Source organism: Capricornis sumatraensis, chromosome 20, assembly GCF_032405125.1.
Source record: "Capricornis sumatraensis isolate serow.1 chromosome 20, serow.2, whole genome shotgun sequence".
NCBI lineage: Eukaryota > Metazoa > Chordata > Mammalia > Artiodactyla > Bovidae > Capricornis > Capricornis sumatraensis.
In genome coordinates this window covers 62,213,680-62,281,948 of record NC_091088.1, presented here as the reverse complement: position 1 = coordinate 62,281,948, position 68,269 = coordinate 62,213,680, and the positions used below count along the sequence as shown (strand labels likewise).

General features: G+C 51.1%; 5 protein-coding genes across 5 annotated transcripts; all 5 read left to right on the top strand.

Moving 5' to 3' along the window:
* The first annotated feature begins 2,733 nt into the window (after positions 1-2,733).
* Positions 2,734-8,547, top strand: KLK9 (kallikrein related peptidase 9). Its single transcript, XM_068992536.1, has 5 exons — positions 2,734-2,776; positions 2,911-3,067; positions 5,562-5,827; positions 7,627-7,763; positions 8,395-8,547. Exons 1-5 carry the CDS (start codon positions 2,734-2,736, stop codon positions 8,545-8,547), a joined length of 756 nt encoding a protein of 251 aa, XP_068848637.1.
* Positions 8,548-11,183: 2,636 nt separating this feature from the next.
* Positions 11,184-16,408, top strand: KLK8 (kallikrein related peptidase 8). The gene is made up of 5 exons (XM_068992530.1): positions 11,184-11,253; positions 11,708-11,867; positions 12,056-12,315; positions 14,212-14,345; positions 16,253-16,408. Exons 1-5 carry the CDS (start codon positions 11,184-11,186, stop codon positions 16,406-16,408), a joined length of 780 nt encoding a protein of 259 aa, XP_068848631.1.
* Positions 16,409-23,168: 6,760 nt separating this feature from the next.
* KLK7 (kallikrein related peptidase 7) lies at positions 23,169-27,126 on the top strand. The gene is made up of 5 exons (XM_068992537.1): positions 23,169-23,229; positions 23,699-23,858; positions 23,989-24,230; positions 24,445-24,581; positions 26,971-27,126. The coding sequence occupies exons 1-5, from the start codon at positions 23,169-23,171 to the stop codon at positions 27,124-27,126; spliced, it is 756 nt and encodes a 251-aa protein (XP_068848638.1).
* Positions 27,127-35,574: 8,448 nt separating this feature from the next.
* Positions 35,575-42,397, top strand: KLK6 (kallikrein related peptidase 6). Its single transcript, XM_068992540.1, has 5 exons — positions 35,575-35,620; positions 36,226-36,382; positions 39,267-39,514; positions 40,958-41,094; positions 42,245-42,397. Exons 1-5 carry the CDS (start codon positions 35,575-35,577, stop codon positions 42,395-42,397), a joined length of 741 nt encoding a protein of 246 aa, XP_068848641.1.
* Positions 42,398-46,195: 3,798 nt separating this feature from the next.
* KLK5 (kallikrein related peptidase 5) lies at positions 46,196-55,561 on the top strand. Its single transcript, XM_068992518.1, has 5 exons — positions 46,196-46,268; positions 48,799-49,060; positions 49,969-50,225; positions 50,354-50,487; positions 55,406-55,561. Exons 1-5 carry the CDS (start codon positions 46,196-46,198, stop codon positions 55,559-55,561), a joined length of 882 nt encoding a protein of 293 aa, XP_068848619.1.
* Positions 55,562-68,269: the final 12,708 nt, after the last annotated feature.

The window sequence follows — 68,269 nt, the reverse complement described above, 5'->3', positions numbered from 1 at the left end:
TCTCTTTCCAACATCCATTTATTGAGCACCAGTTGTATGGCAGGCTCACTACTGTGTGCTGGGAACCCAGTGGTGACCAAAAGGTCCCTGCCCCCCCAACAGAGCCCATGGAAGACTGGGGCACAGCGTTTGAGCCGAGTCTACACAGCTCTCTTCCACTGTTTCCCCACCCCTATTAGCACACCCAGGAAACGCCAATGAAGCATATCAGCTGAGCTTATTATGCAAGAATCAGAGCAAAGTAGGTGGGAACTCAAAAACTCGATTCATTTTTAAAGGCAATTCACCCATTCCTTTAGTCACATCATAAGTGTTTATTGAGCTGTGTGCCATGCCAGGTCCTGGAGATGAATCAGACTAGGCTCTACCCTCAAGGAGCTGCTAGTCTGGTCTGGGAGACAGGCAAGCCTTACATTCCTGTCATTCAGGTCCCTATTCAAAGTCACTTCCTCAAGGAGGCCTTCCAGGATCTCCCTGGCTGAAAGCTTCTCCCCACTGTACTCCTCTACACTGGTCACTAATCCATCGTTTATTTCTTTTGCAGCACTTGTTATAGCAAAAATGATCTCAGTATCTGTTTACTCCATAATGGTCTGTCTCCTTCCCCTCACCCAGTCAATTCGGGCAGGGACTCTGATTTATTCACTGTGATTGTCTGATGCCTGACACATAGAAGGCATTCAACACATCACCAAATAAACCAATAACAAAATGATCAATGCTGTAACAGAAGAAGGCCCAGGGTTTCCCAAGAGGGCCTGAAGACTCCTTCTGAAGGAATCAGGGAAGGCTTCTCAGATGAGGGGACATATGCATGGGGTTTTAAAGGATAAGTAGGAGTTCACCAGGTAGAGAAGGAAATATATTTCTGTAACTCACTGACTGCGTGACTTGAGCAAAATTCTTGAGTGCTGTTTCTACCTCAGCTATCTCCATTGTGAAATAGAGATTGGTTAGACTCTTGCGAGAATGTAGTGAGAAAACATACGTGAAATGTTGACCCAACTGCCAGCAAAGAGTAAATAGTCAAAAAAAAAAGCTAGCTATCAAAATATTCTATAAAGCAGTTAGTATGGCACTTAGCACATAGTAGGTATTCAGTCTCTGGTCTCAAGGACCTCCCAGCCTGCAGAGAATAAAGGCAACTGCAGTCGTGATGGAGGCAGTGCAGGGCTCTGTAGAAAGGGGACAGGCATGTTTTTTGAATGCCTACCACTGTTGTGCTTCATATGTGTTAATCCTCCCACAACCCCAGTTATCATTGCTACTTAGTAGATGGGGCAACTGAGAGAGGTTCAGTGACTTGCCCAAGATCACACACTTAATAATTACCATCACTGAGGTTTGGACCCAAATGGTCCAGTTCCAGAGTCCATGCTCCAAACCACTGCATCGTGGTGAAGTATACACATTCAAGGGAGCCCAGACCCAGTTTGACCATCAGTCTTACACCAACAGAAAGTAGAAGGGCCAGGGTGGAAGTGCCCAGTGTGGAAAGGATGTACTCTGCCTGGAGGAATCAGAGAAGGCTTCCTGGAGGAGGGGGCATTTAGGTTGGGTTGTGAAGGATGAGTAGGAGCTCACTACTAACAAGGATATGGAGAAAGACATTCACTCACTCAATTAACGTCTCCTGAGGCCTCCCATGAGCCCACTCCTGAACAGGGTGATGCGAGGAACACAGAGATGAGTCAGATCTGGGCTTGGCCCTCAAGGGACTGCTCATCTGGTGAGAAGGAGGGATGGGGAGAGAGGCAAGGAACATGGGGTGATATGAAGAACACTGGAAAGATGGAGATGGGTGGAAAAGAAACAAGACCATGTTCTCAGGACTTAGCCAAGATCTGGTGGTATTAATGGGAAAAGTGCTTAGTACCAGCTGGGTTGGGCACCTGGATCCTTGGGGTGGTAGAGATGTGGAAGCGGAAGTAGGTTATGACAAGAGTAGGTTAACCCAGATGGGATCATATTTCTCAACCTCCTGGGAGAGGCCTTTATCCTCGTGGGAAGGGGCCCAGGTCCCCGTGGCAGGGAGGGTTCTGTGGGTGTGCAGGCCCCGTTGTAGTCTCTGCCATGCCAGACAGTGTTTCTGTCTTTTTTTCTTTTTCTCACCTGCATCCTTCAGTGTCTTTGTCTCCCTGTTTTTTTTTTTTCTTTCTCCCTCTTTCCCTACCTCACCCCCATCCTGCCGGCTGGTTTGCCTTCTTCCCTCTGAGTCCTGATTCTTTCTCCCACTCCTAGTCTGATTCTTGGGAGGTCCTGCTAGGTAACGCTCCAGCCTGCCCAGTGCACTGGTCCTAGCCCACTGCAACTTCATTCAAAATGAACTTGCTTCCACCCTAGGACTCCGCCTTAGGGACCTTCCTCCTTTCTCTCTTCCTCCTCCAGGCCACAGAATATCCCGCAACCAGATGCTGCCACCCTGAAGTCAGGGTGAATCATGGCTGCCCTTTCTGGAAAGCCCACTTGAGGACAGTCTCACCCAGGGCCCCTCCCCCATTGCGCCAGACCCCTGATGCTGCCAGCCCCTGGCTCATCCTGACGAAGGGTCTACCGGTGCGGTCTGCCTCCCCACGGCCCCCAGTCAAGGCCCCTGGGCTTCCCCCTCCTTCCCGGGACATGTCCCAACCCAGATTAATCATGGGGCGGCCCCAAGGAGGAAGACAGCATGGCTTACCATAAAGAAGCAGGGCCACTGAGCACAGGCTCGAAGATCCAGGCACCGCAGAGGCCATGAGGCTGGCATTCCTCTGTGCTCTGCTTTCGCTCCTGGGAGGTGAGGTTCCCTCTGTCATGCTCCCCTCCGTGGCCCCCCCGGGACCCTTCCATCAGGCCCTCTGTCCAGCGTCTCTCCCCGAGCCCTCCCACCTGGCTCTCCGATAACCCTTCTGCCTCCCATCCCCACCCCAGGGCAGGGCTGGGCAGACACCCGAGCCATCGGGGCCAAGGAATGTCGCCCCAACTCGCAGCCCTGGCAGGCTGGGCTGTTCCACCTCACCCATCTCTTCTGCGGGGCGACCCTCATCAGTGACCGCTGGCTGCTCACAGCTGCCCACTGCCGCAAACGGTGAGTGACCCAGAGGGGGCTGGAGGTCAGGAAAGAGAGAGAGGGCTGGGGACCTCTGTGGAGGAGGGAGGGAGCCATGGTCAGGAAGGGCCAAGCCTCCACTTCTGTTCCCCTAAGTTCAACTCCTCGAATGACAGAGAGCTGACTCTGAATCCTAGCATCCTAAAGAACCTGGTCCTCAGGGTGTAGATTTGGAAACTTCGGCATTCAGATGAGCTTCCCTGGAGGCTCACATGGTAAAGAATCTGCCTGCAAAGCAGGAGACCTGGTTCAATCCCTGGGTCGGGAAAATCCCCTGGAGAAGGGAAGGCAACCCACTCCAGTATTCTTGCCTGGAGAATCCCATAGACAGAGGAGCCTGGTGGGCTACAGTCCATGGGGTTGCAGAGTTGGACATTACTGATCATCTTCACTCACTCAGACTCCTAGATGCCTAGACTCTGACCTGGAGAAATCCAGAGCTGTACATTCCTAAAAGCTTGCATCCAGATTTTACACTAATGTACATAAGTAATTACATTAGTGACGTTGCTGAATTGGAGAAATGTAGATTCAGGGACAGGTAGAACCTGAGTAGTCTGGAGCAGCACTATCCAATGGAAATAGAACCCTAACCATGTAGGAAAGTTTAAGTTTTCTAGCAGACACACCAAAAAGGCAAAAAAAAAAAAAAAGAGTAAAATTAATTTTAATAATAGATTTAACTTGCCATCTCAAAATGTTATTTCAACAAGTAATCAATTTTAAATACTTATGAATGACATAGTTTAGTCTTTTTTTTTTTTTAAATACTAAGTCTTTGAAACCAGGCTTGCATTTTACAAGTATGTTGCATCTCCGTTTGGACTAGTCGCATTTAAGCACTCAATCACTGTGTCAGATAGCGCAACCCTAGGATCTTAGATTCAAAGTGTTCTAGCTAGCTAGGTTCATTGAGTAGGGAAGCTTATAGTCTGAATTACAGTGTCCTAGAATACTGTGGCTTGTGAATTCTAGAATCTTGAACCAAGAGAATTCTAGAAACTTAGGTTTATACATGTCTAGAATCTGGTGGATTTACTATTCCTGCAGGCTATCATTCAAGATTTCTAAACTCCCCAACGTGTTAGCCAAGAGAATTCTAGAGTTTCAAACTATTTGAAACCTAAATTCTTACACTTGTAAAAATCAAAGATTTCTAGATTTCTAGAATGATGAAATTCTAGTTTTACTGTCCCAGAATATTAGAACCCTAGGTTTTTATGTCCCAGATTTAATTCAGATAATTTAAAAATCTTAGACTTTTTGATTCAGGGAAATCAAAAGCATTAGAATCTCAAATTCTTAAGATACTAGGGCTTGAGCCGCATAGAATTCTAAAATTGTGGGTTTCCAAGGTATTAGAACCTTAGAGTTTTAGAATCTTAGATTCTGGGCATTCTAATAGAATTCTGGGATCTACCTGATCCAGAAATCCTTTTTATATTATCTGGGGAAAGGAGCCTTGACTCCTGTTGGGTATTTTCCCTCTAGAATGAAGCCTAGGGGCCACCCAGGCTGCTCTGTGAGAATTTCCCATCACACACCACTCCATGCTGGAGCCTCTTTAGCTCAGGCCTGTACATCAGGCTAGGAAAACAAGGGCCACATTTCAGTACCAGAGACAGAGGGGAGAAGCAGAAACATGGAGGTGCAGGAGATTCAGGAGCAGGGACAAGTCGGGGCTGCGGGGTGGGGTTGGGACTGACTTCCCAGACACAGAAACCAGGGCCACAGTGTGACAGAGAGGGAAAAGACAGAACTAACCCCTTATGCTCCTCAAAGCCTGAGTTCTCAGTCATTAGCCTGGTCCCTAATGTCAGAGGTCAGGGGTTGGGCAATGGACATGCAGACACCCTGAGGGTCCCTGGCTGTCCAGGGCACGAACCCAGAGCAGAGCAAGTGGGTTCTGCCACTGCAGGGAGAGGGTCTGAGCCCAGATTTCAGGAAAAAGTGCACTGAGAGATGAGGGAGGTAGCCGACAGGAAAAGTCTGAGGCCGCAAATGAGCCTAGCTTGGGGATTTTCCATATCCCACCCTTTCCACATACACACACAGCGCCACTCCCCACAGAAGCCACCAGACCTGTGGGTGCAGGTTGTGGGGCTGTTGATGTGTGGTGGGCGGAGGCCTCACCTGCCTCCATGGTTCCAGGGGACCCAGGTCACCACTGAGGCTCCAGGTGGGGCAGAGAGGAAGGTGGTTTACTTGACATGGGGCTAGGAAGAGGTGTGAGCTTTGGCGGAGAGCTAGGAAGGTAGAGGCAAAGGGATGGAGTGGGAAGCAGGGGCCCAGAGAGGGTGTGTGCCTTGCTTAAAGTCACACAGCCCTGTGGGTCACGGACAGCTGACAGGGACCCAGAGAGGGTGTGTGGCTTGCGGAGTCACACAGCATCCTGGTGGTCAGAATAAAGAGGATCAGGGCCGAGAAGACACCTCGCCTTCTCCCACCTTGACCTCTGACACCTGTCCAACAGGTATCTGTGGGTCCGCCTCGGGGAGCACCACCTCTGGAAATGGGAGGGTCCGGAGCAGCTGTTCCGGGCCACAGACTTCTTCCCTCACCCTGGGTTCAACCAGGACCTCACTGCCCAGGACCACAACAATGACATCATGTTGGTTCGTCTGCCCCGGAAGGCACATCTAGGCCCTGCCGTGCAGCCCCTCAACCTCAGCCAGACCTGCGTCTCCCCAGGCACCCAGTGCCTCATCTCAGGCTGGGGGGCCGTGTCTAGTCCTAAGGGTACAGCCTTGCCCACTGAAGACACCCTGATGTCTCATGCCAGGGGTCTGAAGCCCCTCTCTGCCTCTGTCTCTGCTTTTTCACCTCTATGTTCTATCTATCATCTATCTATGCACCCATATATTTCATCAGATCTAAACGCTATGAATGATAAGATGCACCATTATCTTACAACCCACCAAGAATGAGAAAAAGAAAAACAGGTTTCAGCCATCCTTTTCTTACAAAATACACGGAAGTACCTATAGCTGAAAGGGCCTGTTTGCAATTTTTTTCACTTATCTTCTTTTTAAAAAAATTTTATTCCTTCTTATTTATTTTTGGCAGCACTTGGTTTTTCTTGCTGTGCCAGGGCTTTCTCTAGTTGTGGCGAGCTGGGGCTCCTCTCTAACTGTGCTGTGCAGGCTTCTCTTGTTGCGGAGCGCAGGCTCTCGGGTACGTGGGTTCAGTGACTGCGGCTCGCAGGCTCTAGAGAGCCAGCCCAGAAGTTGTAGTGCATGGGCTTGGCTGCCCCGCGACAAGTGGAATCTTCCCAGAGCAGGGATCAAACCCGTGTTCCCTGCACTGGCAGATGGATTCATAACCAGTGGACCACCAGGGAAGTCCCCATCCATCCCTGTATGACATCATTTACTGGAAGGCACATCCTGATTTCAGAGATGTTTACTTGTGAAAATACGTGCATCTCAGAACTGAAATAAGGTCTATGTCACTCAGAGTCAGAAATCAGCACATCCATTAGTCAAATTTGGCTTCCCACGGCAGTACTGGCTTTCAAAGGGCCGTGAAAATAAACAAAAACAAAAACGTCAGTTTGTGGCTGCTAACAGTTAAAACCTGAGCGATGTGATATAAAAGCCAAGTTTCTTGATTTGCTTGAAAAATTCAAAACTGACAATGCTGGGTCCGTATTTCTAAAATAACGACCACTGTTGGGCAGAATTCGGCAGACTTCAGTGGGGGCTGTGCCCTTCAGACAACATGTGGGTACTTTGGTTCACTGCGTTTCTCCCCCAAGAACCGCTGTTTCCCTAGACAGCCCCTACCCCACTTCCCCATCTCTAGTCTCTCCGCTTCTTTGTCTCAGTCTCCAGCGACAGCCATCTCACTGTAAATGTCTCCTCCCCTTGATTTCACTACTTTCTCGCTGGACGTCTCTTGGTCTCTTTCTTTCTTTATTAAAGAAATTCTTTTATTCTATTTGTTTCTGTCGCTGCATGTGGGCGTTCTCTGGTTTCAGAGAGAGGGGAGTTAGTTACCCTGCAGCTATGGTGTTCAGGCTTCTAATTGTGGTGGCTGATCCAGGCAAAGCACGGGCTCCAGAGCACGTGGTCTTCAGTAGCTGCAGCATGCGGGATCTAGTTCCCTGCAGGGATAGACCCTGGGCCCCCTGACCTGGGAATGTGAAGTCTCAGCCAACTGGACCACCAGGGAATTCCCATCTCTGAGTCTGTTTCTCCCTATTTCTTCATTGCCTCCTCTGAGAATTCTCTTTCCCCTTCAGTGGTCTATCTTTCCATCAAGGTCCCTCTTTTTCTCTGTGTGAGTTTTATACATATCTCTTATCTCTTGGCTCTCTGCGTCTTTCTTTCTTTCTTTCTCTCTCTTCGGCCCTCTCCACTTGGTCTCCATCTGTTTCTCCTCCACGCTGTGATTCTGTTGCTTTCTCACTTGTTCCTATCTTGGAGAGTCTCGGGCTGTGGCACGGTGGGTCTGCCTTGGGAAATCGGGGGAGGGGGGCGGTGCTGAGTTGTGATGGAAACAGCTGCTGACCTTTCACGGACCTGCTTTCCCCACAGTGGAGTACCCACTGACGCTGCATTGTGCCAACATCAGCATCCTGGAGCCCCGACTCTGCCGCCGGGCGTATCCAGGCCACATCTCCGACAGCATGCTCTGTGCAGGCCTGTGGGAGGGGGGCCGGGGCTCCTGCCAGGTGAGACTGCTCTGGGAAGGACGGGGGTGGGCATCCTGCAGCAGCTCTAGGGTCCTGGTGGAGAAGGCAGTTGGAGCCCCAGACTTCCTAGAACAGAGCATGGAAGGATCTGGGATACCTGGGTCCTGAGAAGGGCGGTGGGGGGTGGCCAGTCCTGCCAGGATTCCTGGACCTAAAAGAGGAAGGGACTGGGGGTTGGACTCTATGTCCTGGGAGAAGAGGGGTTAGGATCCATGATGCTAGGCCCTTTGGGGAGGTGGGGGCCATGAGATTTTACTCCTGCGTCTATGGCCTTCCTGGGTGGTTCAGCGTAAAGAATCTGCCTGCCAATGCAGGAGACACAGGAGACGTGGGTTCCATCCCTGGATTGGGAAGATCCCCTGCAGGAGGAAATGGAAACCCGCTCCAGTATTCTTGCTGGGAAAAGTCCATGGACAGAGGAGCCTGGCGGGCTACAGCCCATGGGGTCACAAAGCGGTTGGACATGACTGAGGGAGGAGGGACTGGAGACCAGGATGCCTGGGTACTGGAGGAGAAGGGAACTGGAAGCTTCCTCGGAGGGAGCAAATGCCTTGTGTCAGGTCCTGAGTAGATCGGCCTAACAGTTTCTCTGCTCTTGTTCCACGTGCAGGGTGACTCTGGGGGCCCCCTGGTTTGCAATGGGACCCTGGCCGGTGTAGTGTCCGGGGGCTCGGAACCCTGCTCCAGGCCCCGGAGCCCTGCCGTCTATACAAGTGTGTGCCACTACCTGGACTGGATTCAAGAAACCATGGAGGACAACTGAGCCCTCGCGCCTTGGATGACCGGGAGAGGAGGGTGGGGCAGGGCAGGTGGATTTGCAAGGCTCCAGTCTCAACGGTCTAAGCCCCTGGCGTCTGCTGGCCTGGAGACGACTTCTGGGTATTCAAGTTCCCAGTTTCTGGATATTCAGACCTGGGTTTCCGCGTGAACTGTATAGCTGCCCCCCAGTTGAAAGGAGCGGGAAGACACTTCCGCCCTTCTTGGCCGCATCTCTGAGTTACCAGGAACTGGCACCGCCCCCATAAAATAGCGTTCCCTGCGGTCTACCTCGGGAAAGACATCTACTAAATAGCTTCAGGTGCTTCCCTGGTGGCTCAGTGGTAGAGAATCTGCCTGCCAATGCAGGAGACGCCGGTTCGATCCCTGCTCTGGGAAGACGAATCCCACGTGCCCGGGATTAACCAGAGTCCCGGAACCGCAACTACTGCGCCTGCGCTCTGGAGTCCAGGGACTACAACTGCTGAGCCCCCCGCGCCCGCCGCAGCTACAGAAGCTGGGGCACTGAGAGCCCGGGCTCCACAACAGGAGAAAAGCCCAGGCAGCAAGGAGAATCCAGCACAGCCCCAAATAAATAAGTTAATCAATAAAGAGCGTCTCCCTCCAGAGCTTTGTCCAGTGAGATTTCCCCTTACGGCCCCACCTCCTTCGTTAGAGACCCCGCCTTACTGGAGGGTCCCTTCCCCCACGTGGAACTCAAGCAGTGGGTCAGTCTCTGCCTACTCCCACCATCCTGCACCATGGCCCCTTCCTGGGCGGGGCCAGGGTGTTCATCCTGGCGGGGACCGACCGAGAGGAGAGAAGTTGGGAGAGGCTCTCAGTCCCCGCCGATCTCAGGGGCAATTTTGCATTAAACGTGCCGAGTCCGGCCTTCCTTCTGCCGGTTTTGTAGGATAAAAGATGGGCATCGGGTGGGCGATGGACGGCAGAGAGGGAACACGGCCGCTGCGTTGCGATTCCCCATAAGCCCAGAGTTCAGTTCAGTTCAGTTGCTCAGTTGTGTCCGACTCTTTGCGACCCCATGAATCGCAGCACGCCAGGCCTCCCTGTCCATCACCAACTCCCGGAGTTCACTCAAACTCATGTCCATCGAGTCGGTGATGCCACCCAGCCATCTCATCCTCTGTCGTCCGCTTCTCCTCCTGCCCCCAATCCTTCCCAGCAGCAGGGTCTTTTCCAATGAGTCAACTCTTCGCATGAGGTGGCCAAAGTATTGGAGTTTCAGCTTCAGCATCAGTCCTTCCAATGAACACCCAGGACTGGTCTCCTTTAGGATGGACTGGTTGGATCTCCTTGCAGTCCAAGGGACCCTCAAGAGTCTTCTCCAACACCACAGTTCAAAAGCATCAATTCTTGGGTGCTCAGCTTTCTTCACAGTCCAACTCTCACATACATGACTACTGGAAAAACCATAGCCTTGACTAGACGGACCTTTGTTGGCAAAGTAATGTCTCTGCTTTCTAGTATGCTGTCTAGGTTGGTCGTAACTTTCCTTCCAAGGAGTAAGCGTCTTTTAATTTCATGGCTGCCCGGAGTAGGTCCTGCCTAAGTCTGGCTCCATCAGCCCTATTGCAGCAAGGCTCCTGGGCTCTGCTTGGGCCGGTCCCGTCGCCCCCAGGGGAAGGGGAAACCAGGTCACAGCGCCTCCCAAACCTGCCTTCCCGGAATCTGGACCTCGCAGGGGGCAGCCAGCGGGCGGGGCGCTCCGCCCTCAGAAGTTGGGACCCAGAAAACGGGCTTGACTCCCATTCGGGTGCACCCTCCTCCCACAAAAACCCAGTCTCCGAATCTCTCCTTCCAAAAAAATTAACCGTAAGAATTCAGCCTCCAGCCCCTCCTCCCTCAGACCAAGGAGCCCAGGAGCCCAGGGTCCCAGCTCCTCCTCCCTCAGCTCCAGGAGTCTGGGCTCCCATTCCTTTCTGATTCAGACCCAGGAGTCACAGTACTAAGCTCCTTCCCTCCCAGACCTCAAGAGTTGGAGATTCCAGCCCCTCCTCCCTCAAGATTTCCCGTTTAGGCCCCCAGCCTCTCCTCAGCCGTACCCAGGGTTCCAGTTCCTCGGTGCTCTGCCGGCTCCGGGTGGGAGGAGTCGGAGCAGGAGGCGGGCCGTTCCAGTTAAAAGGCTCCAGGATCTTGTACCAGGCACGCAGAGCTGAAGTACTGGGAGCTCTTCCCCGCCCCCTGAATTCTATAAGGTGAGATGCCAAAGTTCTCAGGCACAGGGTATCAGACCCCCGCCCCCTCCCCCAGAACCTCAGCTCCCTTCCTCCTTGGAGACCCAGCAATCAGCACCCCAGCCCCATGCTCTCCAAGACTTAGGAGTCTTAGCTCCCAATTGGCTCTTCCTTCAGACTCAGGAGTCGGAGACCCTGACTGCCTCCTTCCTTGGAATGTGGGAATCCAACCCCTTGGGCTCCCAGCAACTCAGATTCAGCAATCTGGAGCCCCATCTCATTCTTCTTCAGACCCGAGACTCTGGGTCCTCAGCTCCTGCTTCCTGCAAGACCCAGAAGAATGGTCCAGGATCTTGCTTCTCCCCACCCCAATCCTGAGATTACTAGGGTTTTGGTCTCCTCTTTCCTCCTCCGCTCAGCCCTGTCCTCTTGTCTCCCAGGCCCCACCATGGGACGTCCCTCACCTGCTGCAGTTTGGATCTGGATGCTCCTGCTCTTGCTGTCGGAATCCCGGGCAGGTGAGGGGGCCCAGAAGGCATCGGTGGAGCACATGAGCCTGGGGGAACACCGTGATGGTGGCTACGTGGGTGCCTGTGGCGGCCTGTGGGGAGATGGGAAGTGTGAGATGACATATGGGAGTTCCTGTGGGGTGTCCAGAGGGTGGAGGCCTGGTACACGTGGCAGCTGGTAGGAATGTGTTAGTTTCTGCTGGGTATTGCAGGAGCACACCAAAGCCAGCGAGGCTGCCTGCTGAAGGGCGCAGATATTCACGAGAGTCTATGGGGCGGGTGCACGCAGGCTTAGGTGTGTGACTCCGTGTTTGGTGACTCATGGCCTTCCACGAGTGTACGTGTGCATCTGTGCAGCAGCATGTGCAAGCCGGGTGGCAGACGCCGGAGGAGGGGGTGTGTGTGTGTATCCGTTTGAACCCACCGTGTTTTCCTGCCCCAAACTTCTCCCTCCTGCCTCCAGGACACTTGAGGGCACAGGAGAGCAAGGTGCTGGAAGGGAAGGAGTGCAAGCCTCACTCTCAGCCATGGCAGACGGCCTTGTTCCAGGGTGTCCGGCTCATCTGCGGGGGTGTTCTCATAGAGGACAACTGGGTTCTTACAGCAGCCCACTGTCAAAAAAAGTGAGTGGATTCCTGCAGCAGAGGTGGTGGAGAAAGAGCGGGCTGGGGCTCCTCTTAAGAAAGGGCGAGCTGGGGAGCGGGTCTCTGAGAATGGAGGTCTGAGAGAAGAGGGGACCTGGGTCTCAGAGAGGAGGGGGCTGGGAGCCCAGATTCCTGCCTGGGTGCCCAACCACCCCTCATCATCACAGGAAATACACAGTCCGCGTGGGAGAGCACAGCCTGAAGAATAAGGATGAGTCAGAACAAGAGAGGGCCGTGGCTCAGTCCATCCCGCACCCCTGCTACAACAGCAGCAACAACGACCACAGCTATGACCTGATGCTCATTCAACTACGTGGCCGGGTACCCCTGGGGCCCAAAGTGAAGCCCATCAAGCTGGCGGATCACTGCCCTCAAGTTGGCCAGAAGTGCACCATCTCAGGCTGGGGCACTGTCAGCAGCCCCCGAGGTAGTGGGGAGGAAAGGAGGAGCTGGTTGGCCCAGTGGACCCCAAGCCATTGGCGACACTTAGCCTCTAGAGCAGATAAGGAAGGGAACATGATTGTGAGGTTGACAGTCATGGGCGGTCCACGTTAGAAACCTTCAGGACCAGAATACTGATAGGCATGATGGGGGAAAAGGAAACAGATTGTTTAATAGGGCTCAGAAAAGTGGATGGATGGATGAATGAAGAGTGGATGAGTGAATGCATTCCTCCACCTTTAAGTTAGAGAGTTATGAGTGAGACTTTCTGTTGTACAGAAAGTCAAAGTGTTCGTTGCTAGTCGAGCCTGACTCTTTGTGACCCCATGGACTGTAGCCCGCCAGGCTCCAGTGTCCGTGGAATTCTCCAGGCAAGAATACTGGAGTGAGTAGCCATTCCCTTCTCCAGGGGATCTTTCTGACCCAGAGATTGAACTTGGGATTCCTGCATTGGCAGGCAAATTCTTTACCATCTGCACCACCAGGGAAGCCCTATTTTGTTGTTCAGAGTTTTATGTAACCTTCACAACAGACTTGGGATACAGGGACTCAGTGGCCCAGGAGAATAGGCTCCCTCTTCTCCATCTTGAACCCAAGATTCTGGCCCCAGATCCCGCCACACCCAGGGATACGGGCCTTTTCTCCCCCAGGACGCTCAGTCTAGATCCTCAGCTCCCTCCTCTTGCTTGACTCAAGTCTGGACTCCACTGAGGTCCTTCCTCTGGGGCTTCAGAGTTCAGGGAGCCCTTAGCGCTGCTTTACAATGAAGAGATTGGGGCTCAGCTCAGAGGTGAAGTGATTTGCTAGGAAAGCAAAAATCAGGATTCAGGTCCCTGCCTGTCTGACTCCTAAGAAAACAATGGGCTGCTGTGGAAACCTACCTGCTCGTGAATCAGGCAAGTCAGTTCAAACCATGGTTCTGCCCCTTTTCTCTGGGTAAGTCCCTTCCCATCTCTTGACCTCAGTTTGCTCAGCTACAAAATGGGCATAATTATCCAATGGGTTTCTAAGCTCCACGAGGACTCAGATTATATCTGTTTTCTTCATTGTATGTTCCTAGTGTTCAGGGTGGTGACTGGGATACAGTATGTCTTCGGTAAACATAACATTTGTTGAAGGAATGCATGGGTGAAAGAATGAATGGCTCCCTTCTTCCAAGAGCTCATGTGAGGATTAAATGAGATTCTGGGCATATAGCTTCTGGTATATAGAAGTACCAGGTATAATTTTTCCCTCTGAAGTCTGTTTTTCAAAGGTTAATAAGAAAAACTAGTTCCACTGCCCATCATCTATTTCAGCACTTATTTTGTGAGCATCTGATATGCCCCAGGTATTGTACCATACAAAGCCTTGTGGAGTTGCATGCTAGGTGGGGGAATAGACAATAAACAAATACATATAAAATGAAATATTAGGTGGAGCCAAGTGCTATAATGGAATATTGTAGGGGGGAGGTGAGAGGAAAGGGAGTGATGGAGATGTGGTGTTATAGTTAGAATAATCAGGGAAGGCTTCTAGGAAGAGGTGATATTTGGAAGAAGTAGGACCAAGCTGAGATGGAGGACTTGCTGGTCTGGGAATGGGAAGATTGGAAAGATTCAGAGGTGTCACAGAGGGGTGCTTCCAGGTCCCCCGTCATCCGCCCCCTCATTTGAAAGGCAAGAAGCAAACAGTAGTGTCCAAAGGTCCTTCTCTGGGTGGAGAAAAAGAAACAGCAGGGGCCATGGCTTTGTTTCCTGTGATGAGAGGAGAACGTGCCCTCCTGTGAGATGTCTCAGAAAGCCCTGTGCAGCTATGGGTGTACAGATGGGAGGTTAGATCCCGACAGGGATGGAGGGGAAGGATTGCTGTCTCTGGCAACTTACAACCTCTGCTCCCTCAGAGAATTTTCCTGACACTCTCAACTGTGCAGAAGTAAAAATCATTTCTCAGCATCAGTGTGAGAAAGCCTACCCAGGGCAAGTCACGGATAGCATGGTCTGTGCCAGCGACAGCAGTGGGGCTGACACATGCCAGGTGAGTGCCTTCAGAAACTCCGTCTTTTATTTACTTTTTTTTTGGCTGTGCTGGGTCTCCGTGGCTTTGCTCGGGCTTTCTCCAGTTGCAGCCAACTGGATGGGGTGTGTGTGTGGGGTGAGGGTTCCTCTTCGCTGAGGCACAAGAGCCTCTCACTGCTCTCTTGTTGCCGAGTGCAGACTCTAGGCGCGTGAACTCAGTAGTTGTGGTGCCCAGGCTTAGTTCCTCTGCAGCATGTGGGATCTTCCCGGGCCAGGGATCAAACCCGAGTCCCCTGCGTTGGCAGGCAGATTCTTATCCACTGGGGCACCGGGGAAGTCCTGAAACTTCCTTCTTCCCTCACTCGCCTTACAGAGATGTGAGGCTTGGCAGTGGGGTGATCCCAAAGAGTCAGCACCCCTGTCTCTACAGAGTGGGAAGCGAGTTCAGAGGAGGCACACTCTCCCTGCAGGCTGCACAGCGCAGGAATCAGAATAATTGAATCAACCTTGCTGTTTCCTTGGGAACGCTTGCCAACCGGGGAAGGTGCAGGGAGGGGTAGGGGATTAAAGGGAGGGAGAAGCTAAGTCCTTGAGGGATAAGCTCCCTGCCCTCTTTCCTGCTGTTAGCACTTGGAGTTTGTGCAGACTTTAGATGAGCGTAGAGTGAGCTACTTTTCTCCAGGTCCTGACTGGGTTCCCTAGCATGGCTACCTTCTCCTATGACTGGTACCTTGGGGAGCAACGCTGTCTTCCCAACTGGCCAGAAGATGGCACCGTTGATTTCAGGGCTCCCTCAATGGGCTCCCCATCCTCAAGATGACACATCTTGGGCTTTGCCATTGATACAGAACTCTCTAGCCTACTGGCTTCAAGTTCAGTCCTCACAGCTCCACTTGGATTTGTCCCCACCCCTTCTGCTAAGGATTGGTCCCTGAAGACAATGCTTCAGTGCTCCCTTTCCTATTGGCCAGGAATAGAATCATTCCCTTTCCTATTGGCCGAGAATAGAATCATTTCCGTTAGATGTTGCTGTGGAAGCTAGTCTTTTCCGGCTGATTCCTTAGAGACAATAATGTCTTCCCACATACTCACCTTTTCCCCTTGGGTGTGTGTATATCCACAAGAACCCGGCTCCTTTCTCCTGTGTTTTGGAACTAGATGATCTCTTCCAGATTGGCCAGGAATTGTTGTTGTTACTGTTCAGTCGCTCAGCCATGTCCCACTCTTTGCGACCCCATGGACTGCAGCATGTCAGGCTCCCCTGTCCTTCACTATCTCCCAGAGTTTGCTCAGACTCACGTGTATTGAGTCGGTGATGCCATCCAACCATCTCATCCTCTATCATCCCCTTCTCCTGATGTCAGTCTTTCCCAGCATCGGGGTCTTTTCCAATGAGTCAGCTCTTCGCATCAGGTGGCCAAAGTATGGAGGAGCTCAGTCTCCCCGATGCAATTGCTACTCTCTGCTCTCTGGATTGGACCCTCCAGAGAGCATTCTCTTCCCGTGTTGATCAAGATTTGCTCCATTGCCCTTAGACATCCTGTCTGTATCCCCACACGTGGAAGCCCCACCCCTCTCTCTCGCCATTGGCCCCAGGATACAGTGATCTTACTCCCGGGGAACCAATCACGTGAGAGAGATGGTACAAATGCTGGTGTGTGTGTTTCCATTAGTTGCTCAGTCAGTCTGACTCTTTGTGATCCCGTGGGCTGTAGCCCCGCCAGGCTCCTCTGTCCAGGGGATTCACCAGGCAAGCATGCTGGAGTGGGTAGCCATCCCCTTCTGGGATCTTCCAGACCCAGGAATTGAACCCAGGTCTCCCACATTGTCGGCAGATTCTTTACCATCTGAGTCACCAGGGAAGCCCATGAAATGCTGGTAACAGTTGAGCAACTTAAGTGAAAATCTTCTATTCTCCCCTTCTAGGGAGATTCTGGGGGCCCGCTGGTGTGCAATGGCGTTCTCCAGGGCATCACATCGTGGGGCTCAGACCCCTGTGGGCGGCCTGAGAAACCTGGTGTCTACAGCAAAGTCTGCCACTCCTTGGACTGGATTAAGAAGACCATAGGCAGCAGGGGCTGATCCCCAGACAAGCTCTAAACCTCCCTCAATAAACTCACAGCATCAGCCTGGCTCCCTGCCTGTCTGTGCTTTGGCCTTCCTGGGAGGGGTGGAGGGGCAGAGGGTCTGCACCCCGGAGATGGAGAGATCAGAACCCCATGGTCATTCTGCCCATCACCACTGTCCAAAATTGTTCCCCTCCCCCGCCCTTTTTTTTTTTTTTTTTCTGGGAGGACTTGGAGAAATGGGAGGTTAGTTTCAGAGGAGAGAGAAGATGTAAGGATTTTCAGATGTCCAATGGACTGGCCTGAAAAAGACCATTAAAAGAGTTTCTGTTCGGCTTTTCTGAGCAGCTAAACTTACTAAGCTCTGGGGGGAGATGCTGTTGTTGTTCAGTCATTCAGTCTTGCCTGACTCTTTGCGACCCCGTGGAGAGCAGTATGCCATGCTCCCCTTTCTTTTGCTGTCTCCTGGAGTTTGCTCAAATTCATGTCCAGTGAGTCGGTGATGCCATCCAACCATCTCATCCTCTGTCGTCCCCTTCTCTTGTCCCCAGTCTTTCCCAGCATCAGGGTCTTTTCCAGTGAGTCAGCTCTTCCCATAAGGAGGCCAAAGTACTGGAGCTCCAGTCCTTCCAATGAGTATTCAGGACTGATCTCCTTTAGGATTGACTGGTTTGATCTCCTTGCAGTCCAAGGGACTGTCAAGAGTCTTCTCCAACACCACAGCTTGAAAGCATCAATTCTTTGGTGCACAGCCTTCTTTAGGGTCCAACTCTCACATCTGTACATGACTACTGGAAAAACCATAGCTCTGACTATGGGGAGATTTATCCTTATAAACTGTGAGATATGCAAAGTAGGGTCCAGGAAATATATGAATAGCTAACATATGCCCCCATGAGCATCCATGAGACTGAGGCAGCACAAAAGCTGGAAGGACCTATTTATGTCAAGGAGCTTTTGCATACAAGTGGCTGAGCCACAATTCAAACTGGGTGTATGCATAAAGGGAGATTGGCTGGTTTAGGTGCTTAGGAGGGCCTTGGAGATGATTCATAGTATTAGAGGAAGTGACACGGATATCAGAGTCTCAAGTACCTGGTCGACGTGTGTGTCTATGTGCTCAGTCACATCCGACTCTTTGTGACCCCATGAACTTGTAACACCACCAGCCTCCTCCGTCCATGGAATTATCCATGGCAAGAATACTGGAGTGGGCTATTATTTCCTACTCCAGGATATCTTTCCAACGTAGGGTTCGAACCCACGTCTTTTGCATCTCCTGCATTGGCAGGTGGGTTCTTCACTGCCAGCACCACCTGGGAAGCCCACCTGAATTGGTGAGTTAAGTCAACCATCTCTCTGTCTCTCTGTGACGATTTCTCTGTCTCTCTCCCTGCTGTCTCTGTCTCTGTTTCTCTCTCTCATACGTGTGGACTGTTTCTCATCTCGGCTCATCTCTTTTCTTCTCCTGTGGATCTCATTTCAGCCTCTGTAGACAAATGTCTTCACACTCAGGGAACACAGTAGCCTCAGACAGCCCCAGTTCAGCAAACCCAGCAAAAACAAAGATCTCTTTTCTTCCAACATCTTAATATGAATCCCAGGGAAGAACTCTGATTGGTCCAGCTTGAGCTGAGCCCACCCAATGGATCGATCATTATTTCTAGGGAGGAAACCATGATCTTGACTTAACTGGGCCATGTGTCTATACCAATGGGTGGGAGGGTTTTGGAAACTAGGATTGACGGTTTCACCAGAACTATATGCATTGGGGGGGGGCAGCTTTCCAAAAGAAGTGGGGGCTGATGTTGAAAAAAGCAGGGAAGGGAATCCCGGAATTCAGAAACAATGGGCTTTCAGAACCTAAGAAGCTGAATCAGAAAGTTCCAGGATGACAATGTCCGGGATGCCTTAGGGCAAGGCACAGCTTCAGGACAGCAAGGTTCCAGTGCTCACGTGTGATGGTGAGCCGGACGATGAGTCTTCAGGCAGAAGGCCAGGACATGAGTCTCAGGACAAGGGGAGTATGGAACTGGGTGTATGGGTGGGACTGAAGAGCAGGACTAAGTACAAAGGGCATGCACAAGAGGGCTGGGATTTGGGGGTCTGGCCAATGTGGGGACGAGCATCGTGAATAAGTCCATGGGTTTCCCAGTTCATTTTGAGCCAAGAGAGGTTCTGAGCATAGATGATGGTGTCCCAGGGAAATTTCCTTCTCAGACTGGGTCTGTGTGATGGTGATGGGTGCATGTGTGCTAAGTCGCTCAGTCGTGTCCGACTCTTTTCGACTCCCTGGACCGTAGCCCGCCAGGCTCCTCTGTCCACGGGATTCTCCAGGCAAGAGTACCGGAGTGGGTTGCCACGCCCTCCTCCAGGGGACCTTCCCGACCCAGGGATCGAGCCTGTCTCTTCCATCTCCTGCGTCAGCAGGCGGGTTCTTTACCACTAGCACCACCTAGGATACCTTGGGCAATCCTCAGCATTCCAATTCTGACCCTTCTGACTCCTTAGCTATTGCTTTCCCACAAGGATTCTAACTTATTTTTTCCTTTGGCAGCACCTCATGGCATGTGGAACTTCCTCAAATGGGGATCAAACCCACACCCCCGGCAGTGGAAGGGCAGAGTCTTAACCAGTGCACCACCAGGGAGGCCTCAGTTCTAACTTCTTTCTTTAATATATTATTTATTTGTTTGGCGGTGCTGGGTCTTCGTTGCTGCACAGACTTTTCTCCAGTTGCGGCGAGCGGGGGCTCCTCTCCAGGCGCGGTGCGCAGGCCTCTCACCGGAGTGGCTTCTCTCATTGTGGAGCACGGGCTCTCGGCTCGAGGGCTTCAGTCAGTGTGGCCCTTGGGCTGTAGAGGCCGGGCTTGGTAGTCGTGCGCGTGGGCTTAGTTGCCACACGGTATGTGGGATCTTCAGGGATCGAACCCATGTCTCCCGCATTGGCAGGCGGATTCTTCACCACCGAGCCACCAGGGAAGCCCTCTAACTTCTTCTAAACCTCCCTTTTCTCATCTATAAAGTGGGGAAGACAGTCCTCGCTTGGACCCATGAGAGGAACAGAGATGAGGTTCACAAGGCACCTAACACAGCACATAGTAGGTGCACAAGAAATAGACGCGGCTTCTTTCCTGGGAGGATGGGGCAAGGCAGCACACAGGAACTCAGGGCTCGGTCCCTGGCCCGGGGAGATCCCACAAGCCGTGGGCAGCTCCCACGACCTCTGAGCCCGCTCTCTAGCGTCTATGAGCCACAGCTACTGAAGCCCGGGTGCCTAGAACCTGTGCTCTGCAACAACAAGCCTTTAGTATCTGTATCTTCCACCATCAGATACCACGCTCCAAGCTTGGTCAGAATTCAAAGTGAAATCTGTGTGTTGCCTTTTAAAATGTCTATAATTTGACCATATCCTTCATCAGTGCTAGTGGTGAAAAAGAAGGTGGACTACCACCTTTTAATATGCTTACTTGTCCTGTTTCCCATACAACATTTTAGAATATGAGTTAGGCGAGATTTATTTATAATAAAGTAATAGCATTATTAAGAAACAAAAAACAAGACTGGTGTTAAGAATTGTGTCAAAGTAAGGATTGTGCACGAAGTCCCTGGATTTCTCTTCAGCCTCCTCAGCATTCTGTGAAAAAGAGTGAGGTCTTTTCCACTCTCTCTTGAGCACTTGATCGTATCCGACCGTGTCTTCTCAGTGAATGGCAGTCCCATCCATCAAGCGAGAGACTTTGAAGCCTTAACATCTGTCTCCCTCTCCCCAGCTTCCATTTAATCCATTGCCGAGACCTGTTGATTCCTCTACAAGCACCTTGGATCTCTCCACTTATTACCATCCCCACCTCCCAAATGGCTTATATCCAAGTCATCATCATCTCTCATTGGAACAATAATAGTCTTCTCATGTCTCCACACCCCTTAAAATCCATCCTTCATATAGCAGCCAGAGTGATTTGGAAAGTACAAATCCTGTTACATCACTCCATCCCTCTGCTTGACCATCTGTGGTATTTTGGCTTGGTCCACCAGCCACTTCTCTCCCCGGTCCCAGGAAGGCTGCCATGCTTCCAAAACTTACATCCAGAGGGAGTACTATCTAGAAAAAAGAAAAGAGAATTCTGCCAGTGTCTCTTTTTGAAAGTAAGAAAGATCCAGGGGTCTCCTCTTCACTCCTCATTGGCCAGACCTGCATCACATGTTCACTTCTAAACCAATCCCTGGTGAGTAGGATATGCTTTTCCTGCTCGGTGCAGTAAACTTCATAGTCATGATGAGGATAAAGCAAACAAAATTGGAGTTCTGATAGAAAGGCAGAAGAAGTAAATGATTAAGCAGGCAACAGTAATGTCTATGTGGGACAAACCTAGAGTTTGGTTAGGGGTCAGAATTGATGTAAGATTTAGGCTCAGGGTTGAGGACCAGATCACATTTTGGGGGTCTGATTTAGAAGCTGGGGTCGATTCCACTTTTAGGAACTGGCCTTCAGGTATAATGGTTCCCATCTTACTCAAGGTAAGTGCCAAAGTCCTACACTGATTTTCAAGGTCCTCTGTCATCCGAGTCCTGTTACCTCATCACCTTGTCACCTGCCCTGTGCTCCTGCTCGCTCAGCTCCAGTCAAAGGGCTCCCCTGGACTTCTCTTGTGGCACAGTAGATAAAAGAGTCCGCCTTTCAATGCAGGGGACATGGGTTCGATCCCTGGTCAGGGAAGGTTCCACGTGCCTAGGAGCCCACAACTTCTGAGCTCACTCTGTAGAGCCCACAAGCCACCACTAGTGAAGCCCCCACGCCTAAAGCCTGCACTGTGCAGCAAGAGAAGCCACGCAATGAGAAGCTGGAGCCCTGCAACAGAAAGCAGCCCCTGTCCACCGCAGCTAGAGAAGGCCCTTGCACAGCCACGGAGACCCAGCACAGACAAAAAGAAATAAATGGAAATTTCCAAAAGGGCTCCCCTGCTAGAACATTCTATCCATGCCTCTTGCCTAACTTAGCAGCCCATTTGCTCCGCCTAGAACTCACCCACTCCAAGGAGCCACATGGACCCATCCACCAACTCCTTTAAGATTTTGTTCAAATTTATCTTCATGTGGAATCTTCCTAATAATACAACCAGTGGGGGAAACCAGTATCTCCCTGTCCCTCTTCCCTGCTTTTATTTTTCTCTTCAGTACTTAACCAACATCTCACAAACAAAGCATGTATTTTATACACTTATTTTTGCATTCCCAGTCTCCACCCACTAGAACAAGAGCCTGTGTGAAGGAATGCTGACCACAATGTCCCCAGGAGTCAGAATAATTTCTGGCACAAAACAGATGCTCAGTAAATATTTCTTGAATGAACATAATTAGCAAAGATGAATGTACAAGGAAGCGCAACCCAGCATTATTACAATTAAAACTATCCAAACATACTCTAATTTGAAACAGATTGCACAAATCATGATACAACTATAATATGGAATATTATTATGCAACCCTTAAGAAGGAAGGGGAACCCATCTAAACATACTAAGAGGAAAAATTCTTCAAGGTAATTTATAAAGAAAGACGTGGTATTAAGTAGATAATGTTTAGTACAGACGCTTTTGTTATAAATACATAGTATAGAAATCTGGGTATAATATGAAAACACAGATGATACTGATAACAGTAAGCATTTATCCAGTCAAGAAAGAGTCTCTTTTTTTTTTTAATTCATACCCTATATGAGGGTTAAATTAAAAAGAATCTGCCTGTAATTCAGGAGACCTGGGTTCGATCCCTGGGTCGGGAAGATCCCCTGGAGAAAGGAATGGCAACCCACCGCAGTACCCTTGCCTGGAAAATCCCATGGACAGAGGAGCCTGGCGGGGGCTACAGTCCATGGGGTGGCAAAGAGCCAGACACCACTGAGCCACTAACACTATATGAGGGTTGGGAATGGGTTCAGGTTCAAAGACGACTGAGTTCCAGCCTGAACGAATTCTCCCAAACTGGTGAGAATTAGGGTGTAGGGTCTAGGGCATCTCTGAGAGGGGATGGGTGCAAGAAAATGGCCCCAGAGGAGGGCCCAGCCAGAGCCCATTTCCTGAGCCCTGCTGCCCCCTGAACTCCGCCCCCAGCCCTTGGGGCCGGAGCGTCTGGGTCCTCCCTCTGCAGCTGCACCCGGGATGCCGGCCCGAAGGCGCGGGGGTGAGAGGGTGGAGAGAGCCGATTGCAAGCGCCTGGGCTGCCGCAGGGGTTCGAGATAACCGCGAACGCGGGAGGGGGCGTCCCAGAGCCGGCCCCACCTGCACCCCAGGGCGCCGAGGGCGGGTGCAGGGGTGGACTCGGTATAAGACAGCCGCCGTGCGCCGGGCTGGAGACGCCCGGCTCCCAGGCGAGTCTGGCGCCCGGGTCGGATCTGACCTCCCGGAGCTGAGAAGGGGCTTCATCTACGGTAGGGGGAGAGGGGGCGGATGAGGCTGGCTGGACCCCTGACTCCTGTTCCTGAGGGAAGGGGGCAGAGGGAAGCCTGGACGCCTGGTTCGGACGGTCGAGGGGCTGGAGGTCTGGAATTTGAGGTCTCATGGGAAAAGGAACTAGGAATACAGATTGGTGGATGGGGAGGGATGGGAGCCCAGATTCCTGGGTCCCCAGGGGAAGGGCGTCTGGGGGCCTGGAGTCCTGGGTCTGAGGGAAGAGGGGCTGGGGGCCAGGACTCCTGCTTCTCCAACTCTGTCCTCAGTCGCATCAGAAGAGACACCTCCCTGCCTGGCAGCCCCTGAGAGGCTCAGAGGGGTCACCATGACGACACCCTTGCTGATCCTGCTGCTGACCTTCGCCTTGGGATCTGCTGCACAGGAAGGTGGGGACCAGCCCGGGAGTGGGGGGGGGGGGGCTGCGCTCGCCCCCGACCTCCCATCTTCAGCCCCGTTGACCCTCCTCAGGGGCTCCTCTCTCTGGCTGTGCCTGCTCAGGGCCTCCCTTGGCTCCAGCAGCTTCCTCCTTTGGAAGACAAGACTCCTCTGCCTTCTGCCTCCTTCCTTCCTGCTTCCTTCTGCCTCCCGGGGTCTCTGTGCCCCCCAGACCCTGTCTCCCGCACGCAGCGTCTCTCCCTTCAGCTTTGGCGGTGGCCCCCCAGACGAGATGCTCCTCCTGGGTTTCTGAGCAGGCTGTCTCTGTCTCCGTCTCCATCTCCTGCTCTTTCTGCACTGTTCTCCTTTTCTGCCTATCTCCTTGTCTGTCTGTCTCCATCTGTCTCCAAATCCCTTAGCAGCTGACTCAGTCTTCCTCTGAGGCTTGCTGCCCACTTGTTCCTCCATGTCTCTGTCCAGATCAGGGCGACAAGAGTGGGGAGAAGATTATTGATGGAGTCCCGTGTCCCAGAGGCTCCCAGCCCTGGCAGGTGGCCCTGCTCAAGGGCAATCAGCTCCACTGCGGAGGCATGCTGCTCAACGAGAAGTGGGTGCTCACCGCTGCCCACTGCATGATGAAGTACGTGCGAGCGCTTCCAGCCCTTCCTCTGGGTCCCTGCCCCCCCCCCTGGTCCCCGTCCCCCTCTCTCTGGGTCCCTGCCCCCCCATCTCACTCACAGCGTCTCTCTGAGCACTGTTCCCTCCTGCAGTGAGTACAACGTGCACATGGGCAGTGACCGGCTGGTAGGTGGCCAGAAGATCAAGGCCAGACGGTCCTTCCGCCACCCGGGATACTCCACACAGACCCACGCCAACGACATCATGCTGGTGAAGCTGAATGGCCGGGCCAAGCTGTCGTCCAGTGTGAAGAAAGTCAACCTGCCTTCCCGCTGCGATCCCCCCGGGACCATGTGCACCGTTTCCGGCTGGGGCACCACCACCAGTCCTGATGGTGAGGCTGCCTGGGAGACCCAGGGGCCCCAGACCCTGACCCTTCCTCCCCCAGACCCAGAAGACCAGGAGTCAGCCCCTCTTTCATAATCCGAATGTGGAGCCCCTCCCCCCACCGCTCCTCCCCTCGTCCTTCAGGGTCCAGAATCCTGGACCCCCATCCTCTCCCCATCCAGACCCCAGACCTCTGACTGGCACCCCCCCCCATCCCGCAGTGACCTTTCCAGCGCAGCTGATGTGCACAGATGTCAAGCTCATCTCCCCACAAGACTGCAGGAAGGTTTACAAGGACTTGCTGGGAGACTCCATGCTCTGCGCTGGCATCCCCAACTCCAGCACCAACGCCTGCAACGTGAGACCCCCCTCCTCCCCTGCCCCGGGTCCCTGGCTGCTTCTCTGAGCACAGGGCCCCCGTTGTCCCCCTTCACCCAGAATCTCTGCACGTGACCTTGGTGCGGGGCCTTCTCCATCACCCCTGCACTCCCCGCCCCAGGCTCAGCTTTCCTAGCTCTCACCACCCCATTCTCTGCTCAGGTCAGTAGTGGGAGCCCACTGCCAGCTGATGTGACCCTGAGGATGAGGCAGAAAAATGAACAGCAGGGTCTGGGGATGGGGAACCTGTGGGCCAAAGGGTAGGCATGTGTGGCCTTGGCTTCAAACACAAACTGTATTTATTTTTAAATTGACATCTTTGTTGAGTATCGCGCAACCCATGAACACAGTGGTGGTGGTTTAGTCATTCAGTCGTGTCTGACTCTTTGCAGCTCCATGGAGCTTTGTAACTCACCAGGCTCCTCTGTCCATGGGATTCTTCAGGCAAGAACACTGGAGTGGGTTGCCATTTTCTTGTCAAAGGGATCTTCCTGACCCAGGGATCAAACCCAGGTGTCCTGCATTGCAGGCAGATTCTTTACCGACTGAGTCACCCGTGACGCCCCCGAACACAAACTTTACAGGGGAAGAGGCGCCCAAAACTCAGGAATCGAGATAAATCACTTTCTAATGCAATATTTTGTCAATTCATGCAAGAGTCCACGATGAACAAAATATCGGAATTTTCAATAAAGAGGCCTCAGTCTTACTGAATTTCTCATCTACCTCAGGCTTCAGTGAGTCTCAGCACAGCCTGGTACCTGACCCTTTATCTGAAATTGGGATACAGTGTTCATCATGAACTTTTTCATATTAAATTCAATTTTTAAGGTATTGCATTAAAATAGTATTTATTGCAATTACTGAGATTGGGTGCTTGAAGTTAAGGTCTCACTCCCCTCCCTTGGGACCCAGTCTTAAGCCAAGAATTCTCTCTCCCTTCTTCTTTGTAACCCCCTCTCTGTGATAGCTCAGTTGGTAAAGAATCCACCTACAATGCAGGAGACCCCACTTTGATCCCTGGGTTGGGAAGACCCACTGGAGAAGGGAAGACCCACTCCAGTGTTCTTGGGCTTCCCTGGTGGCTCAGCTGGTAAAGAATCTGCCTGCAGAGTGGGAGACCTAGGTTCGATCCCTGGGTTGGGAAGATCCCCTGGAGAAGGAAAGGCTACCCACTCCAGTACCTGGCCTGGAGAATTCCATGGACACAAAGAGTCAGACGCGACTGAGTGACCTTCGCTTTCACTCTATCTCTGAGCACCATCTTCCCACATCTCTCTTTTCACTGAATTTCATTTCATTCTTTCCATCTGTGTTGCCCCCTCCACTCCCGCTGGCAACCTCTTCTTCATCCTTGGCTATACTTCTCTTCCTTTTTTTTTTTCCTCTTCATTGTCCCACAGCATGTGGGATCTTAGTTCCCTGAGCTCCCATGTCCCCCGACACTGGAAAGTGGATTCTTAGCCACTTGACCACCACGGAGGGTCCCCTCCATTCCTTTTCTCTGTGACTCTTTGCCTTTCCTTGTCTCTCTCCCCATACCTCCCTGCCCCCACTCCTTCGCCTCTCACCTGCACCCTCAGCTGTCAGGAATGGGGGCACCATATGTGTGAGGGTGATGGGACAGGAATGTGTGTCCCAAAGAGTAAGGCATCCTGTTCCTCCCCTAGTGACGGCCAGCTTCTTGAATGTGAGAGTCGTCCTGTGACACAGGGTCCCACACTCGGAAGCGTCCCATGCTTGGTTTAACACATTCCTGTTGCTGTTTTGAAATTCTTAATACTTTTTGAGCTATGGAGCCCACATTTTCTTTCTCTCTCTCTTTTTTTTTTTTTTTTGGCAATGCCAAATCACTTGGGAGATCTTAGTTCTCTCACCAGAGCTCAAACCCAGGCCACGGCAGTGAAAGTGCCAAGTCCTAACCAATGGACCGCCAGGGAATTCTTTGCATTTCCATTTGGCACTGGGCCTTGTGAATTATGTCATCAGTTTGGCCCCTGGGTTCCAGGGCCACCCCATCCCTCTTTCGCACATCTATCCATCCCCTGGAGACATTACGCTTTCCTCCCTTGGCTTGGTGCCAGAATCCCCAAAGATACGGAAGAAATGGGGCTTTGACCGCCAGAAGCCCCGCCCTTTCCCTGTGATTGGTCCCATGGGCTGGGGCTCAAGCCAATGTCTTTAGAGAACGTGGTTTCTCTTCTCCTCGATGGCCATAATTTCTGCTCTTCCATTGGTCCCCAGAAACAATGAATCTCTCCCCGTTAGTCGTGGTGGAAATCCAGGGTCCGCCTGACAAAGACTGACACCTGAGGCGGGGGCAGGATCCTCCCTCTGAAGCTGCAGCTAATTTGCTTTATCCCTTCCAGGGTGATTCAGGGGGACCACTCATGTGCAAAGGTACCTTGCAAGGCGTGGTGTCCTGGGGGAGTTTCCCTTGCGGCCAACCCAATGACCCAGGTGTCTATACCCAAGTCTGCAAGTATGTCGACTGGATAAAAGAGACCATGAGAAGATATCGCTAATCTCTCCACTCCCATCTGTCCATCCCTACGCTCTGGAACAGGAAATTGACAGAAATAAGACCCTCAGTGACCTACAGTCCTACTTGACTTTATCTTTCCTGAGAGGCGTGTCAAAACCGAAACAATATGTGTGTAAGCCAATCAAATCAGTAAGGACCTAAAAACCAAACAAATACAAAAACCTTGATGTTGGTAAGGATGCAGTGAGACCAGCCCTCTCTGCCACTGAAACTGTAAATTCATACAGTTTTTACGGAAGGTGATTTGGCAGTGGTGATTTGAGTGGGGACATTTGTTTTGTCCTTCACGTTTGACTAGTAATTCTAGTTGTCTACTTTAAAAAAAAAAATGCAAAATGCGGAGCAAAGTTTGAATTTATCACAATGTTATTTTTCATAACAAAATAGTGGAAACACAGAAGGTGTCTAGAAACAGTGGATTGTTCAAACAGTAGGCTGGTTTGAGGCAAAGATATTCTGAAGCTGTTAAGGATAATAATTACGCAGAATTCTTAGTATCATGTGAGCATGTTTATGCGGTGTGATGTTAAATGAAGGAAGGAATATACAGAAATATATGTGTATGTGGTTCTCACTGTGTAAAATGAAAATATTCACAAAATAAAGCCTGAAAGGACGTGTACCAGCCTGCATACGGTGGTAGTCACGGGGCGCCTGCTTACTTCCACTTACTTTTCTGTGGGTGTGCACTTTAATAGCCTGGAAAACAAAGGTGGAGAAGCTCTGGAGCTCCAAAGTGGAGGAGAAGTCACCCTGAAGAGAGGGAGATGGGAAAGAAAAATATATCTGATGTTTGGCCCCTTGTCCTGCCTCCCTGCCCAGTGGCATATTTTTTTCCATTTTCCAGGTCTCAGTTTTCCTCATCTGTAAAATGGGAGAGAGAAAGAATAATAAGGCAGAGAGAGTAAAAGGGCAGCATTAGAGAATATGCCACTTCATCAGGGTGTAGAGGGATGTGAAAGTGTTTCTAGGCATTCCACAGGTGATGTATTAGGAGTACAAGGTGGAAGCAGAAGGCTGGCAGGAAGACAGGACCCCTGGGTCACGCAAGGGGCTGTGTGACCGAAAGTGAACACGCAGCCTCCAGGGTGTCAGGGGAGATAGGGGGCTGGGAACCCGGTAGGTGGGCTCCTATCCTCAAGAAGGGGCCTCACAAAGGGAGGAGGGAGAAGCCCCAGTGACTCAGCCTGGCCACACCCCTGCTGCTGCCATCAGAGGCTCCCCGGGGGAGTCACACATCAGAAGCTGCTGACAAAGGGATCCTCTCCTGCCAGTCTTTCCAGTTGCTCCTCCAGAACTCCCTCCCAGTCAGCATTCTCCTCTTGTAGAAGCTTCATCCACTTTCCTTCTCTCCTCACCTCCCACTCTCCCACCCCTCTGCGTATTGCAGGAGTTCCACTGTCCCTGCAGAATGTCTTAACTTCCTCTGGCGTTCCAGCGCAAAGCCCCCTCCTCCGTCAGACCAGAGTTCAGACACCCAATCTCTTCCTGCCTCTGAATCTGTGTCAAGTTTCAGCTCAGTTCGGTTCAGTCGCTCAGTCATGTCCGACTCTGTGTGACTCCATGGACTGCAGCATGCCAGGCCTCCCTGTCCATCACCAACTCCCAGAGTTTACTCAAACTCATGTCTGTTGAGTCGGTGATGCCATCCAACCATCTCATCCTCTGTCGTCCCCTTCTCCTCCTGCCTTCAATCTTTCCCAGCATCACAGTCTTTTCAAATGAGTCAGCTCTTCAAATTGGGTGGCCAACATATTGGAGCTTCACCTTCAGCATCAGTACTTCCAATGAATATTCAGCACTGATTTCCTTTAGGATGGACTGGTTGCATCTCCTGGCAGTCCAAGGGACTCTCAAGACTCTTCTCCAACAGTTGGACCACAGTTCAAAAGCATCAATTCTTCAGCACTCAGCTTTCTTTATAGTCCAACTCTCACATCCATACATGACTACTGGAAAAACCATAGCCTTAACTAGACAAACCTTTGCTGGCAAAGTAATGTCTCTGTCCAGGTTGGCCATAGCTTTCCTTCCAAGGAGTAAGCGTCTTTTAATTTCATGGCTACAGTCACCATCTGCAGTGATTTTGGAGCCCAAAAAATAAAGTCAGCCATTGTTTCCATTGTTTCCCATCTATTTGCCATGACGTGATGAGACCAAATGCCATGATCTTAGTTTTCTGAATGTTGAGCTTTAAGCCAACTTTTTCACTCTCCTCTTTCATCAAGAGGTTCTTTAGTTCTTCACTTTCTGCCATAAGGGCGGTGTCATCTGCATATCTGAGGTTATTGATATTTCTCCTTGCAATCTTGATTCCAGCTTGTGCTTTGTCCAGCCCAGGGTTTCTCATGATGTACTCTGCATATAAATTAAACAAGCAGGGTGACAATACACAGCCTTGACGTTCTCCTTTTCCTATTTGGAACCAGTCTGTTGTTCCATGTCCCATTCTAACTGTTGCTTCCTGACCTGCATACAGATTTCTCAAGAGGCAGTCAGGTGGTTTGGTATTCCCATCTCTGTCAGAATTTTCCACAGTTTATTGTGATCCACACAGTCAAAGGCTTTGGCATAGTCAATAAGGCAGAAATAGATGTTTTTCTGGAACTCTCTTGCTTTTTCGATGATCCAGCAGATGTTGGCAATTTGAGCTCTGGTTCCCCTGCCTTTTCTAAAACCAGCTTGAACATCTGGAATTTCACAGTTTACGTATGGTTGAAGCCTGGCTTGGAGAATTTTGAGCATTACTTTACTAGCATGTGAGATGAGTGCAATTGTGTGGCAGTTTGAGCATTCATTGGCATTGCCTTTCTTTGGGACTAGAATGAAAAATGACCTTTTCCCGTCCTGTGGCCACTGCTGAGTTTTCCAAATTTGCTCACATTCCAAATTTACTGGCACATTTAAGTGTCAAGTTTAAGGAATGTCAAAAGGCTTTGAGGGACTTTCCTTGGTGGGCCAGTGGTTAAGAATCTGGACTTCGACTGCAGGAAGCAAAGGTTCAACCCCTGATCAGGGAACTAAAATCTCCCATGCCACGCAAACAGAGTATTTGGCCACTACCTTTGTGAAGCCCCATCAACATCCCCTCTCTCTAAATCCATATTCAATCTAAACATTTTTAAAAGAACAAAACATCGCAGTTTCACTAGGTCAACCTGGGGATAGTTGACTATGCCTCTAGGCGGATCTTTATGCAAATCTGAAGGTGGGTTGTTTTGCAACGACTTGAGCGTTCTCTCTTGTTGAATTTTTTTTTTAAAAACAACTCCTTTTTTCTCTGGGCAGACAGTACACTGTATTCATTAAAGACACTGACTCTAGAAATGGCTTTTCGATGCCAATCCCATTCTGGCAGTTGTGAGCTATTTGCCTTTGAGTGCATCACTCCCCCACCTTTGTTCTTTCGTCCTTTTTTTTTTTTTTTTTTTTTTTGAAGTAGAATAAATCAAGTTTCTTGCTTCTTGGAATGGAAGAAACTGCACACAGTGGGAATCATGGTATCTCAGTAAAGGGACGTTCAGAAGAATTTATTATAAGATTTGGTGTTTCCACGAAGGGTTTACAGAAGTAGTTGTTGTTTCTGTTTTTGTTTTTTCTGGTATTGTGCTTTTTTAAAAAAAATTAATTTATTTTTAGTTGAATGATAATTGCTTTACAGTACTGTGTTGGTTTCTGCCATGTATAAACATGAATCAGCCATAGGTATACATATGTCCCCTCCTTCTCAAATTCCTTCATCCTTTTTTTTTTTTTAATTTTTCTTTAAACTTTTGGCCACATCCCTCAGTGTGTGGGACCTTAGCTCTCTGACCAGGAGTTGAACCCACATTGGGAGGGCAAAGTCTTAACCACTGGACCACCAGGGAAGTCCCCTGTTCACCCCAGAAATGAGGGAAAGAGCATCTGTTTCCCATGGCTGTTACAAAGAATAAATTTAATATTCAGAAAGTGCATGAACAGTGTCTGACATAGAGTCAGCCTGCAGTGAGGGTTGATTTTTACAGTTTGTAACTTCTGGCTCTTCTTCTTGCTTCTACTTTCATAAAGTTTTCTAATAAAACATTTTCTTTTTTTCAAGTTTTTTTTTTGTAACATGGACTATTTTTAAAGTCTTTTCTTGAATGTGTCACAATATTACTTCTGCTTTATGTTTTTGGTTTTTTGGCCCCAAGGCATGAGGGATCTCAGCTTCCTGACCAGGAACTGAGCCTTAACCCCCTGCACTGGAAGGTGGCATCTTAACCGCTGGGCCACCAGGGAAGTCCCAAACATTTTCTTCATTGAAGACTTTTGCAGAGGATGAGCATGCATGGCGTGTGGGGATGGCAGAACCGTGAAGGCCACTGGCAAATGCCTAGAGGTGGGCACTTCACTCTCTCTGTTAGAGCCTCTTCCACTCCCCACTGAGGACCACCTCCCTCCTTTCCTAAGGGGCTCTCTGCAGCTCCTCAAAAATCCGCCCATCCCATGGAGTAGTAAGGGGGATCCATAGGTGGCACCCAAGAGATGGGCCGTGTCCACGGCCATGTTGGAGGTTGAGTTGCAGTTCGGGCTCCATCGTTTTCTGGGTGTTCGAGGTTGAGCAACTAAATTCCCTTCTCTGAGCCTCAGTTTTCTTTTCTGTAAAACAGGAGTGGGTGTAATGAAATCATTTAATCGCTTGGTCAACATTTCCTAAGGCTTCCTCTGGGCCAAGTCCTGTGCTGGTACTTGGGACACAGGGATGAGTCAGTCCTAGGGTCTGCTCTCAAGGAGCTCATGGTGCAAGTGTGGGAGATGGACCCAGATGGTGATAGGAAGGAGCCACCTGCTCTAGGAACTCCAATGAGAGTGACTAACCCACCTGCAAGGGGCTGGAAGTTGGGTGGTGTTCAGGGACGCCTTCCTGAAGGAGGTAATGATGAAGCAATGGCAAGTTGTTGCCAGGAGGAGGTGGGAAGAGCATTGTGGGAGAAGGGAAGAGCATAAGCGAAGGCTTAGAGGCTGGAAGACATGTAATGAATGGTTCAGGAAAACTGCTAGTCTCCATGGCTGCAGCCCTAGAAGACAAGTGGAGCGGAGCTGCTCCAGGCAATAAGGCAGCCACTCACCTCGGTGTCTCCAGACTAGTGAAATACGGCAAGTTCCAATTGAGGGGTGCTGTAAGCGTAAAGGGGGCATCCCTGGTGGCTCAAAGGGTAAAGAATCCACCTGCCAATACAGGAGACCCGGGTCTGATCCCTGAGTCAGAAAGATCCCCTGGAGGAGGACATAGCAACCCATTCCAGGGTTCTTGCCTGGAGAATCCCGTGGACAGAGAAGCCTGGCGGGCTACGGTCCATGGGGTCACAAAGAGTCAGACATGACTGAAACAACTTAGCACCCACCCACATATGTGTAAAAGACATGTGGGATTCAAACACTTATTACACATAAAATAAGAAAGCAAACCGCCTCCTTAAAATTGTATTTTGATGTCCCATTGAAATGATATTGTTTTGGATGCATTGAGCTAAATGAGATATTAAAATGAATATTTTACTTAAAAAAAATTGTGGTGGCTGCTAGAAAATTTAAAAGTGCACGTGTCCCTGGCATTATATTCCTATTGGCCAAAGCTGCCCTGAATGCTGAAGGGCTGGGACTTTTGTCCTGGTGATGCTGAGGGACCCAGGCCAGGGGTGCGAGCAGGACAGAGGCAAGGTCAGCTCTGGACACAGGGAGATGCCTCTGAGGTCACGTGAAGGATACGGAGAAAAGAAAGAATTTGCGATAATGGTCCAGATGGGAGAGGAGCAGGTTTGACCTGGGACCAGGGACATGGGGATGGAGAGAGGGGATCACACAGAGAGAGGAGGTGGGGGGACAGTGCTTGGGGATCAGTGGCTGTGAATGGTCCAGCCTGATATTTGGGAGGATGGGGGATCCTCAGAAGAAGATGCTGAGTTCAGTGGGGAGGTGAGTGAGAAGGGCTGGGGGAGGCTGGGGGAGGCTGAGGGTGGGGGTGGGAGGAGCTTCCCTGGAAAGCATGCCTGCTTGCTCCATTGCTTTCCACCCTATCCGACTCTTTGTGACCCTATGGACCATAGCTCTCCAGGCTCCTCTGTCCCTGGGGATTCTCCAGGCAAGAGAGAGCATATCAAATGCCAAATCGGTTTTCATCCCAAAGGTGACGGGGCCCGAGCAAAGGTGGTGACAATCTGATTTAATGCAAGAATTAAATGTTAACCTGTACTGCCAGGCCCACGCTGGTTGCTGAGGTAGACATTATTCCTATCAGCTGGACTTACTACCCAATGACTTTCCCCAAAGCTTCCATTTTCCATCCCACCCTTCCCTTCTGATCACCACACCCATTTCCCCGCCACGTGGCCACACACACCCTCAGGGCTCCAGCTCATCACCAGTCAGTTGCTTCCCCACCTGGGCCAGATCCGTGAACTACCCCCATTCTCTTCCTGATCCCAAGTTCAAGTTCAAAGACACCTCTTCAAATCTTCCCTGGACGCCTCCGTGGCTTCCTGAATCCCCATTACTTATCACGTTCCCACGCGGCTCCGCAATGTTCCTGCATCCCTGCCAACTTCCATGGCCCATGCTTATTTCCATAGACATGCAAATCAAGTCCTGAAGTCCCCCTGGGTCCCACTAGCTCCCCTGGGGCTCCCACCTCCAGGTTGCTGCTTCTCCAGGGGTTAACACCCCTCTGTGCATACACACACTTCTCCTGGCAACGCAGGGGGGAAGCTAGGAGAGGCAAGAAGAGAGATTTAGCATGTCAGTGGGAACACAGAAAATCGAGGGGGAAAGACAGCGATACAGAGAAAAAGATAAAGAGCAAAGGATGCTGAGACACAAGCAGACAGAGAAAAAGAGATGGAGGCACCGCCACCACCGCCAGGGAGAGAGATGCACAGACAGAGACATGGAAGAGGGGGGCCAGGAGGGTCAAGAGCCCTGGTATCCGGCCAGAGGTGGACGGACAATCAAAGCACAGTCGGAGAGGGACAAAGGGAAGTTATTGATGAAGGCGCCCGTCCGCCTGCCCGGAAGAGAGCTTGAGAAATGGAGGTGCTGGGAGCATGGCACAGGGTGCTGGGGGCGGACAAAGCCCGATTGTTCGAAGGCCCTTTCCGCACAGCGCCTGGCTCTGCACCCCAGCCTGGGGCCAGGGTGGGGACCGGCTTGGTGACACACGCTCTCTTGCTGGTCGGCTTGCTCTGTCTTGCGGGGACACGGAGGCTCTTGAACACCCACAGAGGCAACTTAAGGGCAGGTGCGTGAATCACCCCAACCCCACTGAACCCTTGCCGCCTGGCGGCCCGAGCCCCGGGGCACTGACGGCCCGCAAGCCCCAGAGCGCTCACAGGAGCGGTGGGAGTTTTGGAGGCAGGGGGTACTGCGTGCTTGCCGGGGATGCAGGCCTTCTGGGGTCCTCCTACCCTGTCGTGCTAGAGGACCTAGAAGTCTAGGAACTGAGGACAAGCTCCTGCCCTTCCTGCCTTTAGATCCAGGTGTGCAGACTTCCAGCCCCTTTCTCCTTGGAGGTCCAGAATTCTCAGCCCCCAGCCCCTCCTTCCTCCACCCGGGAGTCGGGAGTCGCCCCCCTGGTGCACTCAGGCACCTGCACCCCCCTCCCTTGAACCCGGGATCAAGGGTTAGCAGGAGCAGCTCTGTGGGGGTGGGAGGAATGTGTGTGGGAGGCCCGGGGAAGGAGGAAAGGGCGGGGCCGCCTCCTGCTCCAGGGGCCCAGGGCGGCAGGGGTTAAAAGGAAGCATGGGAGCATCTGAGGACAGGACGGGCCTCTTCCAGGCAGGCCAGGGTGCTGGGGTGTCTGTCCGCCAGGCCCTGGGCGCCCTCATTTTCTGCTTTCAGCCCTCTATCTCTGCCTGCCTCTGCTTTCAGCGTGCCTTCTTTCTGCCCAGCTCCCTGCACTTCTGACTCTTTCCGTCTCCCTGTCCATTCATCCATTTGGGACACCTCCTGTCCCTGACCCCAACCCAAGAACCGGCCCATCCCACCCCTGGCGCCCCCCCGCAGCCGGCCCCAGCAGAAGCCCCAGGTGTGGAGGCGAGTGACAGGTAAGCTCAGAGCCAAGGGGAAAGGGAGAAACCCCAGGGCAAGGGAAGAGCGTCAGGGGCCCTCCGTCCTGTTCACTGAACAGGCGAACTAGAGCCAAGAGGAGAAAGAGAACGAGTGTAGGAACACACGGAGAAGGGCAAAGTGAAGAGCAGGTCCTGGGGCCTCCTGGCACCCGCCTTCGTGGGACCCTCAGATGGGGGGCGAGGGTTGGGAAGATAAGAGACAGGGAGGCCAAATGGGAGGGGCGGGAGCCAAGGGCCAGAAGAGCATGGCCAGCTGGGGAGGATGGGGAGGATGGCGAGGGAGGAGCCTGGGCGAACTCTGAGGCTGGGACTAATGCAGCATTTGGCTTCCCTTCTCAGGAATGGCCGTGAAGATGCTGGTCGTAGCGCTGGTTCTGGTCGCTGCAGGTGGGCAAAAGGGCGGTGGTGTGAGGGAGTCAGTTTGGGCGTGGGCTAGGGGGTGGTTGATGGGGGAAGAGATGCCGGGGAGGGGGCTTAGAATGAGGAAGACATTGGGGAGTTTAAATGAGGGATGAGGGATGCAGGTGGGGAAGGGGTAGGAAGTGGGCTTCAAGATGGGGAAGAGGTTGAGGTTGGTTTGGGACATGGGGAAACTGGTCGGAGGTGGGTTTAAAGATGAGCTTCCCAGGTGGCCGCTAGTGGTAGAGAACTTGCCTGCCAATGCAGGAGACGTAAGAGACACAGCTTTGGTTCCTGGGTCAGGAAGACCCCCTGGAAGAGGGTGGGGCAACCCACTCCAGTATTCTCGCCTGGAGAATCCCAAGGACAGAGGAGCCTGGTGCGCTATAGTCCATGGGGTTGCAAAGAGTCAGACACAGCTGAAGCGACTTAGCAGGCATGCACAGGTTTAAAGACAGGAAAGTTTAGGGATGGGTTTGGCTCTGGCGGTGGGGATGGAGATGAAGTTGGTGATCAAGGCAGCAATGGGGTTCAGCTTGGGGGGCTGTTGCCGACACCTCCAGACCTCCCCTCTCACTCAGACCCTCCCTCAGCCCAAGCAGAGGAGCAGAATAAGGTGCTCCACGGTGGACCCTGTGAGCAGACGTCTCACCCCTACCAAGCTGCCCTCTACACATCGGGCCACTTGCTCTGCGGAGGCGTCCTCATTCACCCACTGTGGGTCCTCACCGCTGCCCACTGCAAAAAACCGTGAGTGTCCTCGCTGCCGCTAGGTCCTGCAGGGTTCTTGCAGAATTGCGTGACTCCCATGTCATGACGCTGTCTGATAACCAGGCTCAACTACTGCTGCTGCTGCTGCTGCTAAGTTGCTTCAGTTGTGTCCGACTCTGTGTGACCCCATAGACGGCAGCTCAACTGGCCAGTATTTAACTGAGTACAGTATCCGTGCCAGGCAGTGTCTGGGGCCCTGGGATGGGGGTGGGGGGGAGCGGACAGAGCAGTAACGAAAACAAGCAAAACTGCTGCTTTAATAAGCCGACCTTCTAAATGGGGAAGGTGGACCTTACCGGGCCCTGTAGGGAGGGGTGGATTTAACTCCAAGTGCAGGGGGAAGCCACCTAGGGTTTTCATCAGGGAAGCAGCAAGTTCTGGTTTACAGTTTTAGGAGCACCCTGGAAAGGGCTGCCCAGGTGGCACTAGTGGTAAAGAACCCGCCTGCCAGTGCAAGAGACGCAAGAGACACGGGTTCAATCCCTGGCTCAGAAACATCCCCTGGAGAAGGAAATGTAACCCGTTCCAGCATTCATTCCTGGAGAATCCCATTGACGGAGGAGCCTGGCGGGCTACACAGTCCATGGAGTCATAAGAGTCAGACACGACTTAGCAACTAAACAACCACAGGCCCAGGACCAATCCTCAGGGCGCTAATAATCAGTAGTTAGGGGAACAACAGCCTCCATTTTTTTCAGTGCTAACTATGGACCATGCGTCTAGTTAGGCACACGGAATCCCGCACAGTGAAAGAGAGAAAGAAATTGAAGTCGCTCAGTCGTGTCCGACTCTGCGACCCAGTGGACTGTAGCCTACCAGGCTTTTCCGTCCATGGAATTTTCCAGGCAAGAATACTGAAGTGGGTTGCCACTTCCTTCTCCAGGGGATCTTCCCGACCCAGGGATCAAACCCAGGTCTCCCGCATTGCAGGCAGACACTTTACCATCTAGGCCATCAAGGAAGCCCAGTAACAGATTTTTCAGACCCATTTTGCAGATGTAGAAGCTGAAGCTCAGAGAAGTAACAAGTGATAAACCAAGAGATGTCGTGCCCCTGTGGCATCAGGGGGAGACCTGTCTCCCCCCTTGCAGGGTCGAGGACTCAAGGACCTCCAGGGTGGTCTCCCTCAAACACAGGGAAACCTGGCTTCACTCTCACCATCCTCATTCATTCATTCAGTGCACATTGACCAAGGGCAGCCACAAATGCGAGATTTGAGCTGGGCCATGGGGACTCAGCAAAGATGGAGCGAGCTACCCAGAGTCTCTGCCCTTCGGAACGCTGGAGTAGAAAGGCACCGGAAGACAGTTGTCGAATCCTTGGGGGAAGACAAAAAAGAAATATATAATCACAAATTACTCTAAGCCCAATGAAAGGGAAAAACAGGGGTGGCTCCATGAGAGAAAAGAACAGAAGTACCTGCTTTAGACCGAAGAGGGTATCAGGAAGGACTTTCTGATGAGATAAAATTTAAGCTGAGGCACAGAAAATGAACGGGAAAGGGGAACCAAATGAAGAAGCAGGCTGAGCATCCCGGGTGGAAGAAATGAAGGCCCAAAGACCCGAGGTGGCAACAGTCTGAAGAGAGTTCTAAGGAAAATGACCAGTTCACTGAGGGTCAGAGAATAGTGGGATTAGGCACGTGAGCTTTATTCTGAGGGTAATAGGGAACTACAGAAAATTTCTGAGCAAGGGAGCAACGCTTTGATCCATTTCACAAATATTTTTTCAATGTCTGTCATAGGCCAGACCCTGGTCTAGGTGCTAAGAAGGATATATCTGACTAAAACAAAAATCTCATCTTTTAAAAAAATAATATATATGTTTTTTATTTTTGGCCGTACTGAGTCCTCATTGCTGCACAAGTGAGAGCTACTTTCTAGCTGCGGTGGGAAGGCTTCTCACTGCTATCATTTCTCTTGTTGCAGAGCACAGGCTGTAGCGCGTGAGGGCTTCAGATGTTAGTTGTGGCTGTGGGCTCAGTAATTGTGGTGCATGGGCTTGGTCACTCCGCAGCATGTAGGATCTTCCCAGACCAGGGATCGAACCCGTGTCCCCTGCACTGGCAGATGAATTCTTAACCACCGGACCACCAGGGAAGTCTGAATATTTGCCCTGTGATTGAGTCTCCAGGGAAGGCTGCACTGAGAAGGTGACATTTGAAGGCGGTGAGGGAGTGAGGCATGCAGGTATCTGGGAGAAAGAGTTGCTGGCAGGTGGAACAACCAGTGCAAAGGTCCTGGGGTGAGAGGATGACTATTGTGTCCAAGGAAAGGCCGGGAAGCCTGTGTGGCTGGAGCAGAAAGAGAACGAGAGTGGGACACAGCTGACGGATAATGGGGACGGATTGTGCAGAACTTTATGGACCACAGTGGGCATTTTGGCCTTTATTCTGAGCAAGATGGGAGTCATGGGAGGGTACTGAGCACAGGAAGTACATGGCTGGCTTGTATTGTTAAAAATGGCCCTGGCTGCTTTGTGGAAGACAGACTAGAGAGGACCAAAGGTAGAAACCAGGAGTCCAGTGAGGCTGCAGTCCAGGTAAGAGATTATGGTGGCTCAGACCAAGATGGTAGCAGTGTGGGGGGAGAGAAGTGGTCAGATTCTGGATATGCTTTGGTGAGACAAAAAGATTTCTGGACAGCTTGGATATGAAGCAACACATAAAGGGTCGCAAATAGCCTCCAGGGTTATTCTGAAAGGATGGATTTGTCATTTGCTGAGCTGGGAAGACTGTGAGGCAAGCAGCAGGCCAGATGGTTCTTGGTGCACCAGGCTACCCCATCTCCCACCGTAGCCCCCTCCGGAGTCTCAGCTGCAGTCCAAAGGGCTCCAGGCGAGACCCCACCCTTTCCTTTCCCAGGAATCTGCAGGTCTACCTGGGGAAGCACAACCTTCAGCAAAGGGAGTTTTTCCAGGAGGAGAGCTCTGTCATCCGGACCGTGGTCCACCCGGGCTACAACGCTGCCACCCACGACCAGGACATCATGCTGCTGTGTCTGTCACGGCCGGCCAGGTTCTCTGAACATATCCAGCCTCTGGCCCTGGAAAGAGACTGCTCAGCCAACCACACCAGATGCCACATCCTAGGCTGGGGCAAGATGGCAGATGGTCAGTAGGGGGAGAATGATGCAGTGACCTGTCATCACTGGGTGATGGGTCGTGACTGGGGGGGGCGGGGTTGTTCATGGTGAGAGTCAGTGGGAGAGTGAATCAGTGGGTGAAAGTTCAATGGGGAGGGAGGGCAAATATGAGAGCTGGGCTAACAAGTGAACAGTCAGCGAAGAGAGCAGACCAACAGCTGGTTGAAATGGAGTTGTGGGACATGCCATGAAGGGTCAATGAGGAGGGAAGGTCCCTGCGGAGATATCAATCAGGAAGGGGGCCAAGTGTCAAAAAGGACTGATCAGGATGATCAAGAAAGGATAAACAGAGGAGGGACTAATGGAAGAAGAGAGATCAATAAAGCAGGGAAGCCAGCTGAAGGATGTTGATCAAGAAAGCGAACAGTGTAGAGAAAACTGATGGTGGAGGTGAGAAGAGAAGAGTCAAAGGTCAAGAGGGGTCAGTAGATAAAGGACTAGAGGCAGAAATAAACCCAAGGGATCAGCAGGAACCATGGAGGGTGGGCCTGTGAATGAAGAGCCAAAAAAGAAGGGGGAATCAACAGGGGAACACGAGGCCATTTAGGAAGCGACCAATGAGGGAGCACAGCTTTGGATGAAGGGCCAATAGGAAGGGAGAACTAACGAGGAAAGAAGGGACCAGTTAGGAAAGGCACACAGTCAAGTGGTGACCAATCAGGATGAGCCAATGGGAGAACAGGTCCGGTGAAGGAGGAAGGGCTATAACAGAGGAGCGACTAATAGAGGAAGCGAATACTGAAGAAGGCGGGGCCAGTGGAAAAGTGACAAGTGGAGGCGGGACCTAAGAGAAAGGGAAAACCAATAGGAAATGAAGACTGAACTGTAGTGCTGGAAAAGACTCTTAAGAATGCCTTGGGCTTCAAGTAGATCCAACCAGTCAATTCTAAAGGCAATCAATCCTGAATATTCATTGGAAGGACTGATGCTGAAGCTGAAGCCCCAATGCTTTCACCATCTGATGTGAAGAACTGACTCACTGAAAAAGACCCTGATGCTGGGAAAGACTGAAGGCAGGAGAAGAAGGGGACGACAGAGGATGAGATGGTTGGATGGCATTACTGGCTCAATGCACATGAGTTTGAGCATGCTCCAGGAGTTGGTGATGGACAGGGAAGCCTGGCATGCTGCAGTCCATGGGGTTGCAAATAGTCAGACATGACTGAGCAACTAACCTGACTGAGAGAAGGGGTAATTAGTGAGGAAGACAGGCCAATGGGAGGGAAGAGTGATGGAAAGAAGGACCAATCAGGAGTCAGGCAGTGGAAGTGGGTGTTGAGAATGAGTGACAAACAGGAATAATGGAACCAGTGGGAAATAGGAACCATTAGGGGAGGGAGGATTTATAGATGTTGGAGGATCAATGAGAAGGGTGGACTGGGAAGTAATCATGGCCCATCTTTCTTTGCAGGTGAATACCCCAACACCATCCAGTGTGCGTACATCCACCTAGTGTCCCGTGAGGAGTGTGATCATGCCTACCCTGGCCAGATCACCCAAAACATGGTGTGCGCCGGGGATGAGAAGCATGGGAAGGACTCCTGCCAGGTGAGGACGCCGGGACCCGTTGGCTACAAGGCCAAGGACGTAGACAGGCAGGAAGAGACAGACACATAGAGCAAATGGAAGGGACAGACACACATAGAGCCAGGTTGGGTGAGAATCAGAGGCATGAAAAGAGAGAGAGAGATTCAGTTCCATACACAGAAACACAGACAGGGACAGGCAGAGACAAAAAGCCAATTAACAGAGACAGGAAGTGCAGAGACAAGGATGGAGATGAAGAGATCAAAAACCAGACAGACACAGTCAGGAGGCAGATGGTGCCAGGAGACTGTCCCTCCTCCAACAGAGCCCCCACCATCCTGCTAGGAAACAGCCAAGCTGTGCAGAGGGAGACCCTAGCCAGGGAGCAAAGGGGCCCCATCCTCTCTCCCAAATACCTTTAACTTGGGTTCCTGCCACATGGTCCATTGGAACTCTCCTTCCAATGCCCAAACTGACCCCTCTGCCCTGGAGGATCTGCAGAGACCCCCCAAGAGGGAGAAGGAGACAAAGCTAGAGAAAGGTGATGCCCAGTGACTTGGACGCAAGGAAAGGGCAGGAAGAGAAGTCGCATTTCTGAGACTGTCCATCCTCCCTTTAGAGATGTCTGTGTTTCTGAGTCTCCCTCAGTCTCTATTCCCCTGACTGTGACTTTGTGTCTGTCTGTCTCTCTTTCTTTGTATATGAGTCATTCTCTCCATCTCTGAGTATCTTCCCCCCCCCCACCCCGCCCCCCGTATGTCTCTCTGTGTCTCCTTCTGTCTGTTTTTCTTTCTTTTTTTTTTTTTTAGAGTAGATTTTTACAGTTATTTATTTGTTTGTGGTTGCGCTGGCTCTTCGTTGGGGCTTTCTCTAGTTGCAGTGAGCGGGGGCTGCTCTCTCATTGTGGATGGGCTTTTTATTGCGGTGGCTTCTCTCGCTGTGGAGCACGGACTCTGGGCACACGGGCTTCAGGAGTGGCGGCACGCAGGCTCACTAGTTGCAGCAGAGCCTTAGCGGCTCCGTGGCACATGGACTCTTCCCAGAACAGGGATCGCACCCACATCCCATGCACAGGAGGATTCCTGGTCGACTGTACCCCCAGGGAAGTCGCCGTCTCTTTTTCTTTCTCCTGTGGGTCTGTGTCTGACTCTGTCCCCCTCTTCACCCACAGGGCGACTCCGGGGGTCCGCTGGTGTGCGGCGACCGCCTCCGAGGCCTCGTGTCTTGGGGTAATGTCCCCTGCGGCTCCAAGGAGAAGCCGGGCGTCTACACTGATGTCTGCAGATACGGTCACTGGATCCAAAGAGTCATTCAGGCCAACTGATCCTGACCTGTGACCTCCACCTCTTGACCTCTTCCCCCTCTCCTCCCCACACCCCATCCTAATGCTTAATAAAAAGCCGTGACACCACAGTGCAAACCCTTCCTGATTCTACCCCAGCCCCACCCTCTCATCACTAGGTGGGATGGTGGACACGGGCTAAGGTCTTACCCCCACCGCTAACAGAATACAAACAATTCCCTTCCAGTGATCTCTCCCTCCCTTGATGACCCCATGGGCTCAATTTCTTCCTACAGAGAAGTGGTCTCTTGTCTGGCCAAAGTCGAGTTGGGGGGTCCCAGCTCCCCCACTTGCTAGCCATGTACCCACAGGAACTGCCTTCCTTCACTGTGTAGGTTTTCTCCCCTGTAAAAATGAGGACAGGAATCATACATGCCTCATAAGGCAGTGGCTGTGGTGGGGGAGATTGAAGGTTGTAAAAGTGTGAAACACAAACAACAGTGCCTGGCACACCCACGTGAACAATAAAAGAGTGAAATTTATTATTTGCGGTGCTTTTTTGCTTTTATGCCTCATCTGCCCCTCTGAAGCTCGGATATCCTTAGTTCTCTTTCACAACCCAACTTGATCTTCCTCCCCCTCAGGGGAGATGTCCTTGATTCCTCCACCTTGTGCCAGCCCTGCCCTAAGGTGGCTTTCTCCACTAAACTCCCCTTGTAGCAGCATAAGCAGGGAGATGAGAGGGCTGGGAGGCCACTGTGAGTGGATGAGAGTGATGGGAGATGAGAGGAGAGCGCAGGGACCAGATCCCAAAGGACCTCAGACCCCAGGTTGGGAATCTGGGGCTTCTCCTGAGGGTAGTGGGGAGCCATGGAAAGAGTGTGAGTACGCAGCTCTGGGACCACATGCAGGATGGACCAGAAGGGAGAGATGAAGTGCAGGGTGAGCAGGGGCTGGGGCTGGGAGGGCTGGAGAAGGGAGGCTGAATTTGAGTATGCAGTATGGAGGTGCTTGGGTCGGGAGCATTCTCAGGATGCTAACGACCTGTAGAAAAATCTGGGTGGGGCAGGGAGGCGGCGGTGAGAACTTCCGATGTGTCCTTGACATGGTAAATTATCCAGAATGGTAGGGGCTGGGGTTTGAGGCTGGAGACGTGGGTGATGGGGCTGGGAATGTAGGTCAGTGGAAGATGGCCCTGGGTCCTGAGTGCCAGGTGGAAGAACTTGACCTTGATCTTAAGGGCCTTGAGAAAAGGACAGACTGGATCGGGAGGCAGATATGTGGAAGATCGCGCTGCAGTCCAGTTGAGGGGAGAGGAGGGGGGTGGGCAGGGAAGTGGAGAGACCAGAGATGCTCCCCCCAAATGAGGGGAGCAGACAGGCAGAGACCCTCCTCACTTAGTCCCACTGCATGAGCTCTGAGAAAGACAGAAGGCCATCTAAGCCAGCAATCCTCCCGGAAAGCTGAACGGAGCAGTAAGTGGGTCCCCAGAGAAACGGAAACGAGGGTCCAATATGGGAGCTGAAGTTTGGAGCAGAAGTTAGGATCAGAGGGAGGGTCAGAGACCACGGTCCATTTGCTTCGCCAACATGAATGGCAACCTTAGTTTTGCCCTGCAGAGTAGAATGATGTCAGAAATAATCAGAGTGGCCATTCCAGACGGTCTCTAGGTCCTAAAGATATTTAGAGCTGAGAAAAAGCACACTCAGATGTCTCAAGAACCAAAGGAAGCTGAAATTTTATCAAGGCAAAATTTGAAATTAGCACAACATGGTAAATCAACTCTACTTCAATAATAAATTAAAATGCAAAAAAAGAACTCCCCCCAAACCAGAGCAAACAAACAAAAAAACCTTTCTGGAATTTGGAATTAAAAAGGTGAGTGAGCTAAGCTTAAGAGACTAAGAAAGAAGTAGGATGCAGGATTTGTCATGTTAATGCATTGCAATAGGCAAAATAAGCCTCAGACTCTTATGTTTTGACTTTTTTTTTTCCCCTACACACTGAAACCAGCCTCGGGCTCTAAATCCTCCCAGTCAACGGTTCTGGATTACAGAGGTGGACAAGACAGCTCAAGGAACGTGAGCTCTGCAAAAGCAGCATCTCCAGACGCCCTTGTCTGGTTTTGTTCACAGAGAGACCTGAGTTGGCACACAGTAGGTGCTCAGGAAGTAGGTGTTGGATGAGTCCTTGGCAGAGACAGAGACTCGGAGACACAGTTAAAGACAGATGCAGAGAGCTGGGGGGCAGACCGAAAGAAGAGCCCGGATGGTAAGAGGCCAGGAGAGGCAGCCCCGATGGCCTGGAACCAGGGAGGGAGTAGGCACCCTTCGGGCCCCCACCCAGCGCCCCATTTCCTGAGGGGCCAGGAGCCACCCACCCGTTCTCCCAGCCTCTTGGCTTCCTTCCCCATTGGCGGGTGGCCCTGCCCAGCTCTCACCCACACCTGGCTGTAGGCAGCAGTCTGTGGAAGGCATCTGCGGGGGCCCCTAGACCAGATCCCTGCCCCTTTCTGCCCCCAAGGCACCAGGTCCTGGATGCGGGTCAGGAGGAGGCGTGGAGGGGGTCCCTCGGTAACGTGGCCGGAGTCTTCCTGGCCCCAGATGGACTGCGAGGGAGACAGGGGGACAGAGAGATGCGGAGATATACGCACTCAGTGACACAGAGAGAGAGGGAAGGAGGGAAAGAAGAAGATGAAGATCCAGAGACAGAAATAGAGATAGGAGACAGGGAAGGGTAGAGTCAGAAAAGAGAGAGGCAGCAGAAAAGCTACAGAAAGAGACCCGGGATGCGGAGAAAGAGAGGCTAATTGAGAAGCACAGAAACACATAAAAGGCACGAACAAATGCTGGAGGTGATGGGTACATTTGTTATCCTGGCTGGGGGGATGGTTGGATGAATGTGGGTCAGAACGCATCACGTTGTACATATTGAACATGAGCATTTTATCGTAGCTCAGTCATACCTCAATGAAGCTGTACGAAATGAAGCAGAAAGGGACACTGGTTGGGCGCCTTAATACTGAAAGGGACTCAAAGATTCCAAGGCAAGCGGAACACAGCGAGAAGCCTAGAGCAGAGGGAGGAGGGCAGGGGAAGCCGAACGAGAGAAGGCGCAGGGAAGACGGAAAACCGAGCCCAGCGCGCCTCCGAGAGGGCGAGGCGCTGGGTTTGGGGCTCGGGGAGGCCCCGGGGCCAGAACTCTGGAGACCCCTCCCCATCCCGGGGCCAGGGAGGTAGGGAGTGGCTTTCGGGACTGGGTGGGGGGGATGTTCTGGGGGCGGAGGTCGGGGGAAGGCCGGAGGAGTGGTTGCTAAAGCCCGGTAGGGCGCCTCACTACCCGGGAATGCGCCCCGGGGATCAGTAGGTGGTTATAACCCAGGCCGGTGCCAGGAGCCGAGGAGGAGGAGAAGGTGGCGGCTGCAGGACCGCGGCGGCGGCGGCGGCGGCGGCGGCGGCGGCGGCCTGAGAGTCTGCGGCTGAGCCGGGAGCCGGGTCCCCACCCCCCCAGCCCCCACCTTGGGGGACGCGGCAGGTGAGCCCTGGGGAGGGGCGAAGGGACGCAGAGACGGCTTCGCGTGGGCTCTGGTCTGGGAAGGATGAGTCCGGGTCCTCTCTCCATCCCATGTCCATCCTCGCTTGGAGACCGGAGACGGGAGGATGCTCCGAAGTCTAGAATTTTCCCCTAGCCTCAACTCAGCACTCTGGGTGGACCACGTGCTCATGGCCCCTCTCTGCTCTGAGCAACAGGGTGCAGAAGGAGATGGGGGTGGGATAAGTGGTCCCAGAATCACCTGCCCACCTTCTTCTCCCCCACCCACCTCCATCAGGTGCAAAGACCATGGCCGCAGCAGGAGCCCCCTGGTCCTGGATGGTCCCTGCACTAATCTCAGCCCTGATTCTGGGGGCGACAGGTAACCAGGACCCCAGTGTGTGCACACAGGCCAACCGTGCTGGGGCGGGGTGGGGAGCTGTCAGGGACTCTGTGATCCAGGGGAACTCCGTGTGACTAGTTATGGCCCCAGGGTCGGGTGACTGCGAATCTGCATTTGTGATTGTGTGTGGCGGTGGGACTGCCACGTACGTGCGTGTGTGTGTGTGTGTGTGTGTGTGAGTGTAAGTGTGTGTGTGTGTTGCCTTTTCCCATATCAAGTGACTCTCTGTGACAGGTGGGACTACCCTTTGAGACTGTACATGTGATCGTGTGACTGAGTGTGTGTACATCTAAGACGATGTGTGTGTCTCAGTGATTGTGTGTGTGGCTGTGTGTGCGCTGTGAGTGCTACTGCGTGCGTGGCTGTGTGTGGCTGTTCGGCTGTATGGATGCCAGCTGGTTTCTGTCCCTGCATCACAGGATTGTGTCTGACAAAAGTGCTTGGCGCCGTGAAAATGTGTGGCTAGGGGCCTTCAGGTAGCCATCTGTGACTGTGTGATTGTGGCTGGGTGCAAGGTTATCGGTGGTTATGGGTGGCGCTCTTTGTGATGGCTACAGGTATTGCTCACTGGTTTGACAGCAAGGAGATCAAACCAGTCGATCTTAAGGGAAATCAACCCTGAAACACTCATTGGAAGGACTGATGCTGAAGCTGAAGCTCCAGTATTTTGGTCACCTGATGCGAAGAGCCAACTCATTGGAAAAGACGCTGATGCTGGGAAAGATTCAGGGCAAGAGGAGAAGGGGATGACAGAGGATGAGATGGCTGGATGGCATCATTGATGCAATGGACATGAACTTGGGCAAACTTCAGGAGAGGGTGAGGGACAGGGAGGCCTGGCATGCTGCAGCCCATAGGGTCACAAAGAGTCAGACACGATTGAGTGACTGAACAACAACTTTGTGTGGCTGATTAAGGCTCCATGTATGGATGACTGTATGTGGCCGTGTGTTTGTAGGATCTAGCTCCCTGACCATGGATCGAACCTGGGCCCCATGTATCGGGAGCTCGGAGTCTTAGCCACTGGACCACCAGGGAAGTCCCCATGACTGCGTGTTTATAGGGGTTGTATGTGTGACCACACAGTGGTGTGTGTGGAGTTCCCATCCCTCCTGTGACAGACCAAGTGTGCGGAAGAGGCTGTCACCATGAGAGAGTGGCTGTGTGACAGTGAATGAGGCTAGGTGACTTGCCCTGTGTCATGCTTGGTCCACAGAGCCCGTCTAACCTTGTCACTATGCTAATGTGCTGTGTGCAGAAGTGAGGGGCAGTCTCTACATGTCTGTGCACAGGGTAAATATATATATATATATATATATATATATATATATATACACACACAGGTCACTAAGGTACTGTGTGTGGGTGAGTGAGATCGTGTGAGTTCATTTCAGTCACTCAGTCGTGTCCGACTCTTTGCAATCCCATGGACTGCAGCACACCTGGCTTCCCTGTCTATCACCAATTCCCGGAGCTTACTCAAACTCATGTCCATCAAGTCGGTGATACCATTGAACCATTTCATCCTCTGTTGTCCCCTTCTCCCACCTTCAATCTTTCCCAGCATCAGGGTCTATTCCAATAAGTCAGTTCTTCACAACGGGTGGCCAACGTATTGAAGCTTCAGCTTCAGCATGAATATTCAGCTCCAGTGAATATTCAGGACTGATCTCCTTTAGGATGGACTGGTTGGATCTCCTTGCAGTCCGAGGGCCTCTCAAGAATCTTCTCCAACAACACAGTTCAAAAGCATCGATTCTTCAGTGCTCAGCTTTCTATATAGGCCAACTCTCACATCCATACACGACCACTGGAAAAGTGTCAGCCTCCCCGGCATGAGTGTACTTGGGGAGCGTGTGCACCACGAGGCAGAGCTGCGTGTGGGGATGATTCATGTCGCTGTGTGTGTGCATGTCTGACAGGCGATGAACAGGCGATGGATGACCAGTGATGGAGTAAGGCATCTGGGTCTCTTCGTGCAGGTTTGTGTGAGGAAGAAGGGTGCACATTTGTGTTTTTGAATTCACAAAACAACCCTGCTCTCCACCGCCCCACTCCGATGAACCCTTTCCCCCTGCCCCAGTCTGAGCACTTTTCCTAGCTCTGCCCCTTTTTCTCAACCATACCCCTGGTCCAGACTTTGTCCACACTGCGGCTGTGCCCCTCCACCAAGAAAGCCCCAGCTTCTCTGGGTTTACCTCCTTGGGCCAGGTTCCACCTCCAGTCCTGGCTACAGTTCCTAGAACCCAGCCCTGGCCTCTTCCTCCAACGTCAGGACTCTTTATAGAATCACTCCTTCACGTGACCCTGGCCTTGGCCTCACCCAAATCGATTCCAAGCCCCATCCACATTTCAGGCCCTGCCCACACAAGCCCAGACCCGGCTCTCTCGAAGGCTTGACTTCCTCACTTTTGGAAACTAGGCCCCACCCCTTAGGGCCCTAGCCCCGCCCCTCATCCGTCGACTGGCCCCGCCCCCGAGCTCCATCACGCCCACTTTCCGCCCCCAGACCCGGTTCTTGCAAACGATGTGGCTTCTTGCGATGACCCGTCTGCCATGGGGCCCTCTGGGAGCACCCAGGACCTCAGGCCCGGGGCGACGGAGGACACCCGGGCGGATGAGAGCAGCAGCCGCATTGTGAATGGGACCGACTGCGAGAGGAACAGCCAGCCGTGGCAGGGTGCGCTGTTGGTGAGATTCAACAAGCTCTACTGTGGGGCCGTGCTGGTGGACCCGCAGTGGCTGCTCACGGCTGCCCACTGCCGCAAGCAGTGAGTGGGGGCTCCAGGAGGAGGGCTGGGGGAGGGGCATGGGGGGGGGTCTGGTGAGGATGGGATGGGGTCGAGGGAGCAGGAGGTGGCAGAGTTGGGGATGGGATTTAGAATGGAGCTGGGGAGGAGAGTGGGGCGGGGATGATGTTAGACTGGGAGGGGGTTGTGGTAGGGGATGGGAGTTAGGGATGAGCTGGATTTAAGGCTAGAAATGCAAACGCTGGATGGTTATGAATGCAAAGCAGGAGACACAGGAGACGCGGGTTCGATCCCAGGGTAGGGAAAATCCCCTGGAGGAGGAAATGGCAACCCGCTGCCAGTATTCTTGCCTGGAGAATCCCATGGACAGAGGAGCCTGGTGGGCTACAGTCCATGGGGCTGCAAATAGTTGGACATGACTGAGCAACTTAGCATGAATGTGAGATTGAGGATGGCTGTATTTGGGGTTGAGAATGCATTTGTTCATGGTTTTTGTGGGGGGCTTCCATTGTGGCTCAACTGGTAAAGAATCCTCCTGCAATGCAGGAGACCTGGGTTTGATCCCTGGGTTGGGAAGACCCCCTGGAGAAGAGAAAGGCCACCCATTCCAGTATTCTGGCCTGGAGAATCCCATGGACAGGGGAGCCTGGTGGGCTACAGTCCATGGGGTCGCAAAGAGTCAGACACGACTGAGCGACTTTCACTTCACTTTCTGTGGGGAAAGGATTAGAGTTGGCGCTGGGGACAGGCTGGAGATGCGTTGCCATTGTGACTGGGGTGGGGTTAGGCAAAGGGTCGGAGGCAAAGATGGTGTCGGGGATGGATTGAGGATGGCTGTGACGTTGGGGGTAGGTTTGGCATGGGATTTGGTATTGCATCTGGGGGTCGGGATCAGAGTCGGCGGGGTGATCAGCACCCACCTTCCTCAGATTTTTCAGAGTCCGTCTTGGCCACCACTCGCTGTCACCCATGTATGAGTCCGGGCAGCAGCTGTTCCAGGGCATCAAATCCATCCCCCACCCTGGCTACTCCCACCCCGGCCATTCCAACGACCTCATGCTCATCAAACTGAACAAGAGGATCCACGAGACTCCGCATGTCAGGCCCATCAACATCGCCTCCCGTTGTCCCTCTGCCGGGACCAGCTGCCTGGTGTCCGGCTGGGGAACAACCAGCAGTCCCCAGGGTGAGTGTTCGGGTCTCTCTCGACGCCCGCCTATGTCTGCCTTCTCCCCTTCTCCATCTCTGAGCACTCTGCCCCTCCCCCGTCTTCCTCACCACCTGCCTCCACTCTGCGGTCTCTCTTTTCGACAGTTACCTTCCCCAAAGCCCTCCAGTGCCTGAACATCACGGTGCTGAGTGACGAGCAGTGCAAGAAGGCCTATCCAAACCAAGTCGATAACACCATGTTCTGCGCTGGGGACCAGGCGGGCAGAGACTCTTGCCAGGTAAGGCTGGAGACTTCTCCATTCATTCAGCTGATACACACCGAAACCACCTATGTACCTGGAACCTTGCTGTGTCCTGGGGACCCCGTGATGATCAAATCAGTGAGACCCTCTGTTCCCACAGAGCTCATATTCTGGAGCAACGCTTTCAAGTAAAACATCATGCGAGCCTTACGGGTAATTTTAAACATTCCGGTAATTACATGTAACTTCCTGGGCTTCCCTGGTGGCTCAGACAGTAAAGAATCTGCGTCCAGTGCAGATTTAATCCCTGGGTCAGGAAGATTCCCTGGAGGAAGGCATGGCAATCCACTGCAGTATTCTTGCCTGGAGACTCCCATGGACAGAGGAGCCTGAAGGGATACAGTCCATGGGGTCACACAGACAGTCAGACACAACTGAATGAGTAACGCTTTCACCCATAGTTACATGTAAAAAAAAAAAAAAGTGAAAACAAACAGGTGAAATTAACTATTTTAATAATATAGTTTGGGATTTCCCTGGTGGGCCAGTAGTTGAGAATCTACCTTGCATCGCAGGGGACATGGGTTTGATCCCTGGTTCGGGAAATAAACTCCCACATGCTGAGGGACAACTAAGCCCACGTGCTGCAATGAAGACCCAGCAAATAATAATAATGATAATGACGATAATAATAATAATGGTGGCTCAGTGGTAAAGATGCGCCTGTCAGTGAGGAGACAAAAGTTTGATCCCTGGGTGGGGAAGATCCCCCGGAGAAGGAAATAGCAACCCACTCCAGTATTCCTGCCTGGAGAATCCCATGGACAGAGGAGCCTGGTGGGCCACATGCAATAATAATATACCCTATTTCATCCCATGTATCCTGCTGCTGCTGCTGCTGCTGCTGCTAAGTCACTTCAGTCGTGTCTGACTCTGTGCGACCCAATAGACGGCAGCCCATCAGGCTCCACCGTTCCTGGGATTCTCCAGCCAAGAACACTGGAGTGGGTTGCTATTTCCTTCTCCAATGCTTGAAAGTGAAAAGTGAAAGTGAAGTTGCTTAGACTCTTTGCGACCCCATGGACTGCAGCCTACCATCCTCTGTCCATGGGATTTTCCAGGCAAAAGTACTGAAGTGGGGTGCCATTGCCTTCTCCTATGTATCCTAAGTACCACCATTTCAAAATGTAATTAATATGTAAGAATTAGGAATAAGGTGTTTTATATCCTTTGAGTCTCATAGTAAGTCTTTGAAAGCTAGTGTGGATGTTTTTCAATGGTTTTTCTTTTTCCTGTTTTTTTTTTTTCTTGTTTGCTTTTTGTTTGCACCAGTGTGTCCTTTCCCACTGACAGCATATCTCAGTCGGGGCTAGCCATGTCTCAAGTGCTCAAGAACACCATGTAGCTAGCTAGTGGCCACTGCGTCAGACAGCACTCGTCTCAAGGGAGAGATCAAGCCTGTGTTGTAAGGACAGGCAGGGTGTGCCCAGAAAAACGATCCCACATCCCATTCGTACCACATATATCACGTGTGTTCAGTTGCTCAGTCGTGCCTGACTCTTTGCGACCCCATGGGCTGTATGTAGCCCGCCAGGCTCCTCTGTCTATGGGATTTCCCAGACAAGAATCCTAGAGTGGGCTGCCACACCCTCCTCCAGGGGATCTTCCCCACCCAGGGATTGAACCCGGGTCACCTGCACGGCAGACAGATTCTTTACCATCTGAGCCACCAGGGAAGCCCTGATACACACCACAGGTTTGTCTTATTTATGTCGGCACTTTTCAGGCAAGTGCAGTCCTAAGAGTCTTATCCCCACAAAATCTGTAGTAGGAATGTTTTCTGACAGATGCTCATAAAACATCTCAAAAACGGAAAACAGGAACTAGGGGTATTTTTTTAAAGGCAGTATTTAATCAACAAGATTGATCACAAAGTTATTGGTGTAGTCAATAAATTTTTTAAAACAGTTCTATGGTCAAGAAACTGCATAAACAGCATAATTTCAGAAAGTGGTAAGGACCATGAAGAAAATAAAATGTAGTTTTATGACAGCAAGTGATGGAAGAGCGACATACGGAAGGGTTTCTGGAAGGACCTTGAGGAGGTGACATCCGAGCAGAGATTGAATGACACACAGGAGCCAGCCTTCCACAAGTTAATGGCAAGAAAAGCATGTGCAAAGGCCCTGAGGCAGGCGGGAGTTCTACTGATTCAAAGAATAAAAAAAAGAGCCAGCATGTTTAGGGGACAGAGGTTGAGAGTGGAAGGATGAGTGGAACCCAGTGTTCCGCAAATATTTCTTGATTCCCAGGACACAGCTTCTTTATGTTCTCATGGCCACTCTATTTGTTGAGGATGACAGAAATTAATGTTACAGCTCAGGACCCTTCCCTGTAGTCAGGTCCCCAAAGGGTCTGGATGCGTGCTAAGTTGCTTCAGTCTAGTCTGACTCTGTGTGATCCCATGGACTGTAACCCGCCAGGCTTCTCTGTCCATGGGATTCTCCAGGCCATGAATAATGGAGTGGCTTGCCATTTCCTTCTCCAGGGTATCTTCCCAACCCAGGGATCAAACCTGGATCTCTTTTGTCTCCTGAACTTGGCAGGTGGGTTCTTTACCACTAGTGCCACCTGGGAAACCTCCCCCCTCCAAAGGAGCCCTCCTCCCTCTAGAGGAATGTAAATTAACAAGCTCTCTGCTGGCAGGATGTATGTTCAGTAATACTGGTGTTTAGTAAGCTGTGGGCTCAGACAGCACTCCAGACCCATTCTGATGTCTGGGGAAAGCTCCCCTACCCCAAAAATCTTACAAATGTAACAATTGCAAAAACTGCCCGGGTCCAGCAGCTTAATCTCTGTTCCCAGTTAACACTAGAAGCACACACATCTGGATGGAGGGGTTTTTATGAGAAGAAAGCACATCTGATTCAGATACCAAAATCTTAAAAAAAAAAAAAGCTTTAAATTTTGTATTGGGGTGGAGCCAATCAACAGTGTTGTGACAGTTTCTGGTGAACAGCAAAGGGACCCAGTCACACACATACATGTATCCATTCTCCCCCCAAACTCCCCTCCCATCCAGGCTACCACATGACATTGGGTTCCGCATTCTCTCCAGTAGGTCCTTATTGGTTATCCATTTGAAACAGAGCAGCTGTACATGTCCATCCCAAAACTCCCTAACTATCCGTTCCCCTTGGCATGCGAAAATTGTTCTCTAAGCCTGTGACTCTCTTTCTGTTTTGTAAATAAGATCCTGTGTATCATTTCTTTTTAGATTCCACGTAAAAGAGATGTTACTCCTCTGTCTGTCTTACTTCACTCAGTATCCAGATGTCAACATCGTAAAATACGTAGCCTTTCTGTAGCCAAGGGTAGTACCTTGGTTTTTTTTTTTTTTTTTTTCCTAAACCTCAAGTGGCTTTTTCATACCCGAATGCAGTCTGGGCGTGGCCGCTAAAAGCAAGAAGTAATAACAATCATACTAATACTATAATAATAGGAGCTAATTAATTGCCAGACACTCTTTTTAAGTGGTTCAGAAGCATCAGCTCAATTAACCCATTTAACCATTATTATTAACTCTGTTTTACAGACAAGGAGCCAAGGCTCAGAGCAGTTAACTCACTGCAGAGCGAAAGGAACTCTGCAGGGATATTAAGAAAGAGCGAACAAAAAAAAAGAGAAATTAAACCACAAAAAAGTGGAAATTTAGCGATTGGGGCAGCAGAGCTTTTTCTGCCTGGAAAACAGCATCTGCATTATAATACGAGAAGTCAGGTCGGAGGGATTTTGCATAAACATAAACAAGAAGTGACAGGAAAAATGCCGAGTATTATTATAGGAAGGGTAATTACAGGGAGCTAAGGGAATTAAGCACAGGCAACCCAAATTAGTCCGCGAGAGCGGATCCTCAATTCTGAACCCCCGGGGAACGTGTGACAATGCCTGGAGATGTTTTTGGTCATCTCAGTGTGTCTGGGGAGGGAGGGAGCTCCTGGTGTGTAGTGGCTGGAGGGCTGCTGCTAAAGGTCTTACAATGCACAGGACAGCCGCCCACAGTGAAGAACTGTGGTCCCAGTGGGTTTCCCACGTGGCTTAGTGGTAAAGAATGCACCTGCAGGTGCAAAAGCCACCGGGGACACAGGTTCCATCCCTGAGTCAGGAAGGTCCCTTGGAGGAGGAAATAACAACCCACTCCAGTATTCTTGCCAGGAGAATGTCATGGACAGAAGAGCCTGGTGGGCCACAGGCCATGGGATCGCAAAGAGTCAGACACGACTACATGACTGAGCAAGCCTGCAGAATGTTAGCAATGCCAGGCTGAAAAATCTTCACCCAGGGGTTAACGACTGCTCCTCTGCAAAAGTGGGGTATAGGTACAAGGCAGATTGGTGTCGAGGATGGGTAAAGAGTGAGGAAGGGAAAGGAAGGCGTGTCCAGGAGGAGAAACTCAGTATTCCAAGGTTGGAGGGAAGAGGGAGAAAGAAATAGAAGGAAACACAGAGACAGGCCGTGAGGGAGACAGACAGAAAAGAGGCTGGGCTTTGGGTAGAGCGGGACAAACGGTCAGCGCGTATTAGTCACTCAGTCGTGTCCAACTCTCTGCGACCCCATGGACTATAGCCCGCCAGGCTCCTGTGTCCATGGGATTCTCCAGGCAAGTATACTGGAGTGGGTAGCCATTCCCTTCTCCAAGGGGTCTTCCTGATCCAGGCAATCAAACCCAGGTCTCCCGCATTGCACGCAGATTCTATACCATCTGAGCCACCTGGGAAGCCCAGAGAGGGACAAAGGGGGTTTCTGAAGGGTGGGCTTGGGGTGAAAGAGTAATATGCTCTCCGTGTGTCTCTTTACCTGTGTCTCGCCCTCTGGTGCCTTCCTCATCTGTGTGACCCCCTCCCTCCACCTCCCCGCATCGCTGCCTCTCTGTGCCTCCCTCTCTCCTCCACAGGGTGATTCCGGGGGCCCTGTGGTCTGCAACGGCTCCCTGCAGGGCCTCGTGTCCTGGGGAGACTTCCCCTGCGCCCAGCCCAACAGACCCGGCGTCTACACCAACCTCTGTCGCTTCACCAAGTGGATCCAGGACACTATCAAGTGCAATTCGTGATTCACTCCTGGACCGGGCATTCTGGACTCCCCTCGTCCCCCCCGATCCCCCCAATCCCCCCACAAGTCCCCTTCCAGACCCCAGTTCCTTCCCTAAAATGTTGAGGTTGCTCATCCCTCCAGCGCCGCCCTCCACCTGGAGTCAAGATCCCCCTTCCCGGGCATTGGAGAGACCAGTCCTTCTGGTCGGATCCTGAATTCAGTCCCCATAACACCCAGGGTGAAGGCTGCACCTCAGTCTCCCCAGTGCTTCCTTCCTCAAGTCCAGAGTCCACCTTCTCTGCAGCTGTGACCCAGATTTGATCCCAGAAATAAAGCATCTGAGAAGCGGGCTCCGTGTGTAGTCTCTTCCTTGAACGGCCGGGCGGCCAGGAACAAGTCACTGGCCCCTCTGCACTGCCGTTTGCTCTGTTGGGTCATCTTCGCGACTGCAGGAAACAGAGATTCCTTCGATCAGCGTTTCAGTTTATTCACAAATGCTGATCGACTGACGATTTCCTGCCAGGAATGGGTCCACATGCTGCGGATACTACAGCGGGCAGAGCAGAAAAGATAGACAAACACATTTTATACTCTAATAAGTGTGTAAGTGATATGAGTAAAAGGAGAACAGGCCTGGGGGAAGAAAAGGAATGTTGGGGGAGGGGCGTATTTATACTGGATGGTCAGAAGGGTGTGGGGGAGCAGTAGCCACCCCCACCCTCGTCCCAAGGTGTCCACATCCTAATCCTTGGAATCTGTGAATATGTGACTTCATGTGTGTGTTAGTTTGCTCAGTCGTGTCCTACTTTTTGCGACCCATGGACTGCATGAAGCACACCAGGCTCCTTTGTCCATGAGATTCTCCAGGCAAGGATACTGGAGTGTGTTGCCATTTCCTTCTTCAGGGGTTCTTCACGACCCAGGAATCGAACCCAGGTATCCAGCATTGAGGGCAGGTTCTTTACTGTCTGAGCCACCAGGGGAGCTTCATGACTTTACATGGCAAAGGATGTTGCTGCTGCTGCTGCTGCTAAGTCACTTCAGTCGTGTCCGACTCTGTGCAACCCCATAGACAGCAGCCCATCAGGCTCCCCCATCCCTGGGATTCTCCAGGCAAGAACACTGGAGTGGGTTGCCATTTCCTTCTTCAGTGCACGAAAGTGAAAAGTGAAAGTGAAGTCGCTCAGTTGTGTCCAACTCTTAGTGACCCCATGGACTGCAGCCTACCAGGCTCCTCCATCCATAGGATTTTCCAGGCAAGAGTACTGGAGTGGGGTGCCATTGCCTTCTCCAAGGATTTTGAGAGGGAAAGGCCAATACTATCCAAAGGCCCTTATAAGAAGGAAGCAGGGTAGGGAGTCAAAATGAGAGAGAGACTGGACGATGCTATGCTGATGGTTTTGAAGATGAAGGAAGGAGCCGTGAGCCTAGGAATCAGTTCAGTTCAGTCACTCAGTCGTGTCCGACTCTTTGCGACCCCACGAACCTCAGCACACAAGGCTTCCCTGTCCATCACCAACTCCCGGAGTTCACCCAAACCCATGTTCATCGAGTCGGTGATGCCATCCAACCATCTCCTCCTCTGTCGTCCCCTTCTCTTCCTGCCCTCAATCTTTCCCAGCATCAGGGTCTTTTCAAATGAGTCAGCTCTTCACATCAGGTGGCCAAAGTATTGGAGCTTCAGCTTCAACATCAGTCCTTCCAATGAACACCCAAGACTGATTTCTTTTAGGATGGACTGGTTGGATCTCCTTGCAGTCCAAGAGACTCTCAAGAGTCTTCTCCAACACCACAATTCAAAAGCATCAATTCTTCGGCACTCAGCTTTCTCTATAGTCCAACTCTCACATCCATACATGACTACTGGAAAAACCATAGCCTTGACTAGACAGACTTTTGTTGGCAAAGTAATGTCTCTGCTTTTTAATATGATGTCTAGGTTGGTCATAACCTTCCTTCCAAGAAGTAAGCGTTTTTTAATTTCATGGCTGCTGATGGCTTTGAAGATAAAGGAAGGGGCCATGAGCCTAGGAATGCTGTTAATGAAAAAGGCTCAGAAACGGATTCTCCCTGAGAGCTCCCAAAAGGAATTCAGTCCTGTCTGCCAGTGCCTTGATTTTAGCCCAGTGAGACAACACTGTGAACATCTGACCTCCAGAACCGTAAGACAGTAATTTCTGTTGTATGCTACTAATTTCTGTTGTGATCATTTGTTACATCAGCAACAAGAAACTAATGTAAAGGGCCTCTCAGAGGAGGAGGCATTTGAGCTGAGACCTGCAAGATGAAGTGTTTTTCTGGTGGCTCAATGGTAAAGAACCCGTCTGCTAACACAGGAGAAGCAGGTTCTATCCCTGTGTTGGGAAGATCCCCTGGAGAAGGAAATGGCAGCCCACTCCAGTATTCTTATCTAGAAAATCCCATGGACCAAAGAGGCTGGTGGGCTACAGTCCATGGGGTCCCAAAGAGTCAGACACGACTTGGTGACTTAACAACAGCATGCGAGATGAAAAGTGACCAGCCCCGTGAATGTCTGGGACCTGGAATTCCAGATAAAAGGATAAGTGCACAGGCTGCAAGATGGTGATAGGATGGGTATTTCTGAGAACGCAAAGAAGACCAATATACCTGGAAGCTGGTTTGTTTGTTTCCCTAAAAGGTCGGGAAGCCATCAGAGGTTTTAAAGCCGGCTGGTGACAATGCTAAGCAGATCATTCCAGATATTGGTGGAAAACAAAACTTATTGGCCAAAGTTAAAAAGGGAGGTGCGTTATCAACAGACTGTCCATGACTTGCAGTTGGAAAACGATGGGACGGATAGTGAGCTCTAGGACGGCTCACTCTTTCCCCATGCAACCTTGCTTTCATGGTCTCTTCTCATTTTCTGCAAGGGGCCGCCTCTGTTTTCTCATCACTTCTGGGACAACTGGCTCCAGTGATTGGGTTGTCTTAGTTCACAGTCAACAGAGAGGAAAAAATCTGATTGGCTGCTCGTGGGTCAGGTGCTGACTCTGGATCCAATCAGCTATGGTTAAGGAGGTGGGGCCAACTAGTACGGGCCAAGCAGTCCATCACCCAACCTTCAGCAGCGACCCACGGGGTAGTGCCCCTGAGAAGGCTTCAGGGTGTGGCGGTCGAGGAAACAGACACATCTGGGGACAGGAGCTTTGGTCTTCAGAATCCAGACTTCAATATTGTATTTGCTCTCAGTTCACCCAGATTTTTGTCTATAGATGTGAACGTTTCCTTCTCACCGTTGCCCTGTATGTTATTGTGTAAACGTGCTTCAACTTACTCACTCGTTTTTACTTTGGATAAGTATTGGAGTAGTTTCTAGGTTCTTCAACAGTTTTAAACAGCTTACCTTTTTCCTAATGTAACATCTGTTGGACTTGCCTGTTGGTCCAGTGGCTAAGACTCGGCCCTCCCCACATTCCTGGTCAGGGAAATAAATCCACATGCCGCAACCAAGACCCGGTGCAGCCAAATAAATAAATATTACACCCCCAAAACTGAAAAAAAAAAAAAAAAAACCGATGGTGAAAAGAGTTTTGGAGAAGCTGTGCGCTTTGATTCTCCACCCACCCCATCCGCATTCTTCTTTCTGCTGATGGTAGAACCCGGAGACGTCCTGGATGGATTTAGACTCCAGAGTCAGCAGGAGATCAGAGGGGAAGTGTGTGGGCCAGAAGACAGAAGTCGAAGAGATGGGCGTCATTCTCTGTACCACATCACCACCTGAGACCCTATGTTGCCACGGCATGGCACGTGACCCAAGTAAGGACGTTCATCCTACCTCTGGGTAGCCATGTGACCCAATTTTAAGCAGTAAGACAGAAGCTGAAAACTAGCAACTGGATTTTCCCGGGAAGTTTTTGTTTTGCTGATAAAAGAGAGAGCATCATGTTTGGACTTTCCCCCTCTTCCCACCTGGCATGTAGGTGCCCGGAGGCAGACCCGCCCCTCTGAGGATAAAAATCACAGGATAAAGATTGGGTCGCAAGAAGCAAGAGGAATCCTGCATTCTTGGTGACCCGCTTCAGTATCTGCTTCAGGCATGGACTTCCAACATCTGGGCTTGAAACAGAATAAAACCTGAAGTGTTGGGGCTTCCCTGAGGGTCCAGTGGTTAACAATCCGCCTCGGAATGTAAGGGGCCCCGGTTTGATCGCTGGTCTGGGAAGATCCCACGTGCCGCGGGGCAACTGAGCCGGAGCACCGCAAATACTGAGCCTGCCTGCCTAGAGCCCCGTGCTCCGCAACGAGAAGGCACCGCCGTGAGAAGCCTGTGCGCCAAGCTACACAGTAGCCACCACTTGCCGCACCTAGAGAAACCCCACGAGCAGCAACGAAGACCCAGTGCAGCCAAAAATGAGACAAGTAAATAAATATATTTCAAAAAAAAAAAAAAAAACACCTCAAGTGTTTGAGCTACTGAAGTTGGTTTTTAGCATGCTGATAGGGAGGAGATGATGGGGGGAAAAGTTTCCAGGAACTAAAAGCTGAGCAAAGACATTGCGCAGATTTTCCTTGGCAGGTTCGACTTTCTCTTCCTGAGTGAGGATCTGTCTTTTCCCACAGGGAGGCCAGGATGGGGCAAGTGTCAGTAAATAGTTCCCAGGAAGGGTGGAGAGGATCCGTGTGTTTCCTGCACGGTGATGTGAGCGGTGAGGATAGGGCTATGGTGGTGCAAGAAATAAGCTTCTTGCCCTACTAGACATACTGCAAAAAAAAGAATGTATTTTTTGAAGTGAGGCTTTAGTGAAAGAACAGATAAATGGGTCAGTGACACAGAGAAGGAGCTTAGAAAGAACTCGTGGGAACTCAATGTAATATTATGTACTATATATAAAGTACGGTAAAGTAGCAACTCAAATTAATAGGGGAAATTTTAATAGGGAATTTAATAGTTTTATTTAACCCTGTTTATTAACAGGGGAAATAGGGTACACTTAATTAATGGTATTAAGAAAACTGGCTCACTATGAGAAGGAAAATAAACCCAGATTTCTATCTGACACCACACAAGAAAGTGAAGTCTAGAAGTATTAGAGATCAATATGGAAGAGATATCATTATAAAGTCAGTAGAAAAAAATCAAGGAGAATATCTTTGAATCTCTGGGACAAGGAATGACTTCTTAAGACTTTAAAAGCAAAGATATTAGAACAAAACATCGGTTAGATTGATCATGATAAAATTAAAAATTTGGGTTTAAAGGAGGGTATAACAGACCTTTGATGGGCATTTGTCAGAATGGGAGAAATTATGTGTAAAATCAAACATGAACCAGGGGAAAAGATGGAAAAGAGACCAATGCCTATAATAGGCTGAGCACTGGAGAAATGATGCTTTCAAACTGTGGTGCTGGGGAAGACTCTTGAGCATCCCTTGGATTGCCAGGAGATCCAACCAGTCCATCCTAAAGGAAATCAGTCCTGAATATTCACTGGAAGGACTGACGCTGAAGCTGAAGCTCCAATACTCTGGCCACATGATGTGAAGAGCCGACTCATTAGAAAGGACCCTGATGCTGGGAAAGACTGAAGACGGGAGGAGAAGGGGGCGACAGAAGATGAGATGGTTGGATGGCGTCATTGAATCAATGGACGTGAGTTTGAGGAAAGTTGGGAAGACAGTGAGGGACAGAGAAGCCTGGCGTGGTGCAGTCCGTGAGGTTGCAAAGAGCTGGACACAACTTGACTTGTCAACTGAACAACAACCAGAACAACCTGTGAATTGATAAGCAATAAGATGGACACCCTTAAGGGAAAATACGTAAAGGATTCGAATAGGCAATCTGCAAAAAAGCTATGCAAATGAGGGGATGTTCAAACTCATTAGGTATCATAGAAATGTAAACTGAAACAACAAAATACTACTTTCTGGCCGGTGAGGGTGGAGAAAATTAGGAGGATACGTAGTGTGAAGTATTGCTAGGGATGTATAGACATTAGAATATTCAGGAGCTGCTTGGGTACGTGTGTGGTGGTTTCAATTCTCTGAAGAAGGATTCTGGCACTATTTCATCAAATTAAGTATACCCACACCCCATGATTCAGCCATTTCTATCGTGGCTATCCATCCCAAAGAAATTCTTACACACCCATGAGGGGACACGTACGAGGATGTGCCCCGCAGTGTTCTTTGTGGTTGGAGTTGGCAGCCATGGAGTGTCTGTTTCCAGGGAGACTCTTGGGTGAACGTGGGGACACCCTCCGTGGAGTTCCTGCAATGAGCCAGACGCAGGAACACAAAAAGCATGGTCGGGTCGTAGAAACACAGCGCTTGTTTGAAAAGCGACTAGGAAGAGAGGGAGATGTGTAATCCAACGCCAGTGACATCAGTTAAAAATACATACAAGAGCTACGTGACATAGTTTATGAGGCGGAAGGAGGAAGGAAGAGAGGGAAGGAGAGAAGACAGAGAAAGAAGGATGGAAGGAGGGAGGGAGAGGAGACAGATAAAAGAGGGATTCCGTGCAAACCGGCGATGATAATGTTAATAATCATGTGTGTATGATATTCAACCTCTGACCTAAGGTCTAAAGGCAGTAAAAGAAAGAAATAAATGAACTCTTCGAATGATCAAGCCACATTTTGCACAGCGAGGCGCTGAACCTCCTCTGCAAGACTGTGGAAGCTGTGGGTGCTGTCTCTGTTCACCGTGGCCACCTTCTGATACCGCTCTGTATGCCTCACTCGTTACATGAGTCTCTGAACCTAACCTGACATGGCGGCTCCTTGCTTGATGCCTCCCAGCACACACACCAAAGGCACGGGGTTGGCTCGGGACATCAGAGAAGCCAAGACGAAGGGCGAAAGGTGTCATCGGGTGTGTCGACAGAAAGCTGGTGTGTCCTCCGCCCGGTGCCCTCGCTCTTGGGGGTGCCTGATCCAGGCTAGAAACTGAGGTCAGGGAGTGGCCCCAATTTTGGTGGTGGGAGGATCTTCCTCATGCATTCCACACACCAGATAAGCACCTAATTGTTGGCCCCAGAGAGGCTGGCAGTGGGTTACCTTGTATTAGTAATAATAATAATGACGCTGATGATGACACCTCCCATTTACTGAGTGCCAGACACCTCGCCACATGCGTTGCGAGCCTCGTCTCTCCGGTTCTGACTGCAGCCTCTCTGGAGGGAGGCTCTCAACAAATCAGGAGGCTGAGGGGCAATGAGATTGGGTAAATCTGGCTCCATTTCTGCAGCTGGTACGTGGCAGAGCTAGGATGTGACCCAACGAGTGGGAGTCCTGAGCTTGTGCCCGAAACTACAACGCACTTGGGCCAACAAAAGCAAACAGAGGGACATAGAGCCAAACAAGGGATGACGATGAGTGATGATGGGAGGGGTGCGAAGGGATGAGGGGAGAAAGAGAGGAGGCGGGAGAGACTGAGATCTTTAAAGAAAGAGAGGCTGGGACTTCCCTGGTGGTCCAGTGGCTAAGACTTCACCTTCCAATGCAAGGGTGTGGGTTCTATCCCTGGTCAGGGAGCTTAAGATTCCACATGCCTCAGGGCCAAAAAATCTAAAACATAGAACAGAAGCAATAGTGTAACAAATTCAATAAAGACTTTTAAAGAGGATGAGATAGTTGGATGGCATCACCGACTCAACGGACATGAGTGTGAGGAAGCCCCTGGAGATGGTGAAGGACAGGGAAGCCTGGCCTGCTGCCGTCCACGGGGTCGCAAAGAGTCGGACGCGACTGAGAGACTGAATAACAAAATGGCCCATATCAAAAAAGAGAGAGAGAGAAATCTTTAAAAAAAAAAAAAAAAAGGGAGGGGGGAGAAAGATAAAAGAGGTTAGAAGTGATTTAAAATCAGACACAGATTTAAAGAGTGGGGAAGAAGGAGCCAGCCCTTTGGGAAACCTCAGAGAAAGACTAAAACAGAAACTACAGAGAAGGACTGAGGGGGATGGAGAGAGAGACTCGGTAAGACAGATACTAGATCGAGGATGGTTAGAGAGAGGAAAGAGAGGCTCACGAAGAGACAGTGAAGTAGGGAGGATCCCTGCAGCGGGCTTTAGCTGGGAGGGGCAATCCTGGAGCCCAGCTTTCCTTGGCTGACGCTGATCTAGTTTTTCCCTGCGCTTCCAGATGCCTGAGTCTCCCCGCCCGCCCCCACCCCCAAGCGCTGTGGCCTTGCCATCAGCCTCCAGAGCCCCCATCTCGTCTCCCTCGGCCCCCGCGCTGAGTCTCCCCCTGGGTCGGGTCTGTACGGATGCGCAGACCGTCGTCCGCTTCCTGTTTCGTTCCCGTGGGACGATCTCACAGAGCTACCGTGAGCACTGAAGGAGAGAATGTACCTTTAAAGGTAAGCGCAGAGAGCTGGGCACTGAAGGGCCGTGTGAAAAGAGCTGGTTCCGTAACGATTATTAACCTTACTGGGTTCCCTAAGCTGCCCTGTACAGTTGCGAGGACAGGCATCGATCCTTCAGCCCTCGCCTGTCGGCGTCCTCAGTGCCTGGCCCCCTCTCGGACCAACTGAATCAAGAGTTGCAAGATCCCCCGGTGATTCATGTTCAGGTCTGAGGTGCGCCCCGGAAGAAGGCGTGTTAAAAGCCGGGGTGTTAGGAACCACCGTTTGCTCTACGGCGCCACCTCGAGGCCCCTTGAGGAAACGTCTACGGGGAGCCGTGAAGGTGGCCAGACTTTTTTTGGAGGCTTAGGATTCTGAGCACCAACTCCTCCGCTAACTTGGAGCAAGTTCCTCGACCCGTCTGAGCGGTGGATGGAATCAAACTCCTTACGGGTAACACCGAGATGACAATGCCACTTCCTGCCCAGCGTCTGCCCCAGAGTTGGTGCAGAGAAAAATATGCCACCACTTTGAGAATGCAGCCCAATTTCGAAGACAGCGAGTGCCTAGACATAATTGAGGGGGAGGGTGCAGATCACCGTATCGATAATATTATGGGTTAAGTGGTGTTCCCCCGAAAGATATGTCGAGGTCCTAATCCCCAGCACTTCAGAATGTGACCATATTTGGAAATAGGTTCACTGCAGATGTAATTAGTTGAGTTCATACCGAAGCAGGGTGGACCTGAATCCAATAAAGCCGGTGTCTTTATGAGAAGAGGAAAGACGATGTGAAGACAGACTCAGGGGGGAGAACGCCACGTGAAGACAGGCAGAGATGGAGGGGCGCAGCCGCAAGCCAAACACTGCCGGCTGCCAGCAGAAGCCGGAAGAGGCAAGGAAAGATTCCACCCCGAGTTTCCGAGGGAGCTCAGCCCTGCAGACACCTTGACTTTGGACTTCTGGCCTTCAGAACTGTAAGAGAATGAATTTCTGCTTTTTTCAGACACCCAGCCTGTGACACCTTATTACAGCAGTCCCGGAAAAAGAATATACACGGGAAGGCTGATCATCTGTGTTAAGTTAGATTAAGTGTTAGTCGCTCAGTCGTGTCTGATTCTTTGTGACCCCATGGGCTGTAGCCCACCAGGCTCCTCTGTCCGTGGGATTCTCCAGGCAAGAATACTGGAGTCGGTTGCCATTTTCTTCTCCAGGGGATGTTCCTGACCCCAGGATCGAACCCAGGTCTCCTGCACTGCAGGCGGATTCTTTACCGTCTGAGCCACCAGAGAAGTTAAATAAGGGCATTGGAAAATGTATCAAGAGCCCTTTCTTTTAACATTTTATTTAGTTATTTAGGCTGCGCACAGGCTTCCTCTAGCCAGGTGCGCGGGCTTCCCGTGGCCGTGACTTCTCTTGTTTGCAGAGCGCAGGCTCTAGGCACACAGGCTTCAGTATCTGCATCCCTCGGGCTCAATCGTTGTGTCATGCAAGCTTAGGTGCGCTGCAGCAGGTGGGATCTTCCAGGACCAGCGATCTAAACAGCGCCCCCTGTGTTGGCAGGCGGATTCTTAACCACTGGACCACCAAGGAGGTCCAAGACTCCTCTCCTTGAGAGGAAAAAAAATCAGATAGGTCTACTTTACAACAGAAAGTTTGAGCAAGCTTGGGGAGTTGGTGCTGGACAGGGAAGCCTGGCGTGCTGTAGTCCATGGGGTCGCAAAGAGTCGGACATGACTGAGCTACTGAATTGAACTTACAACAGAAGATAGGCAAATGGGCAAAAAGCAAGTGAAAAGATCGCAACATCTTTAATCATGAGAGAAATGCAACCGAAGACCATCAGACAGTTGTTCATAGCGGCTTTCTTTGGAGAGGACTGGAAGCAGCCCAGGCACCCATCGATGGGAGAACGTATAACCGAAACTGTGGTGGAGTCCAGCAATGGGATATGCCACCGAAAGGAACAAATTCACTGAGTGAATCTCAAGATGAGAGCGCCTTACACGAAAAGGATGTATTTATATCTCCATTTATAAGAAAAGCAAGCAAAATTTACCTATGGTGGAAAGAAATCAGAATACTGCTTGCCGGTTGGGTGGGGGTGGGGATTGGTGGGGCACTGGCCTGAAGTGACAATAAGTGTTCTACATACTGACAAAGGTTTTACTGTTGTTGTTCAGTCACTAAGTAGTGTCCGGCTCTCTGCAGCCCCATGGACCACAGCACGCCAGGCTTTCCCATCCTTCACTGTCTCCCGGAGTTTGCTCAGACTCGTGTCCCTCAAGTCAGTGATGCCATCCAACCATCTCAACCTCTGTCATCCCCTTCTCCTCCTGCCTTCAATCTTTCCCAGCATCAGGGTCTTTCTCAGTGAATCGGCTTTTCACATCAGGTGGCCAAAGTATTAGAGCTTCAGCATCAATCCTTCCAATGAATATTCAAGGTTGATTTTCTTTCAGATTAACTGGTTTGATCTCCTTGCAGTTCAAAGGACTCTCAAGAGTCTTCCCCAGCACCACAATTTAAAAGCATCAATTCTTTGCCTCTCAGTCTTCTTTAGGGTCTAACTCTCACATCCATACATGACTACTGGAAAAAACATAGCTTGACTATACGCACCTTTGTCAGCAAAGTGATATGTCTGCTTTTTAATATGCTGTCTAGGTTTGTCATAGTTTTTCTTCCAAGGAGTTAGCTTCTTTTAGTTGCGGGGGGCACACCGCGAAAAGAGAGAGGCCGTGGAACTTCCCTCAGCGAGACCGAGGGGTCCCAAGGAGAGGTGAGCCTGCTGTCCGCCAACCCAGCCCCCCGGCGAGGGAGAGACAATCAGACGCGACAGCGGTTCTGTCTGAGCAGTTCCGCTTTATTGTCGTAAGCTCTTGGTTTATAAAGGCAAGCAGGGGGGGTTTTGTGAGGGTCTTTCCTAGGTTCTACCAATCAAGTTAAAGGTCAGATTACCATGCGCTTACATCATGACAGGGATCTATGGTGATCATGCGTTGTCCACGAGCACGGAAATCAAGAGGGCCAATCAAAAATTTTGACAAACAATATAGACCACGCCTTCACTCCTTCCTGCAGGCGCCATCTTAGCTTCTAACCACAATGCGTGTGTTTTCTTTAAGCCCAAGCTTAGCATGTTACTCTTATGCCCATAGAGGTTTCTCCACTCGGGGCCCCACATTGAGTTTCATGGCTGCATTCTCCATCCTCAGTGATTCTGGAGCTCAAGAAAATAAAATCTGTCACTGTTTCCACTTTTCTCTTAGTTTTTGGAATGTTGAGTTTTAAGCCAGCTTTTTCACTGTCCTCTTTCATCTCCATCAGGAAGCTCTTTAGTTCTTCCCTTTCTGCCATTAGAATAGTATCACCTGCATATCTGAAGTTGTTGATATTTCTCCCAGCAATCTTGATTCCAGCGTGTGATTCATCCAGTCAGGCATTTCACATGATGTACTCTGCATAGAAGTTAAATAAACAGGGTGACAATATACAGCCTTGACATACTCCTTTCCCAATCTTGAACAATGTGTTTATTGTTGAGTAAAACAGGTTGTTCATCCTGAAAGTTTGCACATCACAGATTCTCCTGATTGGCTCCCTGTGGGCCTATTTAACATGTTTCTCCATCTTCTGGTAGTTGGAGCAAAAAGCACAATCTCCTTCAGGTCCAAGCTGGGAGCAAAATATTTCAAAGCTGCCGCCGTGTCTTTAGTGTCACAACAAATTAAGAGATACTTGCTGTCGAGTTGTCTCTCTTTGTGATGTTAGGATTCCAGTGTCGTCAGCCTGACCCATATAAGTTCCCATCTGCTTTCCACCTACTGGCTTTAGCAGTCAACCGTGACCATAGCCCAGAGGCACTGTTTCGTTATGGGTTTCAAAATGGTGATTGTATAACTTTATCACCCTCCTATATTTATGATCTGGAACTTTTCTATTTAAAAATTCTCTCATCAACTATTTAGTTACACAGAGGAACATGTGTAAGGAACACGTGGAACATGGAGGAACTCAGTACACGGAGGCATGTGAATGAAGAAAATAAAACCACATAGTGATTCAACCGTCCAGAGAAAGCCGACGTGGGCATTTTCCTATGTTGCTGTCGAGGCATTGAGTGGCACTAGGGGTAATGCTGATAGTGATTGGCACTCCTGCCAATGCAGGAGGCTTGAGAGATGCAGGTTCCATCCCTGGGTCAGGGAGATTCCCTGGAGAAGGGAATGGCCACCCACTCCAGTATTCTCGCCTGGAGAATCCCATGGACAGAGGAGCCTGGAGGGCTACAGTCCATGGGGTCGTGGAAAGTCAGACACGATTGAATGACTAACACACTCAAGAAAAGCTGTCAAGAACTGACTCTACCAAAACACCCCTGCAGGGCATCAGACAAAGAAGAGTGAAACTGTTCATCT

Excerpts from the sequence above, each read along its gene's own strand:
- KLK5 (XM_068992518.1), top strand. The coding sequence starts at position 46,196 with ATGGCCGCAGCAGGAGCCCCCTGGTCCTGGATGGTCCCTGCACTAATC. Across the intron at positions 49,061-49,968 it reads GCTGCCCACTGCCGCAAGCA|ATTTTTCAGAGTCCGTCTTG; the intron begins GTGAGTGGGGGC and ends CACCTTCCTCAG. Across the intron at positions 50,226-50,353 it reads AACAACCAGCAGTCCCCAGG|TTACCTTCCCCAAAGCCCTC; the intron begins GTGAGTGTTCGG and ends TCTTTTCGACAG.
- KLK8 (XM_068992530.1), top strand. The coding sequence starts at position 11,184 with ATGGGACGTCCCTCACCTGCTGCAGTTTGGATCTGGATGCTCCTGCTC. Across the intron at positions 11,254-11,707 it reads GCTGTCGGAATCCCGGGCAG|GACACTTGAGGGCACAGGAG; the intron begins GTGAGGGGGCCC and ends TCCTGCCTCCAG. Across the intron at positions 14,346-16,252 it reads GTGGGGCTGACACATGCCAG|GGAGATTCTGGGGGCCCGCT; the intron begins GTGAGTGCCTTC and ends CTCCCCTTCTAG.
- KLK7 (XM_068992537.1), top strand. The coding sequence starts at position 23,169 with ATGACGACACCCTTGCTGATCCTGCTGCTGACCTTCGCCTTGGGATCT. Across the intron at positions 23,230-23,698 it reads GGGATCTGCTGCACAGGAAG|ATCAGGGCGACAAGAGTGGG; the intron begins GTGGGGACCAGC and ends GTCTCTGTCCAG. Across the intron at positions 24,582-26,970 it reads CCAGCACCAACGCCTGCAAC|GGTGATTCAGGGGGACCACT; the intron begins GTGAGACCCCCC and ends TATCCCTTCCAG.
- KLK9 (XM_068992536.1), top strand. The coding sequence starts at position 2,734 with ATGAGGCTGGCATTCCTCTGTGCTCTGCTTTCGCTCCTGGGAG. Across the intron at positions 2,777-2,910 it reads TCTGCTTTCGCTCCTGGGAG|GGCAGGGCTGGGCAGACACC; the intron begins GTGAGGTTCCCT and ends TCCCCACCCCAG. Across the intron at positions 7,764-8,394 it reads GGGGCCGGGGCTCCTGCCAG|GGTGACTCTGGGGGCCCCCT; the intron begins GTGAGACTGCTC and ends TTCCACGTGCAG.
- KLK6 (XM_068992540.1), top strand. The coding sequence starts at position 35,575 with ATGGCCGTGAAGATGCTGGTCGTAGCGCTGGTTCTGGTCGCTGCAG. Across the intron at positions 36,383-39,266 it reads GCTGCCCACTGCAAAAAACC|GAATCTGCAGGTCTACCTGG; the intron begins GTGAGTGTCCTC and ends TTCCTTTCCCAG. Across the intron at positions 41,095-42,244 it reads ATGGGAAGGACTCCTGCCAG|GGCGACTCCGGGGGTCCGCT; the intron begins GTGAGGACGCCG and ends CTTCACCCACAG.